The sequence below is a fragment of the Rattus norvegicus genome, chromosome 6, assembly GCF_021556685.1.
Source record: "Rattus norvegicus strain SHRSP/BbbUtx chromosome 6, alternate assembly SHRSP_T2T, whole genome shotgun sequence".
NCBI classification, from domain to species: domain Eukaryota; kingdom Metazoa; phylum Chordata; class Mammalia; order Rodentia; family Muridae; genus Rattus; species Rattus norvegicus.
The window spans coordinates 142,687,698-142,759,786 of NC_141539.1; the positions used below are offsets into that span (position 1 = coordinate 142,687,698).

General features: G+C 40.4%; 1 gene segment (V, D, J or C); it reads right to left on the bottom strand.

Moving 5' to 3' along the window:
* Positions 1-12,966: 12,966 nt before the first annotated feature.
* On the bottom strand, positions 12,967-52,474 carry LOC103692734 (Ig heavy chain V region 23-like). The segment is given in 3 exon segments: positions 12,967-13,107; positions 14,184-14,342; positions 52,421-52,474. Coding segments are annotated over 3 exon segments (261 nt in total).
* Between the last annotated feature and the right edge of the window lie 19,615 nt (positions 52,475-72,089).

A 72,089-nucleotide genomic window follows, 5' to 3' on the forward strand; every position in this document is an offset into this window, starting at 1 on the left:
CTGCAGCGGCAGCAACCAGGAAGACCTGTGCCGCCCCTTCCGGGAGCTTCAGTGCACCAGGGTTCCAGATGGTCTTTGGCTTTTTCCTCTGGCGTCCGAGATGTGTGTGCAGGGAGCACTCTCTTCTGGTTTCCCAGGCCTGTCTGCCTCTCTGAAGGTTTAGCTCTCCCTCCCACGGGATTTGGGTGCAGAGAACTGTTTATCCGGTCTGTTTCCTTCAGGGTCCGGCGGTGTCTCCGGCAGGGGTTATGCCGCTCCTGGGCTCTCCCCCACGGGAGCCCAGAGGCCTTATACAGTTTCCTCTTGGGCCAGGGATGTGGGCAGGGGTGAGCAGTGTTGGTGGTCTCTTCCGCTCTGCAGCCTCAGGAGTGCCCACCTGACCAGGCGGTTGGGTCTCTCTCTCACCGGGTCTGGGAGCAGAGAGCTGCTGCGGGCCGGGATCCGCGGGTGTGGGACTTCCGGTAAACACAGAACGTGCCCGGTTCTAGAGAAATTCTGCTTCCGTGTGTCCCAAGCTCACCAGGCAGCTTTCTTGCAGCAGAAAATTTGGTCTTACCTGTGGTCCCGAGGCTCAAGTTCGCTCGTGGGGTGCTGCCCAGGGGCTCTCTGCAGCGGCAGCAACCAGGAAGACCTGTGCCGCCTCTTCCGGGAGCTTCAGTGCACCAGGGTTCCAGATGGTCTTTGGCTTTTTCCTCTGGCGTCCGAGATGTGTGTGCAGGGAGCACTCTCTTCTGGTTTCCCAGGCCTGTCTGCCTCTCTGAAGGTTTAGCTCTCCCTCCCACGGGATTTGGGTGCAGAGAACTGTTTATCCGGTCTGTTTCCTTCAGGGTCCGGCGGTGTCTGTGGCAGGGGTCCTGCCGCTCCTGGGCCCTCCCCCACGGGAGCCCAGAGGCCTTATACAGTTTCCTCTTGGGCCAGGGATGTGGGCAGGGGTGAGCAGTGTTGGTGGTCTCTTCCGCTCTGCAGCCTCAGGAGTGCCCACCTGACCAGGCGGTTGGGTCTCTCTCTCACCGGGTCTCAATCTTTACTTTCTTATCCTAGCAATTCCATAGCCTAAATGTTCTCCTTCACATACTAATTAGTATATATATATATATATATATATATATATAAACTATATATGTACTAATTATATATATATATACTAATTATATATATGCAAGTATTCCTTCTTTAATAGAAATCTATCATGTGCTTTTATTTATTTTTTTAATAACTTGAGTATTTCTTATATACATTTCGAGTGTTATTCCCTTTCCCGGTTTCCGGGCAAATATCCCCCTCTCCCCTCCCCTTCCTTATGGGTGTTCCCCTCCCAACCCTCCCCCCATTGCCGCCCTCCCCCCATAGACTAGTTCACTGGGGGTTCAGTCTTAGCAGGACCCAGGGCTTCCCCTTCCACTGGTGCTCTTACTAGGATATTCATTGCTACCTATGGGGTCAGAGTCCAGGGTCAGTCCATGTATAGTCTTTAGGTAGTGGCTTAGTCCCTGGAAGCTCTGGTTGCTTGGCATTGTTGTACTTTTGGGGTCTCGAGCCCCTTCAAGCTCTTCCAGTTCTTTCTCTGATTCCTTCAATAGGGGACCTATTCTCAGTTCAGTGGTTTGCTGCTGGCATTCGCCTCTGTATTTGCTGTATTCTGGCTGTGTCTCTCAGGAGAGATCTACATCCGGCTCCTGTCGGTCTGCACTTCTTTGCTTCATCCATCTTGTCTAATTGGGTGGCTGTATATGTATGGGCCACATGTGGGGCAGGCTCTAAAGGGGTGTTCCTTAAGTCTCTGTTTTAATCTTTGCCTCTCCCTTCCCTGCCAAGGGTATTCTTTTTCCTCATTTAAAGAAGGAGTGAAGCATTCACATTTTGATCATCCGTCTTGAGTTTCGTTTGTTCTAGGGATCTAGGGTAATTCAAGCATTTGGGCTAATAGCCACTTATCAATGAGTGCATACCATGTATGTCTTTCTGTGATTGGGTTAGCTCACTCAGGATGATATTTTCCAGTTCCAACCATTTGCCTACGAATTTCATAAAGTCGTTGTTTTTGATAGCTGAGTAATATTCCATTGTGTAGATGTACCACATTTTCTGTATCCATTCCTCTGTTGAAGGGCATCTGGGTTCTTTCCAGCTTCTGGCTATTATAAATAAGGCTGCAATGAACATAGTGGAGCACGTGTCTCTTTTATATGTTGAGGCATCTTTTGGGTATATGCCCAAGAGAGGTATAGCTGGATCCTCAGGCAGTTCAATGTCCAATTTTCTGAGGAACCTCCAGACTGATTTCCAGAATGGTTTTACCAGTCTGCAATCCCACCAACAATGGAGGAGTGTTCCTCTTTCTCCACATCCTCGCCAGCATCTGCTGTCACCTGAGTTTTTGATCTTAGCCAATCGCACTGGTGTGAGGTGAAATCTCAGGGTTGTTTTGATTTGCATTTCCCTTATGACTAAAGATGTTGAACATTTCTTTAGGTGTTTCTCAGCCATTCGGCATTCCTCAGCTGTGAATTCTTTGTTTAGCTCTGAACCCCATTTTTTAATAGGGTTATTTGTTTCCCTGCGGTCTAACTTCTTGAGTTCTTTGTATATTTTGGATATAAGGCCTCTATCTGTTGTAGGATTGGTAAAGATCTTTTCCCAAGCTGTTGGTTGCCGTTTTGTCCTAACCACAGTGTCCTTTGCCTTACAGAAGCTTTGCAGTTTTGAGATCCCATTTGTCGATTCTTGATCTTAGAGCATAAGCCATTGGTGTTTTGTTCAGGAAATTTTTTCCAGTGCCCATGTGTTCCAGATGTTTCCCTAGTTTTTCTTCTATTAGTTTGAGTGTGTCTGGTTTGATGTGGAGGTCCTTGATCCACTTGGACTTAAGCTTTGTACAGGGTGATAAGCATGGATCGATCTGCATTCTTCTACATGTTGCCCTCCAGTTGAACCAGCACCATTTGCTGAAAATGCTATCTTTTTTCCATTGGATGGTTTTGACTCCTTTGTCAAAAATCAAGTGACCATAGGTGTGTGGGTTCATTTCTGGGTCTTCAATTCTATTCCATTGGTCTATCTGTCTGTCCCTGTACCAATACCATGCAGTTTTTATCACTATTGCTCTGTAATACTGCTTGAGTTCAGGGATAGTGATTCCCCCTGAAGTCCTTTTATTGTTGAGGATAGCTTTAGCTATCCTGGGTTTTTTGTTATTCCAGATGAATTTGCAAATTGTTCTGTCTAACTCTTTGAAGAATTGGATTGGTATTTTGATGGGGATTGCATTGAATCTGTAGATTGCTTTTGGTAAAATGGCCATTTTTACCATATTAATCCTGCCAATCCATGAGCATGGGAGATCTTTCCATCTTCTGAGGTCTTCTTCAATTTCTTTCCTCAGTGTCTTGAAGTTCTTATTGTACAGATCTTTTACTTGCTTGGTTAAAGTCACACCGAGGTACTTTATATTATTTGGGTCTATTATGAAGGGTGTCGTTTCCCTAATTTCTTTCTCGGCTTGTTTCTCTTTTGTATAGAGGAAGGCAACTGATTTATTTGAGTTAATTTTATACCCAGCCACTTTGCTGAAGTTGTTTATCAGCTTTAGTAGTTCTCTGGTGGAACTTTTGGGATCACTTAAATATACTATCATGTCATCTGCAAATAGTGATATTTTGACCTCTTCTTTTCCGATCTGTATCCCTTTGATCTCCTTTTGTTGTCTGATTGCTCTGGCTAGAACTTCAAGAACTATATTGAATAAGTAGGGAGAGAGTGGGCAGCCTTGTCTAGTCCCTGATTTTAGTGGGATTGCTTCAAGTTTCTCTCCATTTAGTTTAATGTTAGCAACTGGTTTGCTGTATATGGCTTTTACTATGTTTAGGTATGGGCCTTGAATTCCTATTCTTTCCAGGACTTTTATCATGAAGGGGTGTTGAATTTTGTCAAATGCTTTCTCAGCATCTAATGAAATGATCATGTGGTTCTGTTCTTTCAGTTTGTTTATGTAATGGATCACGTTGATGGTTTTCCGTATATTAAACCATCCCTGCATGCCTGGGATGAAGCCTACTTGATCATGGTGGATGATTGTTTTGATGTGCTCTTGAATTCGGTTTGCCAGAATGTTATTGAGTATTTTTGCGTCGATATTCATAAGGGAAATTGGTCTGAAGTTCTCTTTCTTTGTTGTGTCTTTGTGTGGTTTAGGTATAAGAGTAATTGTGGCTTCGTAGAGGGTATCCGGTAGTGACCCATCTGTTTCAATTTTGTGGAGTAGTTTGGATAATATTGGTATGAGGTCTTCTATGAAGGTTTGATAGAATTCTGCACTAAACCCGTCTGGACCTGGGCTCTTTTTGGTTGGGAGACCTTTAATGACTGCTTCTATTTCCTTAGGAGTTATGGGGTTGTTTAATTGGTTTATCTGTTCCTGATTTAACTTCGATACCTGGTATCTGTCTAGGAAATTGTCCATTTCCTGAAGATTTTCAAATTTTGTTGAATATAGGTTTTTATAGTAAGATCTGATGATTTTTTGAATTTCCTCTCAATCTGAGTTATGTCTCCCTTTTCATTTCTGATTTTGTTAATTTGGACGCACTCTCTGTGTCCTCTTGTTAGTCTGGCTAAGGGTTTATCTATCTTGTTGATTTTCTCAAAGAATCAACTTTTGGTTCTGTTGATTCTTTCTATGGTCCTTTGTGTTTCTACTTGGTTGATTTCAGCTCTGAGTTTGATTATTTCCTGCCTTCTACTCCTCCTGGGTGTATTTGCTTCTTTTTGTTCTAGAGCTTTTAGGTGTGCTGTCAAGCTGCTGACATATGCTCTTTCCTGTTTCTTTCTGCAGGCACTCAGCGCTATGAGTTTTCCTCTTAGCACAGCTTTCATTGTGTCCCATAAGTTTGGGTATGTTGTACCTTCATTTTCATTAAATTCTAAAAAGTTTTTAATTTCTTTCTTTATTTCTTCCTTGACCAGGTTATCATTGAGTAGAGCATTGTTCAATTTCCACGTATATGTGGGCATTCTTCCCTTATTGTTATTGAAGACCAGTTTTAGGCCGTGGTGGTCCGATAGCATGCATGGGATTATTTCTATCTTTCTGTACCTGTTGAGGCCCGTTTTTTGACCAATTATATGGTCAATTTTGGAGAAAGTACCATGAGGAGCTGAGAAGAAGGTATATCCTTTTGCTTTAGGATAGAATGTTCTATAAATATCTGTTAAGTCCATTTGGCTCATGACTTCTCTTAGTCTGTCGACATCACTGTTTAATTTCTGTTTCCATGATCTGTCCATTGATGAGAGTGGGGTGTTGAAGTCTCCCACTATTATTGTGTGAGGTGCAATGTGTGTTTTGAGCTTTAGTAAGGTTTCTTTTACGTATGTAGGTGCCCTTGTATTTGGGGCATAGATATTTAGGATTGAGAGTTCATCTTGGTGGATTTTTCCTTTGATGAATATGAAGTGTCCTTCCTTATCTTTTTTGATGACTTTTAGTTGGAAATTGATTTTATTTGATATTAGAATGGCTACTCCAGCTTGCTTCTTCAGACCATTTGCTTGGAAAGTTGTTTTCCAGCCTTTCACTCTGAGGTAGTGTCTGTCTTTCTCTCTGAGGTGTGTTTCCTGTAGGCAGCAGAATGCAGGGTCCTCGTTGCGTATCCAGTTTGTTAATCTATGTCTTTTTATTGGGGAGTTGAGGCCATTGATATTGAGAGATATTAAGGAATAGTGATTATTGTTTCCCTTTATATTCATATTTGGATGTGAGGTTATGTTTGTGTGCTTTCATTCTCTTTGTTTTGTTGCCAAGACGATTAGTTTCTTGCTTCTTCTAGGGTATAGCTTGCCTCCTTATGTTGGGCTTTACCATTTATTATCCTTTGTAGTGCTGGATTTGTAGAAAGATATTGTGTAAATTTGGTTTTGTCATGGAATATCTTGGTTTCTCCATCAATGTTAATTGAGAGTTTTGCTGGATACAGTAACCTGGGCTGGCATTTGTGTTCTCTTAGGGTCTGTATGACATCAGTCCAGGATCTTCTGGCCTTCATAGTTTCTGGCGAGAAGTCTGGTGTGATTCTGATAGGTCTCCCTTCATATGTTACTTGACCTTTTTCCCTTACTGCTTTTAATATTCTTTCTTTATTTTGTGCGTTTGGTGTTTTGACAATTATGTGACGGGAGGTGTTTCTTTTCTGGTCCAATCTATTTGGAGTTCTGTAGGCTTCTTGTATGTCTATGGGTATCTCTTTTTTTAGGTTAGGGAAGTTTTCTTCTATGATTTTGTTGAAGATATTTACTGGTCCTTTGAGCTGGGAGTCTTCACTCTCTTCTATACCTATTATCCTTAGGTTTGACCTTCTCATTGAGTCCTGGATTTCCTGTATGTTTTGGACCAGTAGCTTTTTCCGCTTTACATTATCTTTGACAGTTGAGTCAATGATTTCTATGGAATCTTCTGCTCCTGAGATTCTCTCTTCCATCTCTTGTATTCTGTTGGTGAAGCTTGTATCTACAGCTCCTTGTCTCTTCTTTTGGTTTTCTATATCCAGGGTTGTTTCCATGTGTTCTTTCTTGATTGCTTCTATTTCCATTTTTAATTCCTTCAACTGTTTGATTGTGTTTTCCTGGAATTCTTTCAGGGATTTTTGCGATTCCTCTCTGTAGGCTTCTACTTGTTTATTAATGTTTTCCTGTGTTTCCCTAAGTGTGTTCATGTCTTTCTTGAAGTCCTCCAGCATCATGATCAAATATGATTTTGAAACTAGATCTTGCTTTTCTGGTGTGTTTGAATATTCCATGTTTGTTTTGGTGGGAGAATTGGGCTCCGATGATGGCATGTAGTCTTGGTTTCTGTTGCTTGGGTTCCTGCGCTTGCCTCTCGCCATCAGATTATCTCTAGTGTTACTTTGTTCTGCTATTTCTGACAGTGGCTAGACTGTCCTATAAGCCTGTGTGTCAGGAGTGCTGTAGACCTGTTTTCCTCTCTTTCAGTCAGTTATGGGGACAGAGTGTTCTGCTTTCGGGCGTGTAGTTTTTCCTCTCTACAGGTCTTCAGCTGTTCCTGTGGGCCTGTGTCTTGAGTTCACCAGGCACCTTTCTTGCAGCAGAAAATTTGGTCTTACCTGTGGTCCCGAGGCTCAGGTTCGCTCGTGGGGTGCTGCCCAGGGGCTCTCTGCAGCGGCAGCAACCAGGAAGACCTGTGCCGCCCCTTCTGGGAGCTTCAGTGCACCAGGGTTCCAGATGGTCTTTGGCTTTTTCCTCTGGCGTCCGAGATGTGTGTGCAGGGAGCAGTCTCTTCTGGTTTCCCAGGCTTGTCTGCCTCTCTGAAGGTTTAGCCCTCCCTCCCACGGGATTTGGGTGTAGAGAACTCTGCTTTTATTTTTTAAATTCCTATTTTTATCCATGCCTTTTCTCCTTGAGACCATTTAACTCTCTATCCTTGATGTCCCCAAGTTTATTTTGGCTAAATAATACAGTAGGCATTGAAACAGACAGTACATGTATCTCCTTATGATTCCAACTTCAAGACCAAGTCTGGAAATGAACCATTTCTACAAAGGACTATATAGGTTATTGGCCTTTTTGAGATTGGTGTCTAGATCCTTTCCCATGGCCCTAAAGACCAAGCACAAGGCCTGTTCCTTGCTATCCACAGCCTCATGCCCATCTGCATTCCTCATCCCTAAGAAGCACATCTGTTTCGTTTATCATGGAGTGATTTTCTCTGAGTAATGGGGGAGTATATTCCCAAGAAAGAAAGATTGTAACTAAAGTAGTGAAGACAGTAGATCGATTTCAGGTCAACAGCAGTCATAAGCACACGTGGGGATTATGTGGATCAATGGCTGGTGATGCTCGAGGGGCAGGACCTGGGTCAGAACTCCCCTACTCAGTCATGCCAGACCCTCAGGTCTCTCCGCATGAATCAACACAGATAACCCACAGGCCTTCTAAGATTACATGATGTTTGTTCAGATTCTACTCATAGAGACCAGCACTAACTATACAGAATTAAAAACATCCCAGGCTATGGGATGGTTGTGTACGATCCTGAACTAAACTGGATGGAAACAGGGAACCAGGGAACCAGAAGTGGTCAGAGCACAGGCTAAGTACCCTAGAAGGTGCATTTAGAAAAATTGCACACAACATAGTTTATTTATTTTCCTGTTTCCAGATTAGTTCTGAGAGTTTGATGAGTTGCTGTGTTGGGCGTAGTGGTTTGTTCCCTTGTGGAGCTTGTTTATATACAGTGAAGCTACTTTTCATCTTTCTTCCTGTAAAACATGCCACTGAGAACTTTCTGCAGTGCTAACTTGATCATGATGAGCTGTGTCACATTGTACTTTTTTGAAATACTTTTATTTTTCCATCAATTTTGAAAGATAACTTAGCAGGGTATAACATTCTTGGAAGACAACTGCTCATTTTTAGAGAATGAAATATTACATTCCCCATCTTTCCAGTCTTTGTGGTTGCTAACAAAGGGTCTAGCGTAATTCTTCTACTTCTGTCATTTTATGTGAATTGGTGTTTTGGATCCTTCTTTCAGTATTGTTTCTTTGTTTTTTATATTTGACATCCTGATTGGAATATTCCATACTCCTGATTATTTGGTGTTCTACATACCTCATGTATTTGGAAGCCTACTTCTTTCTGTAAATTTTGTGTAATCTCTCTAATTAGTTGATCTCTTTCGTTCAATTTTACCTCTGCTTCTTCTACACTGTGAATTCTTAGGTTTGGCTTGTTGGACATATCCTGGAGTTCTTAGAAATATCATTCTTGCTACTGAATTTTTTCCTTATTCATGTCTGTTTATATTATTTACTCAACTGTATGCTCCATCAAAGAAATTCATTCTTCTTCATGGTATTGTCTGTCAATGATAACATTTGTTGCAATTTGTGTTAGGTTGCCCATCCCCTTCATTTCACGCACTTTTTTATAATTTTCAAGGTCTTAATCTCCTTGCTATGTTTTCCTCCACACTCTGAGCTTTGCCCTCCAATTTATTAAGTGTTGAATTCACTTTGAAGACTGCCTTGTCAAGATCTTGAAAAGATTCTGTAAATTTATGCATATATGTAAATTTATGTTTGGCTCCTCAGTGTCATTATTAGTTCTTTTGAATATTCAGACTCCAAATACTTTCTGAGACATTTACCTCTTCCATAATTTTGAATTCCCTCAGATAGGAACTGGCATGTTTGTATTGTGTCAGGTAATGGTTCTGTTGTAGTTTTCATATTATTTCCTTGTACTTTATAAATCTCTTGAAGTGCACTTGTTTTCGCATCTTCTTCAGAACTTTGTGTGATGTTTTGGTTTCTGTGTCTCTTCTTAGAGAAACATGTACATGAAGTTCAGCTGTAAGGACTGGTGAACATTGTGTTGACTTTCAAAAAAGTTGTTGAATTTATGTTGATTATGTATCAAAATGACTAAGGTTGGGGCTATACACTTAGTAAGTAGGTGGTGTTAAATTTGATCGTCCCTGAACACTATGAGCCTGCTGGAGTCAGAATAGCAAACTTCATACCATCTGAAGTTCATCTATTAGAAGGAGTCTGTGATTAGTGATACAAGGCCCAAAGGTATCTAGGATCACAGAAATATAGACACCAGTTTCTGAAGTGACATTTTGCACACTGATATTGACATCAAATACCACTAGAAACAAAGCTCCTCTTGCTTTGTGGACCCTGGCCACACTGGAGTCAACATTTGGCCCTTGAACTGATCAGGCTAGAAACCTGATCATAAGGAAATACCCTGTCTCTCAGAAGACATAAGTCTCATAAAGATTGAAACTTCCCATATTATTATTTCAAGTTGGTACACATGAGCCTGTGATTGCAGCTAAAAAGCTCTCACTAGATCTAATCCAAAAACTCAATGACTTATCCAAAGTACTTTTATTCATCCCCTGTAAGGGTTATATTCACATGTTCCTTGCTCTTTCCTGAGCACACATCACACATGACAACTAGTTTTCTTCTGGAGTTTTTTTAATTTACATAAATAGCATAAATATTGCTGAAGGCTACCCTAGCCTTTGGAGATTTGGAGCTGAGGAGAGTTAAATAAGAGAATGATGTCCTCTGGTCTTGTAACAAGCTCTAACTGTACTGGGGGATAGTTGCTAATGGCTTCTGGAATCTTAACACTCTCTGGCTTATTCTGTGCCTGAAAACCACTGGCTTCTTTTCTCTATAACTCTCAGTGCTCTATTAAACACCAAGAACTTAACTGCCCTGTATTTCAATAAGCTCTGACAACTTAACTCTTTATGCTTAAATAATTACTGGGGGAATCTTTGCTTAAATAAGCACTGGGAAACTTAAGTCTTTGTCACAGATATGTGTTTCAATGAATGCTTAAAAAAATAACTCTTTTTTAAATTTACTTATTTTTACACTCCAGATTTTATCCCTGTCTGAACCCTTTCTCCCCCCAACTGCTGCACATCCCATATCTCCTCCTCCAACCCCCATTCTCCACAAGGATGTCCCCACCCCATGCTAACCTGGGACAAGAAAGTTGCTTTATCCAGACACTCATCTGTCTGATGACTCCCCGAGACACACACTGAAATCCACAGATGGCAACTGAGACCTACAGACTTGAAACCTTACAGCTACAGATGAACTCTCGTTCCAAATCCAAATGGCTACTGAACTTGGGGAAAATTACCTGATAGTAAGGAAAACATGATGTCTAGCTAGATTAATCTAGTGTTGTTTAAAACCAATGTTAATACCCTCAAACCATACAAACCATGCAACAATTATTTCATTCAATGATCCTTTATCCTCCTAACCCCACCCTCATCCCTTGCTTAATTGCCCTACCCCTCCTGCCTATTTAGTGGGTTTTTTTTTTTGATACTTCAATTCCACCCAAAATATTCACTACAAATGACACCTCTCATTTAAAAAAGTAAAGGGAGGGATTGTGTGACAGGAGGCAGTGAAAGGCACCCTGATTTCTAATCTAGATAGGTCGAATTCCTAGGAGACACTAAAAGGATCAGCAGGTACATTCCCAGTATCTCATAATATCAGGGTCTAATGTACCTGTGCCCCTCCCAAAGACCACTGTTGAGAGGATTTGGGCAGACCAGTCATGTAGGGCAATACCTCAAGACCCTCCTCCACAGGTGAGAATGTGACCACAGGTTACATAGGCCCAAAACAGATCAGTCACAGAAGGCAACACCCCAAAGCCCTCCTCCACAGGTCAGGATTTGACCACAGGTTACATAGGCTCAAGACAACACCCTAAGCACCTCCTCCAGAGGAGAAGATGTGACTACAGGTCTTGTAGGATCAGATAGATCAGTCATATAAAGAGAACCATGCCTCCAAATATGTATATGAGGTCTTCCCAAGCTCTCAGGCCAAACAAATAGGAAGTACCTGCTGTCAGTCACTGACCCATCCAAAAAAAAAAACTGTATTTATGTGTCCTGTTCAGAATTAAAGGTGTGCAGGAACTATTCCATCATCTGAGAGCTTCCGTCATAAAAGCTGTAACACTGCCATTTGGCAAAGACCCCCACTTGGGAAAGAGATCTGCTGTCCCAGAAATGATCCGCTCCCCAAGCTTTGCTGCACCCCTTGCCAGCTAGTCAGTCCCCTGCTGGCTCAGCCCCAGCAAACAAAGCAGTAGGCAGCAGCTAAAGGGAGCAGAGCCTGCAACTGGGGCAGTAGAAGCAGTTCCCCCTCCCTGCCTGAGTTCTCTCCCCTTGCCCTAACCCATGCACCCAATCAGGTGAAAGATCTCAGTGGGAGAGCCCCGGGTGCCAGAGCCCTACACACCTGTTCCTCAAGTTCTGCACAGCTAATTTATTCAGATGTTTTTCTTTCACTGACACATGCAACAAGTAATTGTCATTAGTAATGGTGACATTGACATGAAGATTGAGGAGGGCATGAGGGCCTGGTACTCACAGAGAAGCAAAGTTTTATGGGTTTACCTCGTCTGGATTTTTGGTTCAATTCCATTTATCAATCTTTCTTATTTTACTCCCGTATCCCTCTGTTTTTATTACAGGAATTTTAGTCGCATAGGGAGGTCTGCTCAAGGAAGGAGAAAAAAAATCAAATATCTGCTCAATTCAGAAAGCTGAGAGTGGAGGTCCTTAAGAAACTGGTGATTTTTTTTTTTTTGGCTATTTGTGGGAACAGAACTCATCCTAATTACCCAGAATGATTATCCCAGACTCTTCCATCATTAGACTATTACCTGTCCTAAGGAAAGTGTCACATATACTTTCTGAGATGCATGCTGTTGGTCAGAGACCACACTAGACTCTAGGCTGTAGCAATAGAACTACACGCATAGTCACAAGAATTTCGTAAAAAGTTTCTATATGGCCATACCTTAACCTTTACTGTTCAACTCTATTTGGAATGATTATGCAAGTTGGTGCTGCCCACAGACCCTTTTCCAAATTCTCTTATTATGTTGAAATATACCTACAATGAACATTCTGTTCTCAGACTCCTCAAAGTCCACTCCAGGTTGACAAGGCAATCGGCACCACATTCTCATTATTGTCTGCACATGGTTTGTTTCCCTCTATGACACTTGCAGGGATGACCTCAATAAAGAAAACTTTCCTAGGAAAATTATTCTGTGCCCTTAGAGATGAATAATAGAAAACTTCAAACTTAAAATACATACACAAACACAAACACACAACTATGCACACACACAGAAATAGAGAGTGGGAGAGAGAGAGAGAGAGAGAGAGAGAGAGAGAGAGAGAGAGAGAGAGAGAGAGAGAGACTGAGATACACTAAAACCCAAACATTTTACTTACATAATTCTTTATACCTAAACATTACAGTTTTTACACGTGCTTCATGGTAAATCCTTTCAGTCCTGCCTTTTCAACATGGTTTAAAGATTTAAACAAAGACATGAGACTTTTGAGCATATGAGAAATTTACACAACAGATATTTATCAGAAAGTTCTCTTTATTAATATGTTACAGTTCTTTTTCCTAAAGCTTATTGAAAATAGATTTCGTCATGCAATGTATTCTGATTACTGGTTTCCATTCCCCAACACCTTCTCAATCTTCTCCCAGTTGTACTCTGTTCCTAAAATTAGAAAACATATAGAATATAAATACCTTAAAAATAAAAGCAAACAAATGGAAATAGAACAAACAAACAGAAGAAAAATTTACTTAAAAAAAAACACAAGAAACCTACATGGATGGAGACACACACAAGTTCCCAAATATTGCATAGAACAAAGTTGGGCAATAAGTATACAGTCGACTCTGAGAGTGGATGCTATATCAGTATACGTCCATGTTCTAAAGAGAAGAGTGAATGCAGGGATGATTACTGAGACTGGAAATGAAGTGAATATGAGATCAAACATTTATGTATAATCTTAGACCCTACCTCTATTAACAGGTACATACATTGTGTTGATAAAGGAGTTCAATGAAAAGTGACTTAATGATATTTTGACCAATGTACAGGAATTAAATTTGCATGTCTGTGCATTCTGATAAATATTTCTTGCATTCTAAGAGACTGGAATTTCTTCTGGAACACAGGACAAGAGAAAACAACACCCCTGAGGTCATTGAGATTATGAAAGAGTGTTTGCTTTCCTATGTTAGATTTTATAGGTCAAATTTATATCATACATTATTTCCAACAATTACAAATCCTGGTTTCCCAGTATCCTGTGATATTTTTAACATGCATCACCATACTTTACACTTTATATTGTTTTATTTAATAAGAAACATGCCAATGGAAGTGTGAACTGGTGAAGTGATTCACAAGGTATGTTGGATTGTAGGGTTATCCAAATAGCACCTCTTTATTCATAGATGTTCATTTATAAAGATGACAAAGGCACTACAGGACCGTGAGGAGGAGGCAATAAATGAGCATTCAACTTTACTATAACTGAGCAAGTCTACAGATTAGACTTTTCTGTCATCTCAGTACCATGGAAGCTTGCTGCTCCTCCATGTTTTTTGACACATTCAGGATGTGGTTACAACACTGTGCACAGTTATAGACTGCAGAGTCCTCAGATGTCAATCTGCTGAGTTCCATGTAGGCTGTGTTGGAGGATGTGTCTGCAGTCAGTGTGGCCCTGCCTTTAAACTTCTCATTGTAGTCAGTATCACCATTTTCCGTATTAATACCTCCAATCCATTCCAGGCCCTGTCCAGGCCTCTGCTTTACCCAGTCAATATCATATTCAGTGAAGGTGTAGCCAGAAGCCTTGCAGGACAGTTTCACCGAAGACCCAGGCTTCACCAGCTCAGCTCCAGACTGCTGCAACTGGACCTGGGAGAAGACACCTGTGTAGAGAAAGGCAGCATGGATGTAATTTTCACCTCACGCCCTGTCTCCTCTTCAGATTGGGAAATGGAGAGCCTCTTACCATCAGTTACTGACAGGAAAAAGAGAAAAGCCCAGCACAATTCCATGAGTAGTGTCTGTGTGTTCAGAGACTGTGGAGACGACACTAATCATAGGTTGTTTTCAGGGTGTGGACAAACCTGTATTTACAATCATATACTCAGGTAATTTGCATATTAATGAACAGGGGACTTCTTACATAATAACCTAGTCCAGCTGCAGAAGAATTGGCGGAGAGGGAGTAAAGGCACATGGGTCAGGCCACAGGACGCTCAGGTACAAGTCCTAATCCTCTCTGAGGAAATGCATCCTACACACTTGCACTCTGAGCAGAATCTGTGGATGTAACTTTACATATTAAGCTCTCAAAAGATTTTTGGCATGGTTCTTTTGCTCCACTGTGGCACAATGCCATCAGGTTGCTCTACAGATGGTTGTTGTTGTGATGATGATGATGATGATGATGATGATGATGATGAAGAAGAAGAAGAAGAAGAAGAAGAAGAAGAAGAAGAAGAAGAAGAAGAAGAAGAAGAAGAAGAAGAAGAAGAAGAAGAAGAAAATGGTGGGATACTCCAAAAATGGCTATTTTTTTTTTAGAATTTACTGCCTTCTTTCAGATATATGGAACTAATAGCTGCCTCTCCAACATGTTATATATTTCAAAACTCACTACAATGACTAAAAATATTGTACTATGCATATACACATAGAGTCATCACTTGTAAATAGTGAATATCCAGAAATCTTCCCCCAAAAAAGTGAATATATTTTACCCATCAGTCATCAAATGTCAAAAGACATTCAGCTTGTGGGCCCTCAAGGTTTCCTCCCGATCCATGTTGTAACATATTATTTTTTAATACCTTACATTATTTTGTGATGAGATATGCACCAAAGTGGATACATTCACCTGTGGGGACAACTTGCCTAACTCAACTCCAAGAGATTTCCTGGATATTGGTAGGATTAACAGAAGATATCTTTACTTACTCAGCCATTTCAAGATCTCCACTATGGTAATTTTAACTGGTTTAAATTGTGTGTGTGTGTGTGTGTGTGTGTGTGTGTGTGTGTGTGTGTGTGTGTGTTGTACTGGTAAATATAGATACTGAGAGTTTGTTTCTTCACTAAGAATAGTTCAATTCCTGAACATAGAATTTCATGAAAAAATTTCTGTGAAGTGTTTCACAAAGAATCATCATGTTATTCGAATATGACAATCACAGCAGGCCAGATCAGTTAATACACTTAAGAAAGGAAACCACAAAAGAGACAGAGTCCCCTCCACACCCTCCTCATCTATCTATGGGGATTATCAGCCTCATTGCACCCCCTGCTGTCCATGAACTTCCACATAGCTAGGTTTTAGATGGTTTACACTGAAGTCTGGCTTCAGAAATAATGTATCCCTGTAAATTCAGTGTTCATGGAACTCAGCTGAAGGGAAAAATGGATCGAGATTACATGTGGATAATGACTTATTCGTCAGAGATTTGACATTGTGCTAGTATTACTACAGTATCGCTCCCAAAACCAGGTTCCTCCTTGGTGGCATTTGGAACCAGCTCTTGAAGTTTCCTTTCTAAAAAGGTAGTGACAGGAGACAATAACTTCGATTCTATCCTCAATAGGCTACACCTGGGGCAGAAAATCTGTGTTCAGAGTGTAAATCACTCAGGCTATATTGTATAATAGACAAAGTAAAAAGATTTACACAATAACTATACTCAAGACTGAGCATGTTGACATAAATAACTGGAATGCTACAGCAGCTCAGGACCTGGCTGACTGTTAAGAGCTGAAAACATTTTGAACATACTGCTATAATAAGCCTGTATTAACAAGAGTGGATAATTAGTGAACATTCTGACTAGAAAAAATTAAAAGGACCAACCAGACAAAGATCTGAATCCTAGAGATTTGCAATGAGAATCATTCAATAGTTACAGGGGCTCTCAGAGACTGAGTCACCAACCAAACAGCACACATGGGCTGGACCTAGGTCCCTAGCACATATGTAGCACATATACAGTTCAGCCTTCTTTGTTGCCCCCAACAACTGGAGTGGGGGTTATGCCTAAAGCAGTTGCCTATGTGTAGAATGTATTCCCAGGCCCAGACTGCCGTGCCTGGACTCAGTAGGAGAGGATCCCCAAAAGCCTACAGAGAGTGGATGCAGCAGGGTTGGGGTATAGCCAATATGGCATCATCCTCTCAGAGGACAGGAGAGCAGAACAGAAGGATGGACTATTTAAGGGAAACAAATAAGGATAAAAAATGAATGGATGAATGAATGAATGAGTGAGTGAATAGATTGATGGATGGAGAGATAGAAAAATAAGCAAATGAATAAATAAATAAATAAATAAATAAATAAATAAATAAATAAATAACACTCCTTACGATCTCCCATTATATCCTGGCCAATTAAAAATAAACCCCTCGATAAGGCCTCTGGGCTCCCGTGGGGGAGGGCCCAGGAGCGGCAGGACCCCTGCCTGAGAAACCTCCAGAACCTGAAGGAAACAAACCGGATAAACAATTCTCAGCACCCAAATCCCGTGGGAGGGAGAGCTAAACCTTCAGAGAGGCAGACACCCCTGGGAAACCAGAAGAGACTGCACTCCGCACACACATCTCAGACGCCAGAGGAAAACACCAAAGGCCATCTGGAACCCTGGTGCACTGAAGCTCCCAGAAGGGGCGGCGCAGATCTTCCTGGTTGCTGCCACTGCAGAGAGCCCGTAGACAGCACCCCGCAAGCGAACTAGAACCTCAGGACCACAGGTAAGACCAACTTTTCTGCTGCAAGTGACCTGCCTGGTGAACTCAAGGCACAGGCCCACAGGAACAGCTGAAGACCTGTAGAGAGGAAAAACTACACGCCCGAAAGCAGAACACTCTGTCCCCATAACTGACTGAAAGAGAGGAAAACAGGTCTACAGCACTCCTGACACACAGGCTTATAGGACAGTCTAGCCACTGTCAGAAATAGCAGAACAAAGTAACACTAGAGATAATCTGATGGCGAGAGGCAAGCGCAGGAACCCAAGCAACAGAAACCAAGACTACATGCCATCATCGGAGCCCAATTCTCCCACCAAAACAAACATGGAATATCCAAACACACCAGAAAAGCAAGATCTAGTTTCAAAATCATATTTGATCATGATGCTGGAGGACTTCAAGAAAGACGTGAAGAACTCCCTTAGAGAAACACAGGAAAACATTAATAAACAAGTAGAAGCCTACAGAAAGGAATCGCAAAAATCCCTGAAAGAATTCCAGGAAAACATAAATAAACAAGTAGAAGCCCATAGAGAGGAGACACAAAAATCCCTGAAAGAATTCCAGGAAAACACAATCAAACAGTTGAAGGAATTAAAAATGGAAATAGAAGCAATCAAGAAAGAACACATGGAAACAACCCTGGATATAGAAAACCAAAAGAAGAGACAAGGAGCTGTAGATACAACCTTCACCAACAGAATACAAGATGGAAGAGAGAATCTCAGGAGCAGAACATTCCATAGAAATCATTGACTCAACTGTCAAAGGTAATGTAAAGCAGAAAAGGCTACTGGTCCAAAACATACAGGAAATCCAGGACTCAATGAGAAGATCAAACCTAAGGATAATAGGTATAGAAGAGAGTGAAGACTCCCAGCTCAAAGGACCAGTAAATATCTTCAACAAAATCATAGAAGAAAACTTCCCTAACCTAAAAAAAGAGATACCCATAGGCATACAAGAAGCCTACAGAACTCCAAATAGATTGGACCAGAAAAGAAACAACTCCCGTCACATAATTGTCAAAACACCAAACGCACAAAATAAAGAAAGAATATTAAAAGCAGTAACGGAAAAAGGTCAAGTAACATATAAAGGCAGACCTATCAGAATCACACCAGACTTCTCGCCAGAAACTATGAAGGCCAGAAGATCCTGAACTGATGTCATACAGACCCTAAGAGAACAAAAATGCCAGCCCAGGTTACTGTATTCTTCAAAACTCTCAATAAACATAGATGGAGAAACCAAGATATTCCATGACAAAACCAAATTTACACAATATCTTTCTACAAATCCAGCACTACAAAGGATAATAAATGGTAAAGCCCAACATAAGGAGGCAAGCTATACCCTAGAAGAAGCAAGAAATTAATCGTCTTGGCAACAAAACAAAGAGAATGAAAGCACACAAACATAACCTCACATCCAAATATGAATAGAAGCAATAATCACTATTCCTTAATATCTCTCAACATCAATGGCCTCAATTCCCCAATAAAAAGAAATAGATTAACAAACTGGATATGCAACAAGGACCCTGCATTCTGCTGCCTACAGGAAACACACCTCAGAGACAAAGACAGACACTACCTCAGAGTAAAAGGCTGGAAAACAACTTTCCAAGCAAATGGTCAGAAGAAGCAAGCTGGAGTCGCCATTCTCATATCAAATAAAATCAATTTTCAACTAAAAGTCATCAAAAAAGATAAGGAAGGACACTTCATATTCATCAAAGGAAAAATCCACCAAGACAAACTCTCAATCCTAAACATCTATGCCCCAAATACAAGGGCACCTACATACGTAAAAGAAACCTTACTAAAGCTCAAAACACACATTGCACCTCACACAATAATAGTGGGAGATTTCAACACCCAACTCTCATCAATGGACAGATCATGGAAACAGAAATTAAACAGAGATGTAGACAGACTAAGAGAAGTCATGAGCCAAATGGACGTAACGGATATTTATAGAACATTCTATCCTAAAGCAAAAGGATATACCTTCTTCTCAACTTCTCATGGTACTTTCTCCAAAATTGACCATATAATTGGTCAAAAAACGGGCCTCAACAGGTACAGAAAGATAGAAATAATCCCATGCGTGCTATCGGACCACCACGGCCTAAAACTGGTCTTCAATAACAATAAGGGAAGAATGCCCACATATACGTGGAAATTGAACAATGCTCTACTCAATGATAATCTGGTCAAGGAAGAAATAAACAAAGAAACTAAAGACTTCTTAGAATTTAGTGAAAATGAAGGTACAACATACCCAAACTTATGGGACACAATGAAAGCTGTGCTAAGAGGAAAACTCATAGCTCTGAGTGCCTGCAGAACGAAACAGGAGAGAGCATATGTCAGCAGCTTGACAGCACACCTAAAAGCTCTAGAACAAAAAGAAGCAAATACACCCAGGAGGAGTAGAAGGGAGGAAATAATCAAACTCAGAGCTCAAATCAACCAAGTAGAAACAAAAAGGACCATAGAAAGAATCAACAGAACCAAAAGTTGGTTTTTTGAGAAAATCAACACTATAGATGAACCATTAGCCAGACTAACCAGAGGAGACAGTGTGTCCAAATTAACAAAATCAGAAAGGACAAGGGAGACATAACTACAGAATCAGAGGAAATTCAAAATATCATCAGATCCTACTACAAAAGCCTATATTCAGCAAAACTTGAAAATCTGCAGGAAATGGACAACTTCCTGGACAGATACCAGGTATTGAAGTTAAATTAGGAACAGACAAACCATTTAAACAACCCCATAACTCCTAATGAAATAGAAGCAGTCATTAAAGGTCACCCAACCAAAAAGAGCTCAAGTCCAGACAGGTTCAATGCAGAATTCTATCAGACATTCATAGAAGACCTCATACCAATACTATCCAAATTATTCCACAAAATTGAAACAGATGGAACACTATCAAATTCCTTCTATGAAGCCACAATTCCACTTATATCTAAACCACACAAAGACCCAACAAAGAAAGAGAACTTCAGTCCAATTTCCTTTATGAATATCGACGCAAAAATACTCAATAAAATTCTGGCAAACCGAATTCAAGAGCACATCAAAACAATCATCCACCATGATCAAGTAGGCTTCATCCCAGGCATGCAGGGATGGTTTAATATACGGAAAACCATCAACGTGATCCATTATATAAACAAACTGAAAGAATAAAACCACATGATCATTTCATTACATGCTGAGAAAGCATTTGACAAAATTCAACACCGCTTCATGATAAAAGTCCTGGAAAGAATAGGAATTCAAGGCCCATACCTAAACATAGTAAAAGCCATATACAGCAAACCAGTAGCTAACATTAAACTAAATCGAGAGAAACTTGAAGCAATCCCACTAAAATCAGGGACTAGACAAGGCTGCCCACTCTCTCCCTACTTATTCAATATAGTCCTTGAAGTTCTAGCCAGAGCAATCAGACAACAAAAGGAGGTCAAGGGGATACAGATCGGTAAAGAAGAAGTCAAAATATCACTATTTGCAGATGATATGATAGTATATTTAAGTGATCCCAAAAGTTCCACCAGAGAACTACTAAAGCTGATAAACAACTTCAGGAAAGTGGCTGGGTATAAAATTAACTCAAATAAATCAGTAGCCTTCCTCTGCACAAAAGAGAAACAAGCCGAGAAAGAAATTAGGGAAACAACACCCTTCATAATAGACCCAAATAATATAAAGTACCTCGGTTTGACTTTAACCAAGCAAGTAAAAGATCTGTACAATAAGAACTTCAAGACTCTGCAGAAAGAAATTGAAGAAGACCTCAGAAGATGGAAAGATCTCCCATGCTCATGGATTGGCAGGATTAATATAGTAAAATGGCCATTTTACCAAAAGGGATCTACAGATTCAATGCAATCCCCATCAAAATACCAATCCAATTCTTCAAAGAGTTAGACAGAACAATTTGCTAATTCATATGGAATAACAAAAAACCCAGGATAGCTAAAACTATCCTCAACAATAAAAGGACTTCAGGGGGAATCACTATCCCTGAACTCAAGCAGTATTACAGAGCAATAGTGATAAAAACTGCATGGTATTGGTACAGAGACAGACAGATAGACCAATGGAACAGAATTGAAGACCCAGAAATGAACCCACACACCTATGGTCACTTGATTTTTGACAAAGGAGCCAAAACCATCCAATGGAAAAAAGATAGCATTTTCAGCAAAAGCTGCTGTTTCAACTGGAGGTCAACATGTAGAAGAATGCAGATCGATCCGTGCTTATCACCCTGTACAAAGCTTAAGTCCAAGTGTATCAAGGACCTCCACATCAAACCAGATACACTCAAACTAACAGAAGAAAAAGTGGGGAAGCATCTCAAACACAAGAGCACTGGAGAAAATTTCTGAACAAAACACCAATGGCTTATGCTCTAAGATCAAGAATCGACAAATGGGATCTCATAAAACTGCAAAGCTTCTGTAAGGCAAAGGACACTGTTGTTAGGACAAAATGGCAACCAACAGATTGGGAAAAGATCTTTACCAATCCTACAACAGATAGAGGCCTTATATCCAAAATATACAAAGAACTCAAGAAGTTAGACCGCAGAGAGACAAATAACGCTATTAAAAAATGTGGTTCAGAGCTAAACAAAAAATTCACAGCTGAGGAATACCGAATGGCTGAGAAACACCTAAAGAAATGTTCAACATCTTTAGTCATAAAGGAAATGCAAATCAAAACAACCCTGAGATTTCACCTCACACCAGTGAGAATGGCTAAGATCAAAAACTCAGGTGATAGCAAATGCTGGCTGTCAATCATTATAAGGAGGGCCGGGCTATAAAAATACACCCAGCTTCTCTCTCTCTCCTTCACCTGAGCTGAGGGCATCACATGGAGGAGGACCAGGTCCCCTACACTTTCCCAACAGAGCCGCATATGCTTAACATTGTGGATGGGATGTCAATGACTATATTCCCAAGTCACATTCTGTCATATTTAACTGAGAACCTGCCTCCTACCAGTGTAATGAAGTTCCAGACAGATTTACAGATGCAGCTGACAATGAAGATGATATCCTAACATGACACATGCTTGAAATTTTCTATTATTCTTTTATGTGCATATTTGTATATGTTTTTGTCCTTCCAATAAGGTTAATACATAATTAATAAAACATATGCTCACTTAACTTTTGCTCTCCTAAATTTGTAGTGTTATCACAGTAACTACTTCACATCTACGGTTTAGTCTCTGAAGTTGTTGTGATGTTAGGAAAGGAAGCCTCAGAATTTCCTATGACTTCCTCACTCTCCAGATGTTTCTCTGCACCTGTTACTGTTTTTCTCCTGGTGAAAGTTGGATCTACACCACCCCCTGCTGATCCTGAGCATCCTCAAAGGGAGATGTTTCTGAACACACAGGGAACCTGCTCACTGTGTCTCCTGCACAGTAACACAAAGCTGTGTCTGAGTGGCAGCGGAGCTCTGCTTCAGACTGAACTTGTTCTTGAATGGGAAAACTGACATTCTGATTGATTCTTCCGGGACAGCTCCACAACTTATAGAGAACTTAGTCTATTTTCTTTAAGGGCATGTAGGTTCTTCCTGAACGTGAACAGCCACAGGAGGCTCTCACCTGTGACAGTCATGAGTCATTGTCACACAGTGCAGAGGTACAGCCTAAGCATGGGGAGGGTCTGGAAGCCAGGCAGCAATGGGACTGGCACTAAGATAATAATGACTCAGGGTCAGTAGTGGATGCAAGCTGTCAGTTCAAGTGCTCTCTGTTTATCCAAGGATTCTCTTCATTCTTCCTTCCTCTACTTTCATGCCTTTGCCTTCCCCCAACTTCTCGTTCTTTTTTCCTTCTCTCCTTTCATTCTTTCTTTCTCCCAACCAGAGAGCCCAAACACAGACTTTTACTTAGTAAAGTTACATCTTTAAGGCTTTGATCATTATTAATAATTATTTATGGAAAGAGAGGGGAGAAGCCATGGCAGGTGATATTAAGATTCTGCTCTGTGTATTTACAGTTTGTTATCAATGTTCCTAAGGGATGGATGGTACCGGGCTTTGTATGTTTAAGTGGGCAATTATATCTTACCAATTGGGTCAAAGATTATTGTGTTGTGTGTTCTTTTATGTGAGGGTTGGAGTATAGGAAAGTGTGTGGCAGCAAGAGACACTGGGTTGCCGAGGAGTGGGGATGTGTTTCCACCAAGATATCTAGCATACCATTTTACTTTTATATTTTTACAACAACAGATGGTGAGCCAAAGTGATGGGCAAGAATCCACTAGTGATCCTGATAGTTGAGAGAAAGTTTTTATTTTCTAAGTAAGAGGAGGCCGGAGCCATGTTAAATCATGTGATTTCTTAAGTGCAGGAATTCAAACAAAGAAATGGGGAAGCCACCTGGGCTGGCAGGCTGTAGGTCCCCTGCTATGTAAGAAGTAATGGCAGATCTGAGAGTTAGAGATTAAAAGCTGCTTTTTAAAGAAAGTTGCTTAGAAAGTCTTTCAGGATAGTCGTATTCTTTTTAACGTGGGCTCCACGGGAATTTTGGGTTGAAATCCAAGTTAGACAAGCTACTTCTTAATTACAGGTATTATTAAAAGGTGATTGAGTTTGTTTTTAGAAAGAAAAGAGTAAAGAGATTACCTGAATCAGGTGGGGATTTTCATCCACAGTTCAGAACTTAGATAGGGAAAAATTAGTCACTAACTCCAAGTAGAGAGTTGTGATGAAATGTCTGTAACACCAGGGAGAGTGAATGCAGGCATATATTGTAGAATTTACTAAGGTTAAAGAAAAATCTGTGGCTCTGGGTAGAGAGCTTAACAGATGGATATATTTTGGGCTAAAGTCCTGAGTTTTAAGTTGTTTGTTGGTTTTAGAATTGATAGAAGGTGTTTAAGTTTGTTTTAAGGAGAGTAAAGAGATTACCCGAATCATGTGGTGGAATCATTTGGGGATTTTCATCTATGGTTCGGAACTTAGATAGGGAAAAATTGGTCACTAACTCCAAGTAGAGAGTTGTGATGAATTGTAACACCAGGGAGAGTGAATGCAGGCATATATTATAGAAGTTATTAAGGTTAAATAAAAATCTGTGGTTCCGGGTAGAGAGTTTGACAGATTGAGATATTTTGGGCTAAAGTCCTGGTTTGGTGTGTTGCTTAATGATACTGGAATTGATAAAAGGTATTTGGTTTGTTTTATGAATTACCCCGCTAAAGGCCATATGGCTCGTTGATGCCAGCTAGCGAGGGTTTGTGGTTACTTTTGATATTTACCACAACAGGAAGCTCAAATTCTTTTAAAGTGGGCTCCACAGGAATTTTGGGTTCATTTCCTGATATCATAGAGTACAAAAGTCTATCAGGCCCATTGTTTAGCTTACTTCCTTTTTAAAAAATTGTTTTGTCTTCATGATGGGTATGACTTTGAGTTTTATGGTTATATTATTACTCTGGGAGAGAGTGCAAGATACAAGCTTTTCTAGTTTCAGACTAAGGAACACAGTATTTTGGGAGAAAGATTTTGTCTTTGTGCTTTTAAAAAGTGTGATTAGGCTCTGGAAACCTCACAGAGTCATACTGATCGGATTTGATAGAGGTAGACCACCTGAAAAATTTATTCAGGAGAAACAAACAAAAAGATATCTCAATTCTAAACTTTTGTCTTGAGAGTTGTATTTTACAGAGTGTGCCTACTTGGAATTCTGGTCTCAAGAACTTTCAGCTGGGTCCAGTCAGGACATATCCTGCTACAGTATTTGCTTCATTCTTCCTACCCTCTACCCCTAAGGATATCTCAACGCCCACGTACAGCTTGAAGAAGTTATGGAGGAGTCGTCGCCCCAATTCCCTGGACTTTGGGGGGCTGAAAGTGGTTATTCTAAAGTTGTTTTTATGAGGTACTTAAAAATGGTTGTAATTTAACAGGGAGGAATTAGGTAGATTGAGTTATACAGTCGTAATCTTATTTGTTAACTAAGCTAAAATCATATCTTTGTTTTGATATAGAATTTATTTGTTAAAAGAGATTAAAAGTACAAGGTTTAGAGCCAGTCATTCTATTGATGTCATTACAAACTTCTGAGTTGATTACACATGTGAGTTAAGGGCCAAATAGCAAACATATTACTGACTTTGTGAGAGAACTTTCAAGATATTATTAAGATATAAAGACAACAGTCCAGATTGTCTTATATAGACAGATGGTTTTCAAAAACGTCAGAAATCCACAAAATTTAAGATTTAAAGTTATTTATCTTTTGTTGAGACATATCTGCTCCTAACAGTTCCCCTTTGGTGGATTTAACAAAGAATTTGAACATCTCTACATCCAGGTGAGGCAATACTTTGTGGCTAGGCAGCCACTGGACAAAACTGCCTGTTTCATCTGCAGACTAATACTGTCCAGAAAAGGACAAATTATGCAGAATAGTTGACTAATAAACCCTGCCAAGACAGGGTGATCAGCCCTTCAAAATCTGCATTTCAAGAGTCTGTCAGTTGATTTGGGGCCAGAAGGCTGAAGATTTGCGCTCACATGTTGCTACTAACAGGGGACTGTGCTAGTGGAGATTTGTCTCTGCAACCTCTCAGTTCTAGAAGCCATGTCAAGCTTCCTATGTGTATAGATATTTGGTCATTTTCAGATTTCTGTTGGAGTTGAAGACTGATTATAGTCTCATAGCCTATCAGGCTGTATAACTCTGAAAATACATATTTTATTAGATAGTTATAAGATAGTATACAAGCTAGCCAAGATATATTATAGATTTTAAGCCTTTCTTAAGCTGGAATGGATAACTAAATGTTCTGTTTAACTGATAGAGTGATGGACGGGGTGTTGAGAATATCATATGCTTTATAAATTGTAGAATGGTAATAATTGTACTCAAGTTATATATAAGTGAAAAGGCTTTTTAACTGAACAAAAAGGGGAAAATATTGTGGTTTGCCCTGGAGTTATCTGTATTTTGATGCTAATTCCACTGCCCCAAGGACAGCTGCCTAGTCACTACTCAGGAATCATGTGACTTCACCAGAACCTTCTCCCCATTGAATTTGTAAAGTACAGGTGAGGGGCATGTAGAGTATAGAAGGAGGCCTGTCATTGGAGGAGAAGGAAGGATGGGCGGGAGAGATGTTTGAAGGAGGAGGAGGAGACTAGGAGAGATAGAGGGGAGAAGCCATGGCAGGTCATGTTAAGATTCTGCTCTGTGTATTTACAGGTTGTTATCAATGTTCCTAAGGGATGGATGGTACCGGGCTTTGTATGTTTAAGTGGGCAATTATATCTTACCAATTGGGTCAAAAAATAATTATTTATAAAATCCTTAAATTTACATAAGTTCTACGAATTCCAGATCATTTGTTCCAATCCCTGCTTCCTTAAAACAGAAACTAAACACAAAGCAAAAGCACATTTCCATACAGGTTTACACAGCTTGTTCTTCACAGGCAGTTGGGAGTAGCTCTTGTGGTTTCCTGGTACAGCAGTCAGCAGCCCTCAGTAACTGTTTTCATGTAAGAACAGAAAGATAAGACACACTACTAAGGTTGAAATGATTTTTTATGAAGTTTTTACTTTTATTCATATAAAGTAGCCAGATCTCTCTAGTATCTCTCTATGCATTGTCACAGCCAATCCTACAAGTGACTAGGAAAAAAACTACTAACTTTTTGTATCGTGTACATCAACTTTTAATTCTCTAATCTTTATTCCATCATCTTAGTGATTCAATAGCCTAATGTACTCTCCTTCACATACTATTTTTTCTAGATATATACAAGTTTTATTCTATAATAAATCAATCATTTGCTTGTATTTTATAGACTCCTCTTTTCTATCCATGCCTTTTCTTCCTGAGACCACTTTACCTCTCTATCCTTGATGTCCCCACGTTCATCCTGGCTGATTAATGCAGCAGGCATTGGACCGGAGAGTACACGTATCTCCTCATGATTCCAAATTCACGTTGATCTCTGGCAGTGAACACTTTCTACAAAGGAGAATGTAGGCTTTGGCCTTTGTGGTTATGTTGTCTAGATCCTTTCCCATGTCCCTAAAGGCAAAGGACAAGGTCTGTTCCTGCCATCCACAGCTTCATGACCACCTCCATTCCTCATTGCTAAGAAGGACATCTGCTTCTTTATTATGGAGTTATTTGCTCAATGAGTAATGGGGGAAGTATACTCCCCAGAAACAGAGATTGTAAGTAAAGTAGTACAGACAATAGATCGATTTCAGGTCAACAATGTCATAAGTACACGTGGGGATTATGTGGATCAATGGGCTGGTGATGGATGATCCAGGGGCAAGAACTGGGTCAGAACTGCCCTACTCAGCCATGTCAGACCCTCATGCCTTTCCTCATGAATCAATACAGCTAACCCACGGGTTAGATGTTTGTTCACATTGTACTCCAGAGGCCAAAAAGCAGCACTAACTATTCAGAGATGAAAACATAATTCCCAGGTTTGGGGATGGTTGCAGTCAATCCTGTGCTAAACCGAACGGAAAAAGGGAACCAGGGAACTGGAAGAGGTCAGAGCGCAGGCCAAGTACCGCAGAAGGTGTGTTTAGTAAAATTACACACATTATTTATTTTCCTATTTCCAGATTAGTTCAGAGAGTTTGATGAACTGCTGTGTTTGGTGTGGTGAATTCTTCCTTTGTGGAGCTTGTTTATCAGCAGGGAGGATACTTTTCATCTTTCTTCCTACAAAACTTTCCACTAAGAACTTTCTGCAGTGCCGACTTGTTCATCATGAGCTGCATTAGATTGTACTTTCTTGAAATACTTTTATTTTTCCATCACTTTTGAAAGAAAACTTAGCAGGGTATAACATTCTTGGCTCAAAGTTGCTCATTTTCAGAGCTTGAAATATTACATTCCACATCTTTCCAGACTTTGTGGTTGCTAACAAAGTGTCGGGGGAATTCTGCTGTTTCTATCTTTTTATGTGAATTGGTGTTTTGGATGCTTCCTTTAGTATTGTTTCTTTGTTTTTTATATTTGACATCCACATTGTAATATTCCATACTCCTATTTGATGTTCTACATACCTCTTCTTTTTGGAAGCCTACTTCTTTCTTTAAATTCCATGTAATCTCTCTAATTAGTTGATCTTTTTCATTGAATTTTAAATCTGATTCTTCTACACTGTGAATTCTTTTTTTGTTTTGTTTTGTTTTTGTTTTTGTTTTTTTCTTTTTTTCTTTTTTTCATCTTTATTGACTTGGGTATTTCTTATTTACATTTCTATTGTGCTTCCCATTCCTGGTTTCCAGGCCAACACCTCCATAACCCCTCCCCATCCCCTTCTCTATGGGCATTACCCTCCCCATCCTCCCCCCATTACCAACCTCCCCCCAACAATCACGTTCACTGGGGGTTCAGTCTTGGCAGGACCAAAGGCTTCCCCTTCCACTGGTGCTCTTACTAGGCTATTCATTGCTACCTGTGAGGTTGGAGCCCAGGGTCAGTCCATGTCTAGTCTTTGGGTAGTGTCTTAGTCCCTGGAAGCTCTGGTTGGTTGGCTTTGTTGTTCATAAGGGGTCTCAGTCCCCTTCAAGCTCTTTCAGTCCTTTCTCTGATTCCTTCAACAGCGGTCCCATTCTCAGTTCAGTGGTATAATTTTGGCATTCGCCTATGTATTTGCTGTATTCTGGCTGTGTCTCTCAAGAGAGATCTACATCTAGTTCCTGTCAGCCTGCACTTCTTTGCTTCATCCATCTTATCTAGTTTGGTGGCTGTATTTGTATGGGCCACATGTGGGGCAGGCCATGAATGGGTGTTCCTTCTGCCTCTGTTCTAAACTTTGCCTTCTTATTCCCTGCCAAGGGTATTCTTGTTCCCCTGTTAAAGAAGGAGCGAAGCATTCGAATTTTGGTCATCCTTCTTGACTTTCATGTGTTCTGTGCATCTTGGGTAATTTGAGCATTTGGGCTAATAGCCACTTATCAGTGAGTGCATACCATATGTGTTTTCCTGTGATTGGGTTACCTCACTCAGGATGATATTTTCCAGTTCCATCCATTTACCTATGAATTTCATAAAGTCATTGTTTTTGATAGCTGAGTAATATTCCATTATGTAGATGTACCACATTTTCTGTATCCATTTCTCTGTTGAAGGGTTCTTTACAGCTTCTGGCTATTATAAATAAGGCTGCTATGAACATAGTGCAGCATGTGTCTTTGTTATATGTTGGGGCATCTTTTGGGTATATGCCCAAGAGAGGAATAGCTGGATCCTCAGATAGTTCAATGTCCAATTTTCTGAGGAACCTCCAGACTTATTTCCAGAGTGGTTGTACCAGTCTGCAATTCCACCAAAAATGAAGGAGCATTTCTCTTTCTCAATATCCTCTCCAGCATCTGCTGTTGCCGGATTTTTTGATCTTAACCATTCTGAATGATATGAGGTGGAATCACAGGGTTGTTTTGATTTGCATTTCCCTTATGACTAAAGATTTTGAAAATTTCTTTAGGTGCTTCTCAGCCATTCGGCATTCCTCAGCTGTGAATTCCTTGTTTAGCTCTGAACCCCATTTTTAATAGTGTTATTTGTCTCCCTGCAGTCTAACCTCGTGAGTTCTTTGTATATTTTGGATAAAAGCCCTCTATCATTTGTAGAATTTGAATTCTCTCATATAGGGACAGGTAACTGTTGTGGTGTAGGTTTTTTTTATATGTGTATCATTTCCTTGTACTTTATACATCTGTTAAAGTGCACATGTTTTCACATCTAATGTTGTTAATAACCAAAGTTAATATCCTCAAGCAGTACAACCCATGGAGCAATTACTTCGTTCGATGATCCTTTGACCTCCCAATGCCACCCTCATCCCTTATTACCACTCTAGCTTAGTTGCACTACCCCTCAAGCCTATTTAGTCTTTTCTTTTGATACTTCAATCCCACCCATAATTTTCACTACAAATAGCACCTCTTGTTTAAAAAAGTAAAAGGGGGAATTGTGGGGCAGCAGGCAATGAAAGGTACCCTGATTCCTGAAGGAGATAAGTCTAATCCAAGGGACACTCTAAAAGGGACTGCAGGTGCATTACCAGTATCCCAGAATATCTGGGCCTCACATAGCTGCACCCCCAAAGTTCCCTGTAGAGAGTTTTGAAACAGACCAGTCATGTAGGGCTATGCCTCAAGCCCCTTCTCCACAGGTGAGGAAGTGACCACAGGTTACATAGGCTCAAAACAATGCCCTAAGCTCCTCCTCCACAGGTGAAGATGTGAATACAGGCCATGTAGGCTCAAGACAGATCAGGACAAAAAAAAAAACAGGACCATGCCTCCAAATATGTAGATGAGGTCTTTCCAAGCTCTCAGGCCAAGGCAATACAAAGTACCTGCTGTCAGAACCTGACCCATTCAAAAAATTTTATTTAGGTGTCCTGTTCAAAATTACAGGTGTGCAGGAACTAGTCCATCTTCTGAGAGCTTCTGTCATAAGAGCTGTAACACTGCAGCTTGGGAAAGAGATCTGCTTGGGAAAGAGATTTGCTCTCCCTGATATCATTGCCTCCAGAAGCTCCCCTGCACCCCTTGTCAGCTAGTAAGACCCTGCTGTCTCAACCCAAGCAACCTAAGAGGCAGACTCAGTGGAAAGGAGCAGAACCAGCAGCAGGGGCTAAAAAAGCTGTTCCCCCTCCCTGCCTGAGTTCTCTCCCCCTTTTCCCAAACAATATCCCTAGTCAAGCATGAGATCTCTATGGGAGAACCCAAGGTGACAGAGTACTACACACCTGTTCCTCAAGTTCTGCACAGTTAATTTAATTATAATGTTTTTCTTCCACTAACACATGCAACAAGTATTTATCAATATTATTGAAGACATTGACATGAAGATTGTAGAGGGCATGAGGGCCGGGTACTCACAGAGAAGCAAGGTTGAAAAGGATAACCTTATCTGATTTTTTATTCAATTTCATTTATTAACCATTCTTATTTTACTCCTATATTCTGCTGTTTTGATTACAGGAATTTTAGTCACATAGGGATGCTTCCTCAAGGAAGGAGAAAGAAACCAAATATTTACACCCCATTCGGAAAGAGGAGAGTGGAGGTTCTTAACAAACTGCTGAGTTTTTTGCTATCTATGTGGACAAAAATGCACCCTATACCCAGGATGATTATATTTAGGATTGAGAGTTCATCTTGGTGGATTTTTTCCTTTGATGAATATGAAGTGTCCTTCCTTATCTTTTTTGATGACTTTTTGGTTGAAAATCGATTTTATTTGATATTAGAATGGCTACTCCAGCTTGCTTCTTCAGACCATTAGCCTGGAATGTTGTTTTCCAGTCTTTTGCTCTGAGGTAGTTCTGTCTTTGTATCTGAGGTATATTTCCTGTAGGCAGCAAAATGCTGCGTCCTCATTATCTATCTAGTTTTTTAATCTGTGTCTTTTTATTGGGGAATTGAGTCCATTGATGTTGAGAGATATTAAGCAATAGTGATTGTTGCTTCCTGTTATATTCGTATTTGGAGGTGAGATTATGTTTGTGTACATTTCTTCTCTTTGTTTTGTTGCCAAGACAATTAGTTTTTTGCTTTGTCTAGGGTGTAGCTTGCCTCCTTCTGTTGGGCTTTACCATTTATTATCCTTTGTAGCGCTGGATTTGTAGAAAGATATTGTGTAAATTTGGTTTTGTCATGGAATATCTTGGTTTTTCCATCTATGTTAATTGAGAGTTTTGCTGGATACAGTAATCTGGGCTGGCATTTGTGTTATCCTAGGGTCTATATGACATCTGTCTGAGTTCTTCTAGCTTTTATAGTCTCTGGTGAAAAGTCTGGTGTAATTCTGATAGGTCTGCCTTTATATGTTACATGACCTTTTTCCCTTACTGCTTTTAATGAATTTTCTTTCTCTTGTGCAATTGGTGTTTTGACTATTATGTGATGGGAGGAGTTACTTTTCTGGTCCAATCTACTTGCAGTTCTGTAGACTTCTTGTATGTTTATGGGCATCTCTTTCTTTAGGTTAGGGAAGTTTTCTTCTATGATTTTGTTGAAGATATTTACTGGTTCTTTGAGTTGGGAGTCTTCACTCTCTACTATACCTTTATCCTTAGGTTTGATCTTCTCAGTGAGTCCTGGATTTCCTGTATGTTTTGGACCAGTAGCTTTTTCCGCTTTACATTATCTTTAACAGTTGTGTCGATGATTTCTATGGAATTTTCTGCTCCTGAGATTCTCTCTTCTATCTCTTGCATTCTATTGGTGATGCTTATATCTATGACTCCTTGTCTCTTTCTTTGGTTTTCGTTATCCAGGGTTGTCTCCCTTTGTGCTTTCTTTATTGTTTCTATTTCCATTTTCAATCCCTTCACCTGTTTGATTCTGTTTTCCTGTAATTCTTTCAGGGATTTTTGTGATTCCTCTCTATAGGCTTCTACATGTTTATTTATGTTTTCCTGCATTTCTCTAAGGGAGTTATTTATGTCTTTCTTGAAGTCCTCCAGCATCATGAACAAATGTAACTTAAAATGTGACTGTCTTCCAGTCACAATTGGACTGATGCACATATCTAGTCACAGAAACATTGGCTACAGGCAGTATCTGAATCTAGTCAACCCAGATAAAATCCTCAAGTTGGGAGATGGAAATGGACATGGGCTCTCACTGCTAACCAGGAAGTCCTTCTATTGATACTCACATGCAAAGGAAAAATTAGTTACCTCCAATGAAGTTCATAAGGGATACTAAGCACATTTAATTATATAAGACATGCTTAGCAGTTGATAGCCACCAAGAAAATGAACTCATTGGTATTTTTGCATTTACATTTATTTTCTGAAATTTATGTAGCTACTATTATAATTTATACAATTATATATATATTTATACGTAGAGAATGTAAAGGCTAAAATAACATTTTATGGAGCATATGCTTATACTGACTTCACTTTCCTGAAACTTTAGACTTTTTTAACAATCGGACTGCCATGCTACAGAGGACAATGCCACATCTTTCTCCCAGTCAGTGTCTACCGTTTGTCACATTTACACAGAATACCCTCATTCTGCAACAACATAATAAAACAAATCATCACTTGTGGCTCACAAAACATGAAAGGAGCATAAATATCCACTACCATATGTAATAGTACCGAAGTACTTTAAAATAACTAGTGAAACTTTATTCCCTTGACTGAAGATATGGCTCAGCAGTAAAGAACCCTGGCTGCTCTGCCCAGGACCCAGTTTCAATTCCCAGCACTCTTGGGGCAGCCCATAACTGTCTGTAACACCAGTTTCAGATGATATGATTCCCTCTTTTAACCTCCAAGTGAATCAGGAACCTAAGTGCTGCATATATGCACGAATAAACACTCATATAAATAAATGTTTAAAATACAAAATTTTAAATTGTAAAACTTTTCTGAAACTATCAATCCCAGAGTTTCCAGGCACTAAACCAGTACTCAAACACTACACATGGACAAATCCAAAGCTCCAGCTGAATGTATAGCAGAGGATGGCCGTGTTCACACCAATGGGACGAGAAGCCCTTGGTACCTGCCAAGGCCAGTGTAGGAGAATGTCAGGGCAGGGAGGTGGAAGCAGGGAAAGGCTGAACATCCTTATAGAAGAAGGAGGATGGGATGGGTTAGGGGCTTATGGATGGGAAACCAGGAAAGGAAATAACATTTGAAATGTATATAAAAAATCCAACAATATATATGTATATATGTATATGTACATATATATAATTTTAATGGTAAAATTTTCTTGAAACTATCAATTTAGAAAGATATCCTCAGCTATATTTTGAAAAATAAAGTGAAATTACAATGCTTTTAATACCCTCAGAAATAAATCCACAAATAACAAATAAAAGAATCTCACAAAAAGTCTCTGTTCCCTAAGTCAAGGCAGAAGTCAAGACTACGTTTCTTTTTTGGCTGAATACTGGCACCATGGTTTAAAAGCACTTTACACTTGTGTGTCAATTTTTCCTCTGGTTTTGGGAACAAATGCTTACACAGAGAAAAACATACTACAGAATTGACAACATTCTTTAGAAGAGAAGCTTGCAAAGACTGTCAAGGTTTTTAAGAAAAATGGGCTTCTGGCCTTGGTGACTTTATGATTGATTATCTTGACGTTGATGTTGGCTTCTGGATGCTTATCAGAACCTTGAATATTTAAGCCAGACTTAAAAGGAAGGAGATCTGCAATGAGAAGATCTTGAAGCAGTGGTGCTGGTATCTCAATACCTTCATAACTACAGAGTGATTAACAGCGTGAGCTGACAGTTGAGCATTCTTGAGCATCACTTGAGAGACCACTCTGGCAGCATAAGTTGCAGAGTTTGTTGGTGACATGGGAAATCGTGTCCTCAAACCATGAAGCTGTAGCATGCACCAGTCACCCACATCTCTATCAGAATGGGTGGTGCACCTTGTGGAGAAAAGGCACTATCTAAGAGACATGACCTCAGGAACATCCCGCTATAGTAATAGGTATTGGGCCAGAATACCAGAAGTGACATTTTGGAAAGAATTTCATGAAGGACAATCTTGGTGGAGCACCTGGGTGGTGGTTGTTAAAATGATAGACAGGTCCCTTTCCTAGTCATGAAGAATAACTTATGTGAAGAATAACTTATATCCCTGGCATGGCATGGACATATGCCTCAGGATCAGAATTGACAAAATCTTCTGGTGCAAGAGTGAATGTTGACAGCATGTGCTATTATCCATGTTTATGAATTGAGCCAGCATACATGAAAACTAGCAATGACAGCTTCCTCTTCCTGGACTGAAGTGAGCTAATTCCTCCCCCTGTGCAGCACATCATAAAAGTTCTGAGGTTCTGGGTTGTGGTGTTCAGTTGACATTGCTCCACAGAGTGAGCAGTGCCTGCCCCAGCCCAGCTTTTCTGTTCTTCCTTCCCTCATCACGCTAGTAAAGTTCCCAGGACCAACCCATATAGGACACAATGAACTTGCTTATTAAAGAATTATGTAGGTATACAGCCTCTGGGTTCCCGTAGAGGAGGGCCCAGGGGCAGGAGGTCCGCTGCGTCTGAGACACCGCCAGAACCTGAAGGGACCGACCGGATAAACAGTTCTCTGCACCCAAATCCCGTGGGAGGGAGAGCTAAACCTTCAGAGAGGCAGACACGCCTGGGAAACCAGAAGAGACTGCACTCTGCACACATCTCTGATGCCAGAGGAAAACACCAAATGCCATCTGGAACCCTGGTGCACGGAAGCTCCCGGAAAGGGCGGCGCAGATCTTCCTGGTTGCTGCCGCCTTGGAGAGTTCATAGGCAGCACCCCACGAGCAAACTTCAGCCTCGGGACCACAGGTAAGACCAACTTTTCTGCTACAAGAGACCGGTCTGGTGAACTCAGGACACACAGAGGCAAAATTCCTCTAGGACCGGCACTTCCAGTGGTTAGCGGGAGTCCCAAACGCGCGGGTCCCTGCCCGCAGCAGCTCTCTGCTCCCAAACCCGGTGGGAGAGAGACCTCACCTCCTGGTCAGGTGGGCACTCCTGAGGCTGCAGAGCAGAAGAGACCACCAACACTGCCCACCCCTGCTCACATCCCTGGCCCAAGAGGAAACTGTATAGGGCCTCTGGGATCTGGAAGATAACAGCACTGGAGTGGCAGGTCCCCCGCAGAGAGCTCATAAGCAACACCCCAGGAGCAAACTTGAGCCTTGGAACCACAGGTAAGACCAACTTTTCTGCTGCAAGTGACCTGCCTGGTGAACTAAAGACACAGGCCCAAAGGAACAGCTGAAGACCTGTAGATAGGGAAAACTACACGTCCGAAAGCAGAACACTCTGTCCCCATAACTGACTGAAAGAAAACAGGAAAACAGGTCTACAGCACTCCTGACACACAGGCTTATAGGACAGTCTAGCCACTGTCAGAAATAGCAGAACAAAGTAACACTAGAGATAATCTGATGGCAAGAGGCAAGCGCAGGAACCCAAGCAACAGAAACCAAGACTACATGGCATCATCGGAGCCCAATTCTCCCACCAAAGCAAACACGGAATTTCCAAACACACCAGAAAAGCAAGATCTAGTTTCAAAATCATATTTGATCATCATGCTGGAGGACTTCAAGAAAGATGTGAAGAACTCCCTTAGAGAAACACAGGAAAACATTAATAAACAAGTAGAAGCCTACAGAGAGGAATCGCAAAAATCCCTGAAAGAATTCCAGGAAAACATAAATAAACAAGTAGAAGTCCATAGAGAGAAATTGCAGAAATCCCTGAAAGAATTCCAGGAAAACATAAATAAACAAGTAGAAGCCCATAGAGAGGAGTCACGAAAATCCCTGAAAGAATTCCAGGAAAACACAATCAAACAGTTGAAGGAATTAAAAATGGAAATAGAAGCAATCAAGAAAGAACACATGGAAACAACCCTGGATATAGAAAACCAAAAGAAGAGACAAGGAGCTGTAGATACAACCTTCACCAACAGAATACAAGAGATGGAAGAGAGAATCTCAGGAGCAGAAGATTCCATAGAAATCATTGACTCAACTGTCAAAGATAATGTAAAGCGGAAAAAGCTACTGGTTCAAAACATACAGGAAATCCAGGACTCAATGAGAAGATCAAACCTAAGGATAATAGGTATAGAAGAGAGTGAAGACTCCCAGCTCAAAGGACCAGTAAATATCTTCAACAAAATCATAGAAGAAAACTTCCCTAACCGAAAAAAAGAGATACCCATAGGCATACAGGAAGCCTACAGAACTCCAAATAGATTGGACCAGAAATGAAACACCTCCCGTCACATAATAGTCAAAACACCAAACGCACAAAATAAAGAAAGAATATTAAAAGCAGTAAGGGAAAAAGGTCAAGTAACATATAAAGGCAGACCTATCAGAATCACACCAGACTTTTCCCCAGAAACTATGAAGGCCAGAAGATCCTGGACAGATGTCATACAGACCCTAAGAGAACACAAATGCCAGCCCAGATTACTGTATCCTGCAAAACTCTCAATTAACATAGATGGAGAAACCAAGATATTCCATGACAAAACCAAATTTACACAATATCTTTCTACAAATCCAGCACTACAAAGGATAATAAATGGTAAAGCCCAACATAAGGAGGCAAGCTATACCTTAGAAGAAGCAAGAAACTAATCGTCTTGGCAACAAAACAAAGAGAATGAAAGCACACAAACATAACCTCACATCCAAATATGAATATAACGGGAAGCAATAATCACTATTCCTTAATATCTCTCAACATCAATGGCCTCAACTCCCCAATAAAAAGACATAGATTAACAAACTGGATATGCAACGAGGACACTGCATTCTGCTGCCTACAGGAAACACACCTCAGAGACAAAGACAGACATTACCTCAGAGTAAAAGGCTGGAAAACAATTTTCCAAGCAAATGGTCAGAAGAAGCAAGCGGGAGTAGCCATTCTAATATCAAATAAAATCAATTTTCAACTAAAAGTTATCAAAAAAGATAAGGAAGGACACTTCATATTCATCAAAGGAAAAATCCACCAAGATGAACTCTCAATCCTAAATATCTATGCCCCAAATAAAAGGGCACCTACGTACGTAAAAGAAACCTTGCTAAAGCTCAAAACACACATTGCACCTCACACAATAATAGTGGGAGATTTCAACACCCCACTCTCATCAATGGACAGATCATGGAAACAGAAAATAAACAGAGATGTAGACAGACTAAGAGAAGTCATGAGCCAAATGGACTTAACGGATATTTATACAACATTCTATCCTAAAGCAAAAGGATATATCTTCTTCTCAGCTCCTCATGGTACTTTCTCCAAAATTGACCATATAATTGGTCAAAAAACGGGCCTCAACAGGTACAGAAAGATAGAAATAATCCCATGCGTGCTATCGGACCACCACGGCCTAAAACTGGTCTTCAATAACAATAAGGGAAGAATGCCCACATATACGTGGAAATTGAACAATGCTCTACTCAATGATAACCTGGTCAAGGAAGAAATAAAGAAAGAAATTAAAAACTTTTTAGAATTTAATGAAAATGAAGGTACAACATACCCAAACTTATGGGACACAATGAAAGCTGTGCTAAGAGGAAAACTCATAGCGCTGAGTGCCTGCAGAAAGAAACAGGAAAGAGCATATGTCAGCAGCTTGACAGCACACCTAAAAGCTCTAGAACAAAAAGAAGCAAATACACCCAGGAGGAGTAGAAGGCAGGAAATAATCAAACTCAGAGCTGAAATCAACCAAGTAGAAACAAAAAGGACCATAGAAAGAATCAACAGAACCAAAAGTTGGTTCTTTGAGAAAATCAACAAGATAGATAAACCCTTAGCCAGACTAACGAGAGGACACAGAGAGTGCGTCCAAATTAACAAAATCAGAAATGAAAAGGGAGACATAACTACAGATTCAGAGGAAATTCAAAAAATCATGAGATCTTACTATAAAAGCCTATATTCAACAAAACTTGAAAATCTGCAGGAAATGGACAATTTCCTACACAGATACCAGGTACCGAAGTTAAATCAGGAACAGATAAACCAGTTAAACAACCCCATAACTCCTAAGGAAATAGAAGAAGTCATTAAAGGTCTCCCAACCAAAAAGAGCCCAGGTCCAGACGGGTTTAGTGCAGAATTCTACCAAACCTTCATAGAAGACCTCATACCAATATTATCCAAACTATTCCACAAAATTGAAACAGATGGAGCACTACCGAATTCCTTCTATGAAGCCACAATTACTCTTATATCTAAACCACACAAAGACCCAACAAATAAAGAGAACTTCAGACCAATTTCCCTTATGAATATCGACGCAAAAATACTCAATAAAATTCTGGCAAACCGAATCCAAGAGCACATCAAAACAATCATCCACCATGATCAAGTAGGCTTCATACCAGGCATGCAGGGATGGTTTAATATATGGAAAACCATCAACGTGATCCATTATATAAACAAACTGAAAGAACAAAACCACATGGTCATTTCATTAGATGCTGAGAAAGCATTTGACAAAATTCAACACCGCTTCATGATAAAAGTCCTGGAAAGAATAGAAATTCAAGGCCCATACCTAAACATAGTAAAAGCCATATACAGCAAACCAGTTGCTAACATTAAACTAAATGGAGAGAAACTTGAAGCAATCCCACTAAAATCAGGGACTAGACAAGGCTGCCCACTCTCTCCCTACTTATTCAATATAGTTCTTGAAGTTCTAGCCAGAGCAATCAGACAACAAAAGGAGGTCAAGGGGATACAGATCGGTAAAGAAGAAGTCAAAATATCACTATTTGCAGATGATATGATAGTATATTTAAGTGATCCCAAAAGTTCCACCAGAGAACTACTAAAGCTGATAAACAACTTCAGCAAAGTGGCTGGGTATAAAATTACCTCAAATAAATCAGTAGCCTTCCTCTGCACAAAAGAGAAACAAGCCGAGAAAGAAATTAGGGAAACGACACCCTTCATAATAGACCCAAATAATATAAAGTACCTCGGTGTGACGTTAACCAAGCAAGTAAAAGATTTGTACAATAAGAACTTCAAGACTCTAAAGAAAGAAATTGGCGGCACAGGTCTTCCTGGTTGCTGCCGCTGCAGAGAGCCCCTGGGCAGCACCCCACGAGCGAACTTGAGCCTCGGGACCACAGGTAAGACCAAATTTTCTGCTGCAAGAAAGCTGCCTGGTGAGCTTGGGACACACGGAAGCAGAATTTCTCTAGAACCGGGCACGTTCTGTGTTTACCGGATGTCCCACACCTGCGGATCCCGGCCCGCAGCAGCTCTCTGCTCCCAGACCCGGTGAGAGAGAGACCCAACCGCCTGGTCAGGTGGGCACTCCTGAGGCTGCAGAGCGGAAGAGACCACCAACACTGCTCACCCCTGCCCACATCCCTGGCCCAAGAGGAAACTGTATAAGGCCTCTGGGCTCCCGTGGGGGAGGGCCCAGGAGCGGCAGGACCCCTGACGGAGACACCGCCGGACCCTGAAGGAAACAGACCGGATAAACAGTTCTCTGCACCCAAATCCCGTGGGAGGGAGAGCTAAACCTTCAGAGAGGCAGACAGGCCTGGGAAACCAGAAGAGACTGCTCCCTGCACACACATCTCGGAAGCCAGAGGAAAAAGCCAAAGACCATATGCAACCCTGGTGCACTGAAGCTCCCGGAAGGGGCGGCACAGGTCTTCCTGGTTGCTGCCGCTGCAGAGAGCCCCTGGACAGCACCCCACGAGCAAACCTGAGCCTCGGGACCACAGGTAAGACCAAATTTTCTGCTGCAAGAAAGCTGCCTGGTGAACTCAAGACACAGGCCCACAGGAACAGCTGAAGACCTGTAGAGAGGAAAAACTACACGCCCGAAAGCAGAACACTCTGTCCCCATAACTGACTGAAAGAGAGGAAAACAGGTATACAGCACTCCTGACACACAGGCTTATAGGACAGTCTAGCCACTGTCAGAAATAGCAGAACAAAGTAACACTAGAGATAATCTGATGGCGAGAGGCAAGCGCAGGAACCCAAGCAACAGAAACCAAGACTACATGCCATCATCGGAGCCCAATTCTCCCACCAAAACAAACATGGAATATCCAAACACACCAGAAAAGCAAGATCTAGTTTCAAAATCATATTTGATCATGATGCTGGAGGACTTCAGGAAAGACCTGAACACACTTAGGGAAGCACAGGAAAACATTAATAAACAAGTAAAAGCCTACAGAGAGGAATCGCAAAAATCCCTGAAAGAATTCCAGGAAAACACAATCAAACAGTTGAAGGAATTAAAAATGGAAATAGAAGCAATCAAGAAAGAACACATGGAAACAACCCTGGATATAGAAAACCAAAAGAAGAGACAAGGAGCTGTAGATACAAGCTTCACCAACAGAATACAAGAGATGGAAGAGAGAATCTCAGGAGCAGAAGATTCCATAGAAATCATTGACTCAACTGTCAAAGATAATGTAAAGCGGAAAAAGCTACTGGTCCAAAACATACAGGAAATCCAGGACTCAATGAGAAGATCAAACCTAAGGATAATAGGTATAGAAGAGAGTGAAGACTCCCAGCTCAAAGGACCAGTAAATATCTTCAACAAAATCATAGAAGAAAACTTCCCTAACCTAAAAAAAGAGATACCCATAGACATACAGGAAGCCTACAGAACTCCAAATAGATTGGACCAGAAAAGAAACACCTCCCGTCACATAATTGTCAAAACACCAAACGCACAAAATAAAGAAAGAATATTAAAAGCAGTAAGGGAAAAAGGTCAAGTAACATATAAAGGGAGACCTATCAGAATCACACCAGACTTCTCGCCAGAAACTATGAAGGCCAGAAGATCCTGGACTGATGTTATACAGACCCTAAGAGAACAAAATGCCAGCCCAGATTACTGTATCCAGCAAAACTCTCAATTAACATTGATGGAGAAACCAAGATATTCCATGACAAAACCAAATTTACACAATATCTTTCTACAAATCCAGCACTACAAAGGATAATAAATGGTAATGCCCAACATAAGGAGGCAAGCTATACCCTAGAAGAAGCAAGAAACTAATCGTCTTGGCAACAAAACAAAGAGAATGAAAGCACACAAACATAACCTCACATCAAATATGAATATAACGGGAAGCAATAATCACTATTCCTTAATATCTCTCAATATCAATGGCCTCAACTCCCCAATAAAAAGACATAGATTAACAAACTGGATACGCAACGAGGACCCTGCATTCTGCTGCCTACAGGAAACACACCTCAGAGACAAAGACAGACACTACCTCAGAGTGAAAGGCTGGAAAACAACTTTCCAAGCAAATGGTCAGAAGAAGCAAGCTGGAGTAGCCATTCTAATATCAAATAAAATCAATCTCCAACTAAAAGTCATCAAAAAAGATAAGGAAGGACACTTCATATTCATCAAAGGAAAAATCAACCAAGATGAACTCTCAATCCTAAATATCTATGCCCCAAATACAAGGGCACCTACATATGTAAAAGAAACCTTACTAAAGCTCAAAACACACATTGCACCTCACACAATAATAGTGGGAGATTTCAACACCCCACTCTCATCAATGGACAGATCATGGAAACAGAAATTAAACAGTGATGTAGACAGACTAAGAGAAGTCATGAGCCAAATGGACTTAACGGATATTTATAGAACATTCTATCCTAAAGCAAAAGGATATACCTTCTTCTCAGCTCCTCATGGTACTTTCTCCAAAATTGACCATATAATTGGTCAAAAAATGGGCCTCAACAGGTACAGAAAGATAGAAATAATCCCATATGTGCTATCGGACCACCACGGCCTAAAACTGGTCTTCAATAACAATAAGGGAAGAATGCCCACATATACGTGGAAATTGAACAATGCTCTACTCAATGATAACCTGGTCAAGGAAGAAATAAAGAAAGAAATTAAAAACTTTTTAGAATTTAATGAAAATGAAGATACAACATACTCAAACTTATGGGACACAATGAAAGCTGTGCTAAGAGGAAAACTCATAGCGCTGAGTGCCTGCAGAAAGAAACAGGAAAGAGCATATGTCAGCAGCTTGACAGCACACCTAAAAGCTCTAGAACAAAAAGAAGCAAATACACCCAGGAGGAGTAGAAGGCAGGAAATAATCAAACTCAGAGCTGAAATCAACCAAGTAGAAACAAAAAGGACCATAGAAAGAATCAACAGAACCAAAAGTTGGTTCTTTGAGAAAATCAACAAGATAGATAAACCCTTAGCCAGACTAACGAGAGGACACAGAGAGTGTGTCCAAATTAACAAAATCAGAAATGAAAAGGGAGACATAACTACAGATTCGGAGGAAATTCAAAAAATCATCAGATCTTACTATAAAAACCTATATTCAACAAAATTTGAAAATCTTCAGGAAATGGACAATTTCCTAGACAGATACCAGGTATCGAAGTTAAATCAGGAACAGATAAACCAGTGAAACAACCCCATAACTCCTAAGGAAATAGAAGCAGTCATTAAAGGTCTCCCAACCAAAAAGAGCCCAGGTCCAGATGGGTTTAGTTCAGAATTCTATCAAACCTTCATAGAAGACCTCATACCAATATTATCCAAACTATTCCACAAAATTGAAACAGATGGAGACCTACCGAATTCCTTCTACGAAGCCACAATTACTCTTATACCTAAACCACACAAAGACACAACAAAGAAAGAGAACTTCAGACCAATTTCCCTTATGAATATCGACGCAAAAATACTCAATAAAATTCTGGCAAACCGAATTCAAGAGCACATCAAAACAATCATCCACCATGATCAAGTAGGCTTCAACCCAGGCATGCAGGGATGGTTTAATATACGGAAAACCATCAACGTGATCCATTATATAAACAAACTGAAAGAACAGAACCACATGATCATTTCATTAGATGCTGAGAAAGCATTTGACAAAATTCAACACCCCTTCATGATAAAAGTCCTGGAAAGAATAGGAATTCAAGGCCCATACCTAAACATAGTAAAAGCCATATACAGCAAACCAGTTGCTAACATTAAACTAAACGGAGAGAAACTTGAAGCAATCCCACTAAAATCAGGGACTAGACAAGGCTGCCCACTCTCTCCCTACTTATTCAATATAGTTCTTGAAGTTCTAGCCAGAGCAATCAGACAACAAAAGGAGATCAAAGGGATACAGATCGGAAAAGAAGAGGTCAAAATATCACTATTTGCAGATGACATGATAGTATATTTAAGTGATCCCAAAAGTTCCACCAGAGAACTACTAAAGCTGATAAACAACTTCAGCAAAGTGGCTGGGTATAAAATTAACTCAAATAAATCAGTTGCCTTCCTCTATACAAAAGAGAAACAAGCCGAGAAAGAAATTAGGGAAACGACACCCTTCATAATAGACCCAAATAATATAAAGTACCTCGGTGTGACTTTAACCAAGCAAGTAAAAGATCTGTACAATAAGAACTTCAAGACACTGAGGAAAGAAATTGAAGAAGACCTCAGAAGATGGAAAGATCTCCCATGCTCATGGATTGGCAGGATTAATATGGTAAAAATGGCCATTTTACCAAAAGCAATCTACAGATTCAATGCAATCCCCATCAAAATACCAATCCAATTCTTCAAAGAGTTAGACAGAACAATTTGCAAATTCATCTGGAATAACAAAAAACCCAGGATAGCTAAAGCTATCCTCAACAATAAAAGGACTTCAGGGGGAATCACTATCCCTGAACTCAAGCAGTATTACAGAGCAATAGTGATAAAAACTGCATGGTATTGGTACAGAGACAGACAGATAGACCAATGGAATAGAATTGAAGACCCAGAAATGAACCCACACACCTATGGTCACTTGATTTTTGACAAAGGAGCCAAAACCATCCAATGGAAAAAAGATAGTATTTTCAGCAAATGGTGCTGGTTCAACTGGAGGGCAACATGTAGAAGAATGCAGATCGATCCATCCTTATCACCCTGTACAAAGCTTAAGTCCAAGTGGATCAAGGACCTCCACATCAAACCAGACACACTCAAACTAATAGAAGAAAAACTAGGGAAGCATCTGGAACACATGGGCACTGGAAAAAATTTCCTGAACAAAACACCAATGGCTTATGCTCTAAGATCAAGAATCGACAAATGGGATCTCATAAAACTGCAAAGCTTCTGTAAGGCAAAGGACACTGTGGTTAGGACAAAACGGCAACCAACAGATTGGGAAAAGATCTTTACCAATCCTACAACAGATAGAGGCCTTATTTCCAAAATATACAAAGAACTCAAGAAGTTAGACCGCAGGGAAACAAATAACCCTATTAAAAAATGGGGTTCAGAGCTAAACAAAGAATTCACAGCTGAGGAATGCCGAATGGCTGAGAAACACCTAAAGAAATGTTCAACATCTTTAGTCATAAGGGAAATGCAAATGAAAACAACCCTGAGATTTCACCTCACACCAGTGCGATTGGCTAAGATCAAAAACTCAGGTGACAGCAGATGCTGGCGAGGATGTGGAGAAAGAGGAACACTCCTCCATTGTTGGTGGGATTGCAGACTGGTAAAACCATTCTGGAAATCAGTCTGGAGGTTCCTCAGAAAATTGGACATTGAACTGCCTGATGATCCAGCTATACCTCTCTTGGGCATATACCCAAAAGATGCCTCAACATATAAAAGAGACACGTGCTCCACTATGTTCATCGCAGCCTTATTTATAATAGCCAGAAGCTGGAAAGAACCCAGATGCCCTTCAACAGAGGAATGGATACAGAAAATGTGGTACATCTACACAATGGAATATTACTCAGCTATCAAAAACAACGAGTTTATGAAATTCGTAGGCAAATGGTTGGAACTGGAAAATATCATCCTGAGTGAGCTAACCCAATCACAGAAAGACATACATGGTATGCACTCATTGATAAGTGGCTATTAGCCCAAATGCTTGAATTACCCTAGATCCCTAGAACAAACGAAACTCAAGACGGATGATCAAAATGTGAATGCTTCACTCCTTCTTTAAATGAGGAAAAAGAATACCCTTGGCAGGGAAGGGAGAGGCAAAGATTAAAACAGAGACTGAAGGAACACCCATTCAGAGCCTGCCCCACATGTGGCCCATACATATACAGCCACCCAATTAGACAAGATGGATGAAGCAAAGAAGTGCAGACCGACAGGAGCCGGATGTAGATCGCTCCTGAGAGACACAGCCAGAATACAGCAAATATAGAGGCGAATGCCAGCAGCAAACCACTGAACTGAGAATAGGTCCCCTATTGAAGGAATCAGAGAAAGAACTGGAAGAGCTTGAAGGGGCTCGAGACCCCAAAAGTACAACAATGCCAAGCAACCAGAGCTTCCAGGGACTAAGCCACTACCTAAAGACTATACATGGACTGACCCTGGACTCTGACCCCATAGGTAGCAATGAATATCCTAGTAAGAGCACCAGTGGAAGGGGAAGCCCTGGGTCCTGCTAAGACTGAACCCACAGTGAACTAGTCTATGGGGGGAGGGCGGCAATGGGGGGAGGGTTGGGAGGGGAACACCCATAAGGAAGGGGAGGGGGGAGGGGGATGTTTGCCCGGAAACCGGGAAAGGGAATAACACTCGAAATGTATATAAGAAATACTCAAGTTAATTAAAAAAAAAAAAAAAAAAAAAGATAGACCATAAACTGTAAGCTAAAAAAAAAAAAAAAAAGAAATTGAAGAAGTCCTCAGAAGATGGAAAGATCTCCCATGCTCATGGATTGGCAGGATTAATATAGTAAAAATGGCCATTTTACCAAAAGCAATCTACAGATTCAATGCAATCCCCATCAAAATACCAATCCAATTCTTCAAAGAGTTAGACAGAACAATTTGCAAATTCATCTGGAATAACAAAAAACCCAGGATAGCTAAAACTATCCTCAACAATAAATGGACCTCAGGGGGAATCACGATCCCTGAACTCAAGCAATATTACAGAGCAATAGTGATAAAAACTGCATGGTATTGGTACAGAGACAGACAGATAGACCAATGGAACAGAATTGAAGACCCAGAAATGAACCCACACACCTATGGTCACTTGATTTTTGACAGAGGAGCCAAAACCATCAAATGGAAAAAAGATAGCATTTTCAGCAAATGGTGCTGGTTCAACTGGAGGTCAACATGTAGAAGAATGCAGATCGATCCATCCTTATCACCCTGTACAAAGCTTAAGTCCAAGTGTATCAAGGACCTCCACATCAAACCAGATACACTCAAACTAATAGACGAAAAACTAGGGAAGCATCTGGAACACATGGGCACTGGAAAAAATTTCCTGAACAAAACACCAATGGCTTATGCTCTAAGATCAAGAATCGACAAATGGGATCTCATAAAAGGGCAAAGCTTCTGTAAGGCAAAGGACACTGTGGCTAGGACAAAACAGCAACCAACAGATTGGGAAAAGATCTTTACCAATCCTACAACAGATAGAGGCCTTATATCCAAAATATACAAAGAACTCAAGAAGTTAGACCGCAGGGAGACAAATAACCCTATTAAAAATGGGGTTCAGAGCTAAACAAAGAATTCACAGCTGAGGAATGCCGAATGGCTGAGAAACACCTAAAGAAATGTTCAACATCTTTAGTCATAAGGGAAATGCAAATAAAAACCACCCTGAGATTTTACCTCACACCAGTGAGAATGGCTAACATCAAAAACTCAGGTGACAAAAAATGCTGGCGAGGATGTGGAGAAAGAGGAACACTCCTCCATTTTTGATGAGATTCCAAGTTGGTACAACCACTCTGGAAATCAGTCTAGAGGTTCCTCAGAAAATTGGACATTGAACTACCTGAGGATCCAGCTATACCTCTCTTAGGCATATACCCAAAAGATGCCCCAACATATAAAAAAGACACGTGCTCCACTATGTTCATTGCAGCCTTATTTATAATAGCCAGAAGCTGTAAAGAACCCAGATGCCCTTCAACAGAGGAATGGATACAGAAAATGTGGTACATCTACACAATGGAATATTACTCAGCTATCAAAAACAATGCCTTTATGAAATTCATAGACAAATGGTTGGAACTGGAAAATATCATCCTGAGTGAGGTAACCCAATCACAGAAAAACACACATGGTATGCACTCATTGATAAGTGGCTATTAGCCCAAATGCTTGAATTACCCTAGATGCATAGAACACATGTAACTCAAGATGGATGATCAAAATGTGAATGCTTCACTCCTTCTTTAAAAGGGGGAACAAGAATACCCTTGGCAGGGAATAGAGAGGCAAAGATTAAAACAGAGACAAAGGAACACCCATTCAGAGCCTGCCCCACATGTGGCCCATACATATACAGCCACCCAATTAGACAAGATGGATGAAGCAAAGAAGTGCAGGCCGACAGGAGCCGGATGTAGATCGCTCCTGAGAGACACAGCCAGAATACAGCAAATACAGAGGCGAATGCCAGCAGCAAACCACTGAACTGAGAATAGGTCTCCCATTGAAGGAATCAGAGAAAGAACTGGAAGAGCTTGAAGGGGCTCGAGACCCCATATGTACAACAATGTCAAGCAACCAGAGCTTCCAGGGACTAAGCCACTACCTAAAGACTATACATGGACTGACCCTGGACTCTGACCTCATAGGTAGCAATGAATATCCTAGTAAGAGCACCAGTGGAAGGGGAAGCCCTGGGTCCTGCTAACACTGAACCTCCAGTGAACTAGATTGTTGGGGGGAGGGCGGCAATGGGGGGAGGATGGGGAGGGGAACACCCATAAAGAAGGGGAGGGGGAGGGATTAGGGGGATGTTTGCCCAGAAACCGGGAAAGGGAATAACACTCGAAATTTATATAAGAAATACTCGTTAATAAAAAAAAATTGAAAAAAAAAGAATTATGTAAAATTAGAATTAGCCCTGAATGTTTATGACAATACTAAATGTACTCATGTATGGGCCATTTGGGGTGTGTGTGTGTGTGTGTGTGTGTGTGTGTGTGTGTGTGTGTGTCTGTGTGTGTGTGTGTGTGTATGTGTGTGTGTGTGTTTGTATATAGTAACAAATGGATTTGGAAGGGAAGGGCACTCTCAGGAGGTTGGAAGGAGAGAAGAGTGGTACAGGTTAAGCTTTCAAAAATCAATTAAATTAAGATTTATCAACCATGAAAAACGTCTACAATCATAGCTCCTAATGATATGTCCTGGAAAAATGAGGAAATGAGTTGTAGATAATAAAAAGCAAATACCAGAGAGAAAGAATTTTTTTACTTCTTGGTGTGGGAATAGCCTTTCAGGGTGGGATTGGTAGGTAGTAACATGGAGATCATGACAGAATAAGATTTCGCTTTTTCTGAGGTACTAGTGAAAGCCAGAATATTTCCACAGGTACAAAACTTTTGACACCATGCCATTTCCACACTGCATCTTCCATAAATAACATTAAAAATACATCATAAAATGGTTTATTTCCCTGGGAGTTAGAGCCATGACAAAATGCTAGCATATGCAGGCTAACACATCCATCACCGTTTTGCAGTATTGAGAATCCTATGAAAGTTATATTCATGTTTTACACCAAAAGTTTCAGAGCAGTCTATGTGCTAGGACTATGGCTGGTATAGGCAGTGTGGAGTGGTAGATGGGGGAAGTCTTATTCCAGTCTCTGAAACTGAAGAGTACACCAGCAGACTTCTGTACATCGTTGGAGGGATAGCCAAACTCTGAAATAATTAAAATGTTCTCTAATGAATTGCGCTCTCTCTCTCTTTCTCTCTCTCTCTCTCTCTCTCTCTCTCTCTCTCTCTCTCTCTCTGTCTCTCTCTGTCTCTCTCTCTGTCTCTCTTTCTCTCTCTCTCTCTCTCTCACACACACACCCACACACACACACATCCATGTGCATATGTGCTATGTGTGTTCACACACACACACATAAAAATGTACACATTTATATAATATCACCTTCTTCAATTCTGTTTTTCTGACTTATGTTTTGTGATTTTTCAGAGGTGTGTGTGTGTGTGTGTGTGTGTGTGTGTGTGTGTGTGTGATTTGTTTTTAGATGGTTTTGATTGTTTCTAATTCCATTTTAATTTCTTCCTTTTTTGGTTTTTCGAAAAGAAAAAAAGGTGTGTACTTCAGTGAGTTGGTAGGTAGGAAGGCTCTGGAATAAATTGAGGATGAGGGAAAGAGTTATTAAAATATTTTGTATGAATTATTTCAAAAATTATAAAAAAAACAAAAACAAGTAAACATACATTTTGGCCTATTTAACACAGAATCTTTATGGAGTATGAATATGGAGACATCACATGTCAATTACAGCAGGGCAGAACAGGTAATACACTTAAGGAAGGAAACCACAGAGGACACAGGGTTCCCTCCACACACAACTGTTCTCTCTACAGGGATTCTTGGCCTCGTGGAGCCCCCTGCTGGTCCTGAGTTCCCATGCAGGTAGGTTTATCATGGATCACACTAAAGCTGCATATTCTGGTTCATGAACTAACTTTTGCCTTTAACTTCAGTGTTCACAGAGCTCAATTTAAGGAATAAACGGCTCTAGTTTACCTAAGGATGATTTATGTCTCAGTAATTTTGAGATGTGCCGATACTACTATAATATCCTCTCAAAGTCAGATTCCTCCTTAGTGGCAGTTCATTCCAGCTCTACTGCTTCCCATTTCTATAAAGGTAAAAACAGAAGATACGAGTCTTTTTCCTGTATTCCTCAGGGGCAGAGCACCTGTGTTCAGAGGGTAAATCACACATCCTACATTGTGTAATAGAGTAAAAAGTCTTACACAATAATTGTACATAGGAGTGAGACTGTTGATATCAATAACAAAAATATTGAAGCACCTGAAGACCTGTCTGACTTTTAGAACATAGTGCTGAAATAAGCCTACATTAAATGAATGGATAGTTAGAAAAGCCTCTGCTTGGGAAAAATATAAAAGGCCTACAAGATAAAAGGTCTGGGTCTTAGAGATCTTCAGTGAAAACCACTCTATAACTGCAGGGTCTTTCAGGAACTGAGACACCAAACAAAGAGCAAACATGGCCTAGGCCAAGGTACCCAGCACATGGGTACCTCAATCTCCATTTGGGTCCTTCAATAACAGGATTGGGGTCTGCCCCTAAAGGTGCTACCTCTCTTCTAATCCATTCCCTTAACTGATTCCCTTGTCTGACCTCAGTGGGAAATGATGCCCCTAACCCAGCAGAGATTTGATGTACCAGGTTTGTAGGATATCCAATGGTGCAACTACCATATCGAAGAAGAAAGGAAGGGAATAGGAGGAGGGACTTGTATTGGGTGTTCAGAGGAGAGGGCGGCATGGTTAGATGAGTTACTGGTTTAAGTGTATGGTTATGTAAATGAAGATCATTTTATTGCTATGTTGCTATATCAGAACAATGGCATATGATTTTTCCCTTAGGGCCATGGGCTATCTAATTTCAGTTTTTGGCAGTTCTAGCAGAGTCAGCCATGGCTAACCTTTACCCTAACCACCCTAACACTAATTTTGTAGTCTTTAAATTCAATCCAAGAATAAATAATTAATCCGACAATTCTACACCTTTTGTACCAGCATAACCCAGAGTCAACTAACTATTGTATATGATTGACGATTACCTTTCTCATCTGATACCATACAAAATATTTCCAGTTCTATGAACACTAATGAGTAGGAATGAAGCTTGCGCTTGACACAAGCTCAAATTCTCTATATTCAATAAGATATAAGTGTTGTCTTGAACAATAAGGTGTTAAAATTACTTTACAGATAGCAGTCAATAGACTTCAGAACAGCCTGAATTATTTGGGAGAATCTATGGACACTCTTTGGACAATGATTCAATTCTGGAATAGTCATCCAGTAACTCCCATCTTCACCATATACAGCTCTTCATTGAAGATTAACATTACAATAATTTGGAATCTTCAGCTGTGAGAATTTGAAGCGTAAGACTGAATGTAATCATAGCTCTAAAGGACCTGGTATAGGGACCAAACTTCCTTCAGCTTTATAAAACAAAACACAGACAGAATCATTTAGGAACATCTTAACAGGAACCTAGAGTGGAAAACAGGAATAAAAAGCTCTTAACATAAGAGCAAACAGGAAACCACAGAGGCCAGCAGGAAAGCCATGTATTATATCATACATTCTTATGATATAATAGGAAGGAACAGAGCTGAGAAGCAGCCTGAAATACTGTACAGCTGAAAACTGAGGCTGTGTCAGTGTGCACTGTGAGCACAGTAGTATGTTCCAGTATCTGCAGTGTCCACACTGGTGATCTTGAGGAATACTTGGTTGTTGGAGGTGTCCTTGGAGACTGTGAGCCGGCTCTTCAGAGATGGGTTGTAGTGCTTAACATCCTCCCACCCAATGGTTGCCAGCCACTCCAGACCCTTCCCTGAAGGCTGACGGATCCAGCCCACACCCACACTAGAAGCGCTCAGTAAAAACCCAGAGAAAGAGCAAGTCAGACTGAGGGTCTGGGAGGGCTGCAATATCCCAGGGCCAGACTCTTTCAGAGTCACCTGGGCCAGGACATCTGTGGAGAAATGAAAGGTGAGAAGGTAAGGTGGGAACAGGTGAGGATAGAACAGTTCATCGCTTAGGAAGCCTTGGTACTCACATGCAGGGACTATCAGCAGTAGGAATGAGGAAGTAAGCCTGTCCATGGCTGCACACCAGTGAGTGCCCAGGCCCAGCTTTGGCTTTTTTACCCCAGATTGGGCGGATCCAAGAGAGATTTGCATTCCCTCACCAGGTGCTGATGCTAATGGTGTACTTAAGTTTTAGGACTCAAGATGTATCATTCTATGATGGGTGATGCAGGAGCCACAAGAGACAGCGTATCTGCTTCCCACAGAGAGTACATAACACCCAAGACCAGTCTCCTCAGTACAAAACACTTCTGCTGAGTGAGGTTGGATTGCAGTAGTATTGATAGAGACCCTAACTTTAACATGAAGGGTCCTGACTCTGCCCACTCATCTAGGAATCATTTCCCTGTGTTTCTGCATGGAGGACGGATGGGGAGCTCAAAGGGGAAATTTTACTCCTAAGTTGTTGACACTCTGTTTCTGGGGCCTGAGTGAGTCTTATCACTATGTATGTTCCACAAAATTGGTACAGTAATTGTAGACTTCTTGCACAGTATAAGAGTATATGCCATCTCAAGCTGGCAATTATCAATACTGTAATTCCATGAAAGAGAGTAATTTCATTGACTTTACTGATGTCAAGGTACCGCCTCTCAAAATTGAAATTGCTGTTATTCAACAATCAGTAGCTTCATCTTTATATGGACCTGTATTTGTGACAACTTTAAAATTAAGAGCAGAAAACATAGACTCTAAGCATGGAGAAGTTTATTCAATCTCCTAGGTGGGGATAATCTTGGAAGAAGCCACAGTGTGCAGAGGATGTTGATAGGCACAGCACACAAGGTTAGGGCATTTTTCCCCGCCTTCAGAAATGTTAAAATACAATGTATTCTTCTTTGTTCATATCAGTATTGATGGTTTAGAACTTAAAGAGAATAAGATTTGCCTGAGTTTTATAAACTTTATACAGTGGCTTGTTGGCATGAATGTGACTGAATACACAGAAAAAAACTCGAGTAGATGTCTGACTCCATTAAAGAAATCTACACCAAAACGATCAAATTCCTTTTATGAGTAAAACATCTTCATATTTTCAAACGTTTGAAAAGTAAAAATATCAAGGTATTTCCAAACCATAAAATAAAATCTTAGCACAAAGTTGCATCAACACAAGAAAGAAAATAATCCCAGAATTCTGAGTTCCATCTGCAGCCCTGAACCTTCAGGGTAAAATGGGCAATAAGACCTGCACTAAAGCTTACGTTCTTTTTCTAGGGGGTTGTTAATGTTAAAATGACTCTTTGTATATGAGTAAATTGTGTATCTTGAAAAAGAATTTCTGACATTGTCTCCATGAGACTCAAAGATCATCATATACATCCTCATCAGGCAGGAGAAGGGTTCTACAAGAAGGCAAAGACCCTGGAATGGATGACCCAGAGGCTAAGTTGTCAGGTTTGGATGAAGGGACCAGAGGGCCAGAGATACAATTATTGCTGGTTCCTGAATGTTGAAAAGTGAGACAACAGACCCTTCAGAAGAGAGAATATCATATCTAACCAGGAAAATAGATGTTGCATTTCAGATGCTTTGTCTATAGAGGGAATAAAAGCATAGTGTTGTCTTAAGTCTGTGATATGAGCTTCAATGGGTGAAGATATTTTTCCTGAATTTTTCAGATGTATTCGAAGTAATACTGGGTCCAAGTCCATAAGTGTACAGAGATGTGAACGGCATGTTACAAAAATTAAAATACATAAATATAATCCAATAGTATTTCATACAAATTTATATATAAACAATCCTGGCACATAGGGCTCAAGAATTAGAATGTAGGGGTTAGGGATTTAGCTCAGTGGTAGAGCGCTTGCCTAGCAAGCGCAGGCCCTGGGTTCGGTCCCCAGCTCCGAAAAAAAGAAAAAGAAAAAAAAAGAATTAGAATGTATTACTCTAAGTGTGGATCACATTAACTCATAGACTTAGATTATTTCACTGATGAACTTTACAGCTGTGAAAATCCTTGGACTCAGGGATACTCAGCTAGAGAGCCTATTTCCAACTCGACTATCGTGTTTATGTATTTCTAATCAGTGTTGTAATCATAGCTGAGTCTCCTTGTTCATCACTAGGACATGTGAGTAGAAAAGCACTGCAGACTGCACATGTATTAGCTAAGGTAGAACTACCAATCCATCCTTCAGAAACTCTCAAGCACTTGGATTGAAAGTGACCAAACTATCATGCAATTCATTTGAGGAGGGCGTGTTATATGTTGATGGTATGAGTAATAGGATTCCAGATATGCACAGAGTAGAGCAGAAATCAGACCTCTCTTAAGATGATGTGTAAAGTTTGCTACCGCAGGCAGGATCTAAGCTCATGAGGTGCAAATGGCATACAGCCAGGGGAAAAAAGTGAATCTCTTATCAGAAATTATTAGGAATCTCAGGTATATCCCCAATGGACTAGAACTCTAAAATTCTAAGAGTGGACAACTGGATCGTGACAAGCTAATAAAATGTCCTAAGTAGATCTGAAGAGTAGGATGAATACAGTGCACACACCTGGAACACCACATCAGATTGAAGGACTCTCATCCCGTAAACACAAGTCAGGGGAGTGAAGAAGCTGGTGCCAGGAGTGAACAGGGACAGGTGAACTCAGCATGCACATGTTGTAGGGAACATTTTCCATGTTCATGTGTAATTTTTATTAGTATTGTATAGATGTCACCTCCTCACTACCTTCAGAATCCTTTTCCCAATTCATAAGAAGCATGTTAGGGCTTCATATTACTAATTTGAAAAAAAATTTTTAGGAAGAAATATGTAGAAAAGTGAGTGAAGAAAATAAAAATGTAAGGAGGGCCGGGCTATAAAAATACACCCAGCTTCTCCCTCTCTCCTTCACCTGAGCTGAGGGCATCACATGGCAGGAGGACCAGGTCCCCTACACTTTCCCAACAGAACCGCATATGCTTAACATTGTGGATGGGATGTCAATGACTGTATTCCCAAGTCACATTCTATCATATTTAACTGAGAACCTCCCTCCTGCCAGTGGAGAGAAGTTACAGACAGATTTACAGATGCAGCTGACAATGAAGGTGATGTCCTAACATGACACATGCTTGAAACTTTCTATTATTCTTTTATGCATATATTTGTATATGTTTTTGTCCTTCCAGTAAGGTTAATACATAATTAATAAAGCATACGCTCAATTACTTAACTTTTACTGTCCTAAATTTGTAGTGTTGTCACAGTAACTACATCACATGTATGGTTTAGTCTCTGAAGTTGTGTGATGTTAGGAAAGGAAGCCTCAGAATTTCCTGACTTCCTCACTCTCCAGATGTTTTTCTGCACCTGTTACTGTTTGTCTCCTGGTGAAAGTTGGGTCTACACCACCCCCTGCTGGTCCTGAGCATCCTCAAAGGGAGATGTTTCTAAACACACAGGGAACCTGCACACTGTGTCTCCTGCACAGTAACACAAAGCTGTGTCTGAGTGGCAGCGGAGCTCTGCTTCAGAGTGAACTTGTTCTTGAATGGGAAAACTGACATTCTGATTGATTCTTCCGGGACAGCTCCACAACTTATAGAGAACTTAGTCTATTTTCTTTAAGGGCACATAGGTTCTTCCTGAAGGTGAACAGCCATGGGAGGCTCTCACCTGTGACAGTCATGAGTCATTGTCACACAGTACAGAGGTGCAGCCTAAGCAAGGGGAGGGTCTGGAAGCCAGGCAGCAATGGGAGTGGCACTAACATAATAATGACTCAGACTCAGTAGTGGATGCAAGCTGTCATTTCAAGTGCTCTCTGTTTATCCAAGGATTCTCTTCATTCTTCCTTCCTCTACTTTCATGCCTTTGCCTTCCCCCAATTTCTCGTTCTCTTTTCCTTCTCTCCTTTCATTCTTTCTTTTTGCCAACCAGAGAGCCCACAGTCTTTTATTTAGTAAAGTTACATCTTTAAGGCTTTGATCATTATTAATAATTATTTATAAAATCCTTAAATTTACATGAGTTCTATAAATCCCAGATCATTTGTTCCAACCCCTGCTTCCTTAAAACAGAAACTAAACACAAAGCAAAAGTACATTTCCTTATAGGTTTTCAAAATCCGTTCTTCACGGGCAGCTAGGCACAGCTCTTGTGGTTTCCTGGTACTGCAGTCAGCAGCCCTTAGTAACTGTTTTCATGTAAGAACAGAAAGATAACACACACTGCTAAGATTGAAATAATTTTTATGAAGTTTTTAATTTTATTCATGTAAAGCAGCCAGTTCTCTCTAATATCGCTCTAGTCATTGTCATAGCCAAACCTACAAGAGACTAGGAGAACAAACTATTAACTTTTTGTATCTTGTACATCAACTTTTAATCCTCTAATCTTGTTTCATCATCCTACTTATTCAATAGCCTAATGTACTCTCCTTCACATACTATTTTTCTAGATATATACAAGTTTTATTCTATAATAGAATAGAAATCAGTCATCTGCTTGTATTTTATAGACTCCTCTTTTCTATCCATGCCTTTTCTTCCTGAGGCCACTTTACCTCTTTATCCTTGATGTCCCCACGTTCATCCTGGCTAACGAATGCAGCAGGCATTGGACCGGAGAGAACATGTATCTCCTCATGATTCCAAATTCAAGTTCATCTCTGGCAGTGAACACTTTCTACAAAGGAGAATGTAGGCTTTTGGCCTTTGTGGTTATGTTGTCTAGATCCTTTCCCATGGCCCTAAAGGCAAAGGACAAGGCCTGCTCCTGCCATCCACAGCCTCATGACCACCTCTGTTCCTCATCCCTGAGAAAGACCTCTGCTTCCTTTATTATAAAGTTATTTGCTTAATGAGTAATGGGGGGTAGTATGTTCCCCAGAAAGAGAGGTTGTAAGTAAAGTAGTACAGACAGTAACTCGATTTCAGGTCAACAGTGTCATAAGCACACGTGGGGATTATGTGGATCAATGGGCTGGTGATGCTCCAGGGGCAGAAACTGGGTCAGGACTGCCCTACTCAGCCATGTCAGATCCTCATGTCTTTCCTCATGAATCAATACAGCTAACCCACGGGTCTTCTAAGATTACATGATGTTTGTTCACATTGTACTCCAGAGGCCAAAAAGCAGCACTAACTATACAGAGATGAAAACATAATTTCTAGGTTTGGGGATTGTTGCATTCGATCCCAGGCTAAACCGAGTGGAAAAAGGGAACCAGGGAACTGGAAGAGGACAGACCACAGGCCAAGTACCGGAGAATGTGTGTTTAGTAAAATTACACACAACACTGTTTATTTATTTTCCTGTTTCCAGATTAGTTCTGAGTGTTTGATGAGCTGCTGTGTTGGGCGTGGTTGTTTCTTCCCTTATCGAGCTTGTTTATCAGCAGTGAGGCTACCTTTCATCTTTCTTCCTGTAAAACATTCCAATAAGAACTTTCTGCAGTGCTGGCTTGATCAGCATGTTCTGCGTCAGATTGTACTTTCTTGAAATACTTTTATTTTTCCATCACTTTTGAAAGATAATTTAGCAGGGTATAACACTCTTGGCTCACAGTCGCTCATTTTCAGAGCTTGAAATATTGCATTCCACATCTCTCCAGTCTTTGTGGTTGCTAACAAAGGGTCTGGGGTAATTCTGCTATTTCTATCTTTGAATGTGAATTGGTGTTTTGGTTGCTTCCTTTAGTATTGTTTCTTTGTTTTTTATATTTGACATCCTGACTGTAATATTCCATACTCATGACTATTTGGTGTTCTACATACCTCTTGTATTTGGAAGCCTACTTCTTTCTGTAAATTTGGTGCCATCTCTCTAATTAGTTGATCTTTTTCATTCAATTTTACCTCTGCTTCTTCTACACTGTGAATTCTTACGGTTGACTTCTTAGACATATCCTGAAGTTCTTAAAAATACTATTCTTGCTACTGAATTTTTCCTTATGTCTGTTTACATTGTTTACTCAACTGTATCTTCTATCAAAGGGATTAATTCTTCTTCATGGTATTGTCTGTCAATGATAACATCTGTTGTAATTTTTGTTTGGCAGCCGATCCCCTTCATTTCAAGCACTTTCGTATGATAATTTTTCAATGTTTTGATTTCCTTGCTATTTTCCTCCACAATCTGAGCTTTGCCCTCCAATTTATTAACTGTTGCATTCACTTTGAAGACTGTCTTGTCAAGATCTTGAAGAGATTCCCTTAATTTATGCATATTTGTTTGGCTCTTCTGTGTGCTTGTGAAGTTCTTTTGAATATTAAGACTACAAATACTTTGAGACATTTCATCCCTGTCCATAATTTTGAATTCCCTCAGTTAGGAACTGGCAGGTTGGTATTTGTCTCATGTAATGGTTGTGTTGCAGTTTTTTTTATATTATTTCCTTGTACTTTATACATCTCTCGAAGTGCACTTGTTTTCGCATCTTTTTCAGATCTTTTTTGTGATGTGTTGGTTTCTACATCTCCTCTTAGAGAAACATCTGCATGAAGTTTAGTTGCAAGGACTGGTGAAAATGATGTTGACTGTCAAAAAGGGTTGCTGAACTTATGTTGGCTATGTATCAAAATGACTAAGGTTGGGGTTATACACCAAGCATGAGGTAACTAGGTAACCTGGTTGTCCCCGAACACTATGAACCTACTGGAGTCAGAATAGCAAGCTCCATACCACCTGAAGTTCATCTACTACCAAGAGTCTGTGACAAGGCACAAAAGGTGTCTAGGATCACAGAAATATAGACATCAGGTTCTGCAGTGACATTTTGCACCCCAGATATCAGAAATCCACACCTGTATTGACCTCAGATACCACAAGAACCAAAGCTCTGTTCTCTCAGTGGACCCTGCACGCACTGGAGTCAACGTTTGGGCCCTGCACTAATCAGGCTAGAAACCTGATCACACTATGAGGTCCTGTCTCTCAGAAGCCAGAAGTCTCATAAAGCTTGAAACTTCCCACATTATAATTTCAGGTTGGAACACATGAGCTGTGATTGCCCCTCAATAACTCTCACCAGATCTAATCCAAGAACTCAATGCCTCATCCAAAGTATTTTTATTGATCTTCTGTGGGGGTTTTCCTCACATGTTCTGTCCTTAGACCTAAGCAAACATCACACACATGCTAACTAGTCTTCACACGGAATCATTTTTAATTTCCATAAACAACATAAATAGTGCTGAGGGCTGCCCCAACCTTTGTAGATTAAGAGTTGAGGTGGAACAGAGAGTTGGAAAAATACTGATGATCTCTGGCCTTGTAACAATCTCTAACCGTACTGGGGGCCTAGATGCTGATGCCTTCTGGAATCTTAACACTCTCCTGCTTATTCTGTGCCTAAAAGCCACGGGCTTCTTTTCTCTTTAACTCTCTGTGCTCTGTTAAACACTGGGAACTTAACTTTTTAATACTGACCTGTGCTTCCTTCCATAGGCACTGAAAACTTAACTCTTTATGCTTAAATGTGCACTGGAGGAAACTTTGCTCAAATAAGCACTGGGAAACTTAACTCTTTGTTACTGCTATGTGTTCCAATAAATGCTAAAAACAAAAGACAAAACTTACCTCTTTTTTAATTTATTTATTTTTACACTTCAGATTTTATTCCTTCCCAGTCCACTCCCCAATCCCAACTGTTCCACACCCTATACCTCCTCCCTGGCTGCCCAGTCTCCACAGCATGTCCCCACCCCACCAGACCTCTAAACTTCCTGGGGTCTCCAGTCTCTTGAGAGTTGGGTACGTCTTCTCTGACTGAATGCAGACCCGGGAGTCCTCTGCTGTATATGTTTTGGAGGCCTCATCTCGGCTGGTGTATGCTGCCTGGTTGGTGTCTAGTGTCTAAGAGATCTCTGGGGTCCAGGTTAATTGAGTCTGCTGATCCTCCTACAGAGTCGCCTTCCTCCTTAGCTTCTTCTAGCTTTTCCCTAATTCAACCAGAGGTGTCAGCAGCTTCTAGTCATTGGTTGGGTGCATGTATCTGCATCTGACTCTTTAAGCTGCTTGTTTGATCTTCTGGAGAGCAGTCATGGTAGATCCCTTTTTGTGAATGCCCCTTAGCTTCAGTATTGGTTTTATGTCTTTGGGCTTCCCCTTGAGCTGGATCCCACTTTGGGCCTGTCGCTCTTTTCCTCAGGCTCTTCTCCATTTCCATCCTTGCATTTCTTTCAGACAGGAAGAATTATGAGTCAGAGCTTTGACTGTGGGATAGTAACCCCATCCCTTACTTGATGCCCTGTCTTTCTGCTGGAGATGGGGTCAATAAGTTCCCTCTCCCCTGAATACACCAAAACTTAATTCTTTTTTTTTTTTTTGGTTAATTTCATTTCTTTTTTTTTCTTTTTTTTTTTTTATTAACTTGAGTATTTCTTATACACATTTCGAGTGTTATTCCCTTTCCCGGTTTCCAGGCAAACATCCCCCTCCCCCCTCCCCTTTCTTATCGGTGTTCCCCTCCCCATCCTCCCCCCATTGCTGCCCTCCCCCCAACAATCTAGTTCAGTCTTAGCAGGACCCAGGGCTTCCCCTTCCACTGGTGCTCTTACTAGGATATTCATTGCTACCTATGAGGTCAGAGTCCAGGGTCAGTCCATGTATAGTCTTTAGGTAGTGGCTTAGTCCCTGGAAGCTCTGGTTGCTTGGCATTGCAAAACTTAATTCTTAATGCTTAAATAAGTGCTGGAGAATTCCAAAAAGGATTTGCTGCTAGTGCTTCTTTCTTAGTTAACCAGAAGCCTCTCACTGGCCAGGTGAGAGGCTCAGAGATCATTAACCCTTTTTGAACCAGAGAGAAAAGAAGGAAAGGAGTCACTCTCACCAACAACACATATACAGGATGAAGCAGAAAATGGCTACACCACTTTTCTTTATTGCTTTAGGTCTTTTTATCTTTTTTTTAAGTCCTCTATGTAAGAATTATCTCATACATAAAATGTTACATAAAAGGGAAGTAGCAGAAAGATATCAATAACAGGTCCAAAGCAATGTTCCATTCTGTAAGCTCATTATAAGTTCAAAGCAATGGTTTTCACATGGTCTTACCTTATCTGAGAGCATACCTGTTGATTCATCCTTGGACCTGAATGTTTTTCCTTGAACACAAATTTTTCCCAAGGCTAGTTCTCTTTTTAGTGTGATTATAAAAGCTCATTGCATTTTGTATTATGCAGCTTTTACACCCTATTATGAAGAGTGAGCGCATTCTATTCCTGATTCCAAGTTTATTACATCTTTCTAGTGAAGCAACTAAAACCGTCTCTTAAAACTTCCTTCCTAAGATTATTTGAAACACATCAGGAATTCTATAAGGCCATTAATTCATCTAAACAGCACTAGTTCATGAACGTTCATCTTGATGTTGATCTGCAGAAAGCCTGCTCAGTAAGGTGTGCTAATGCCCAGGCATACTTAGGGTATGTAATGGTGACAGGAAAGGCATATCCACAAGAAGCAATCCTGGAATGAAGTCTCTTGGGGCCTTGCCTTTCAGAGCTTACCCATAAAAGTCCATGCAAAGACAGCGGACCACCTCCAGGAAGGTCACCTGCTAGCCTTGGCCTTTCCTCCATGGCTCCTGACAAAATAGACTCATGCAGCGTGCACTATGAACAAACGACTTTTTCTAAACATCAGATTTTTAAAATGTTCCACATGAATCTACAAGCATCAGTGTGGTCTCTGAGGATAAATATAAATGATCTTTCCATGAAAGAGTAATCATAGTAATCACAATTGTCCTTGTTAGAATTAGGCAGGGAATGGAGAGAATATAGAAGAATGTGATGGTTGAAGAAAACTATTAAGTTGCTGTATTTAAAGCAGGAAGGGTCCATGAAATAAAAATATGAGAACCCATTCTCCTGAGCTCATGGAAGGTAGCAATGAACTCCCACCTAAAAGGTAAAAAAAAAAAAAAAAGCTGTTTGTGGGTAAGCTGGTCTTGAAAAAGTGGTAGAATTCTGAGAGAATACATGTGTATATTTTTATTGTTTTTTTTTTTTTTTTGCTTTTTATGACAGGGTCTCACTGTGTATCTTTGACTGGCCTTAACTTCACTATGTAGATCAGACTAGCCTCAAACTCACAGAGGTGTGTGCTTTCATCTAGACTGGGATTAAAGTCATATGGTACCACATCTGACCACGCATGTTATTTTAGCATGTTGTTCTGTGATATAAGATATATTCTGTATTATACGTTTGAATGAGTGTCGAAATATACTTAGATGTTGGCTTGTACAGATGGAGTTTTGTTGGGTCTCAGGTCTAAATATGTGGAAACTTCTGTTAGTGGATGATCTTTAGTGGATGGGTGGGTTTTCTGAGTGAAAATTCTAAGAATTTATTTTTCTACATATATGTGTGTAAAGTACATTTATATGTGCATTCTTCTCTCTCTCCGTGTGTATGTGTGCATGTGTGTTTGTGTGTGTTGCCCAGTTGCAAGTTCTTGCATTATTCACCATGGATTTCACTAATTTACAGGTAGAGAGACATAAATTTAGAGGTCAGTTTGATAATATGTCCATTTAGTGAGATAATAGTAGTAGGTGAACCTTGAGGCTATGTGGTACTCAACCACAGGTTCTTGACCAGATTTGTACTTAAGGAGGTCTTAAATCCTATCAAAAGTGTGTGTTTGCCCCCACAATATTTGTGCCTATGTTGCACTCTTATTCTTCAGGACAAAAGACTCCTTTACAAAATCTTCTAATTTTGCTTTCAAAATGTGGTGTGTATAAAACTAACAGTGTTTGATCAGGACAACAGAGAGGCAAGTGGACAAGGGTTGTTTTTAGTGATGTCACTGAGTACAAGAAAACTGACTCTCATTCCAGTTGGCATGGTAGACACGAACTCCTGCTACTTATGTAGACTTTGGATGGTTCAGGATGTCAGAATTTATGGGGGGAACCTCAGAAAGGCCTGAGAAGTCTTAGAAAAACAAACAGGGAGAAAAAGAAAAAGAAAAAAACAAACAGGAGGAGACCATGGCTTGAGAAGAGACCAATACAACTGGTAATTGAGAAAATAAAGAAAAGTTTCAACTTATTGTTATATGCTTATGGTTTTAAGTCATTTTAAGGCTTAACAGTGCGATATGAAATAATTATATCAAGATTGTTAATGTATCCATCACTTCAAATGGTATGGGCACATTTAAAACACAAAAAAAAATTCATTATGTTTTCATAATGTGAAAAATATGAAAGTGGATTATTTGAAATAATCTAGCATAGAGAGGAGTCATATGACAAAGTACTGGATGAGTCAGATAATTTATATTTGTTCAAACATTAAGTCTGATTATTTAGGGAAAACTTTAAGTAATGTCCTATTATTCAGTTAACTGAAAAGCCTATAACTTTATTCATATATTTACCTAAATATCTGTTTATAGACATATAGATATAACACACTTATAAACAATCATGTATCCTCTGAGTAATTTAGTAGATGTTGAAAGATTTCTGATAATAAATATGGACAAATTAACGTTATCAGAAATTACTGTATGAAATGCATATTCTCTCTTTACAATGCATTTTGCCTTCTACTTTTTCTTGAATGCATACACAAGTAATAAAAATGCATCGTAATAGTGAAAATGCAAAAACAATCCAGAAACATATGACTCCAGTAGAGTAAAGCTGTGAAATTTAAAGCCACTCCCTGTTCCGCTTGGGGCTACACCTAGTCTCTAGTGCCCCCTGCTGGTTCTGAGAGCTCACTGCTGCTTCTGAGCACCTTTTGAAGGAAGTTTTTGTTGGGCTGACACTACCGTCTACATTGTGCCTTTCTCTGGCGCAGTAATACATTGCTGTGTCCTCAGTTCTCAAGCGGCTCATTTGAAGGTAGACAGTGTTCTTGGAATCATCTCTTGAAATGATGAATCTCTCTTTCACAGATGCAGCATATTCTGTTGTGTGATGTCTAAGTTTGTCTCGAATGAAACCTACCCGCTCCAGACTCTTCCCTGGAGCCTGACGATGCCAGTGCATGTAGTGGTCACTGAATGTAAACCCAGACCCTTCACAGCAGAGTGTCAGAGATCCTCCTGGCTGAATAAAGCCTCCTCCAGACTGCACCTGATGTGCTTCACGGTGAATACCTGAAAACACAACAGCAGCATATGTAAGAAATGGGCGCACACACACAAATGCGAGCACTAAATCTTCCAGTTCTGATATTCTACCATTCGAAATCGTCAAAGCAGAATCCAGTTCTGCCCAAACTTCAGGGTATGTCCTCTGAATAGATCCAGTGAACAAAGGAAGTCTATGGAGACCTCAGCAATGTTGGCCTCTCTATCTCTGGGCTGTTGGAACAACAGCTGGGCTGTCTAGTAGATGAAAGGACCCTTTATCTGCATATTCCCACCCCTGTCATTTCAAACAGATAAAATTACTGGATGAAGGCTCTCGAGATTAACATCGTCTTGAACAGCCCCAAGGTAGTAGACAGTAGGTGCTGCAATGAATTTTCCTTTATATTTTCAAAATGGAACTAGTGTCCACTTCAGAAATCTTGTGGTATTTAGACACCCTTTTGGTGTCTACTGCTCTCCACACAAGTCTTAACCTCTCGTCTTCATCATCCAGGTTGCCTGCTCTCACATTAATCCTGTTCAATTAAAACATCTTCCTTGGTAAAATAATAGTTTCCTTTCTTACCCTTTAGTGCTTCTAGGCAGGCTCCCTTTCAGGGAACTCAAGGATGAGGAATGATGAGGTCATGAGACTCCTCAAAAAAGTCTTTCTTGTGTATTTTCACAGCATAAGGCATAATCACTATTCAAAGGCACTGAACTGTGTAATAAATAATAACCGAGAGTTTTCACCTAATCTCATTTATGACATACCCACTAATCATCTCTTCTACGTTCCACAGAGATTCCATGTGGATTTTAGGATAGTTTTCTGTTTCTGTAAAGAATGATGTGGGGGGTATTGTTGCGGTTACACTGAATTTATATTCAGTATGCATTAGATGTATTAGAAAGTATCAGTATGTATCTAGTTGTATTAGAATGGTCATTTTCACTACTTAATTCTACCAATCCATGAGCATGGGGTGTCTTTCCAGTTTCCAGTGACCTTCTTTCTTTCTTTCTTTGGAGGTTTAAAGTTTTCACTGTAGATTTCCATCACCTCCTTTCTTAGATTTACTCTCAGATATTTTATTTCCTTTGATGCTACTGTGAATATAAGTGAATCCACGACTTTCTCTGGATGTTGGTGTATAGAAAGGCTGTTGATTTGTGCAAGTTAATTTGGCATCCTGACACATGGATGGATTTGTTTTTCCATTCTGGAAGTTTTCTGTTAGAATTTTGGGGCTCCCTAATGTATAGTGTCATATCATCTGCATGTAGGGACAGTTTGACTTCTTGCCCCTTTGATTTTCCTTCTCTTGCCTTGTTACAGCTGGTACTTTGAGCACAGTATTGAAATGGCCTGGACATCCCTGTCTCGTTTCCTACTTCACTGACATTGCTTTAAGCTTTTCTCCATTTTTTGGATGTTGTTAGTTATGGGTTTCTCGTGTATAGCTTTAACTGTACGGGGCTACAGTCCCTTTGGCCATACATCTCTAGGATTTTTGTAATAAAGCTCTATTAGATTTGGCAAAGCCTTTTTATGCATCTACTGAGACGATCATGTTACTTTTGTCTTTAAATTCATTTATACGGCTTATTATATGCATATGTTGAACCACCTCTGCCCTCCAAAGATGAATTCAACTTGATCATGGTGTATAATCTTTTTTTAAAGTATGTCTGAACTCCATTTGGAAGTATTTTATTACGTTTTTTGAGTCTATGTTCATCGGGAATGGTGGCCTATCATTTTCTCTGTCTTTACCAGGTTTGGATATTAGAGTTGTACTAACTTCGTAAAAGAAGTTTGGGAGTGCCCCTTCTGTTTCTGGATGTTTAAACAACCTAATAACGAAGTTGATGCACCCCTTTAACCCCAGCACTCAGGAGGCGGAGGCAGGAAACATCTGTGAGTTTGAGGCCAGATGAGGACTATAAATATGTAGATTTAGATATATCTGAGACTGGGGAACCCAGTCTGAGTTTCTCGTGCCATCAATGCCAACTAAGTCACGCAATAGAAGACTATATTTTAACCTGGCTGATGACAGTATGCCTTTCTCATTTGGAGCAAGAGGCAAAGAGAATAGAGGATGACACCATGCACAGGTCACAGGCTTTCCCAGCATCCCACACTTAGAACAAGCCTCTCTAGCCAGCCATAATATGAGGGGTTATACAGAAGCCCAAGCTGTGAGGGTTAATCACTAATGCCTCACCAGACTCCCCTCGTTATGGAGGTCTTGGAACATCTTAGGAAACTCAACAATGCCTGCTTGTGCTTACTGATACAGACCACCAACCCTCACGGCACTAGTGAACTCACAAAAAAAAGAAAAAGAAGTCTCAAACAAACCCAGGAATTCGCTTTTCAAAAATCTTGACGTGTGACTTCACATTATTGCAAACTAGGCCTTCAGACACATGTAAGTTTACTTCTACTATAACCCAATACTACATCTGCATACTTCCCAATTTTAAATTAATTTAGGTTTGTTTAGAATGAAAAGTAAACCTCCGAAACTTGGGGGAGCAGTTTGTTAGTATTTGGGGCAATTGATCTACAGAGGATTTGTTCCTTTATGCATAATGCCTGAACTCTAAAATCACAGTCTAATATAGATGGAAGATATTTGGAGATGCCCACCCTCTAGTGGTACAGGGTGGTACTACAATGATACAAGGCATTTATACTAAATTTTGATTCAATATTGCTAACCCACCCAGGGAGCATAACTCTTTTGTCAAGGCTAGGACAAATGTCATATATTTGATATGAAAAATTTACACTTATTCAGAAATTCTGTCTCTCAATCAGGCAAATGGCAACATCATGCTTATGGCCAGTATTATATAGACAAACTTATGGTGTTTTAAAACACCTAATTTATTTTAGCTAAAGTGTAGAGCTGGGCTTCAAAATAACTTAAATAATACCAATTAGATCATGGAAATAATCTGACGGTTACAGACCTCAAAAGTGATGTTTGGCCTATCACATATACAAATTTTTCAGGCAAAGTTGATAATTTTACTCTGCATGCTTTTGTATTTCCTATAAATTTGTGCATGCAGCCCATAGAAAATGTGCTTACTGTATTTATAGGTGGTTCATCTAATGAGAAGGCTACATATATGATTGGATCACATGTTTATTCTCTTGTTTCCCCTTGCTTCAGCACAGATTATTGAATTACATGCTGTAGCTGCTGTTTTTTAAATGTTGAAAAATCTAACTTTCAATTCATATACTGATAGCCAATGTGTGGCTTGTGGTTTACAATTGGTTAAAAAATTTTCCTTTTTCAGATGCTACTAACCCTCAAATTTTACAATTACTTAGTGCTTTATCGGAGGCGTTTTCTACATGAAATCAGTGAGTGATGATTTCAGTGTGAATGTCTGACAACTCGCTGTCCTTTCAGAGCTCCGGCTCAGACAACCAAACAAAACCATAGACTGACAGCCAGCTCTTTGGAAATGGTAATGGAGTTGATAGCACACCCTCAGGGAAAGAGGAAGACTCCGTTGGCTTACTCTCAACTCCCAGCCTAACCCTGCCAGCTCAGGGATTTCTAAGACTGAATCTGGACAATATTTACAGGATTTGGCATTTCTAATTAATGCTTATGTTTAGGTAAATAAAGCTTGTGAGGGGCTAAAGAGATGACTTAGTGGTTAAGAGCACTAAGTACTGTTCCTTTAGAGTCCATTTAAGAACTCAAGCTGGATTGCCTGGATCCCTTAGCGAGGGAGGACAATGATACCAGGCATATTATAGGCCTTACATAGGGACAATTAGTCAAACAATCTCATTCTTTATATGACCAAAACAATAATGCTGGAGACAGTAATTTGGTATACAAGTCAAATTATAAATACAAGTGCTCAGTGTCCTCGATTTCTTCCTGTATCGCATAATAGTGTTAATCCTCGAGGACTTATCTTAATAAGTAACATCTTAACAATATCTTAATAAATAAAAAGGGGAGTTACAACCCTGTATGCCATACAATTATTTAAGTAATGCTCTTTTTATTCCAATTTTAAAATTTGGATGCCAAGGAACACTCTGAGTGTTTATGGCACCCTACAACTAGGCATACTTCTGCTTCTCTCACAGTTTCCCAAGGATTGTTCACCATGGGTCTTTTTTTTTAATGAGTGTTTTGCTGTTTTATATTTTCTCCATTAATTTACTTATTCATTCATTTTAACATCCGAAGCACTGTCCCTTCTCCTGGTGTCTCCCTCACAGAGTCCCGTTCCCCATCCTCCTCTTCTCTCTGAGAGGACAGGGGCCCCTTCTGGGCATTCTCCCACACTGGCACATCAAGTCTCTGCAGGGTTAGGCACATTCCCCCCCACTTAGGCTACAAGCCCAGTTGGTAAGCAGATGCCACAGACAGGCAACAGCTTTAGGGACAGTCATCAAGGGTCACTCATGTTAGAGTGTTCCAAGACTCTGTTGAAAATATGGGAAAAAAAAGACATCATGAAATGTGTAGGTAAACGGATGGAACTAGAAAAAAATCATCCTAAATTAGATAATCCAGACCTTGGAAGATAAATACATTATATATTTGCTTATATGTAGACATTTGTCATTAAATAAATGATAAATCAAGCTACAATTCATAGAGTTAGAGAGGTTAGCTATAGAGGAAGGGACTGAGGAGGGTACATGGATCTCTCTGAGAGAGGGTAGACTAGGGAAGAGGGTACACAGGAATGGGAGAATCTGATGGGAAGGGAGAGGGGAGATGGGTGTGAGAGAGGGAATGCAGGGAAAGGCAGAATTAAAGGGTATTTGAGGGATTATGTGGAAAACCTAGTGTAGTATGAACTTCATAAAATATATGAACTTGATCCTATTGAAGAAGACTGAGTCTTAACTGGCCATCTCTTGTTACTAAATGAAGCTTCCAGTGCTAGGACTGGGTGTTGAGTTATTGGCCAAAGTGCTCCCATGAAAATCCACAAACCCAGACCTTTGCCAAGAAAACAGGTTGCTCTCCACAAACTGACAACAAGGCCTCATTGCTAAAGACAACACCCACAAAACTCACTGAATATGGAGAAATCAAGCTGGAACCTACACAGAGCCTAAGTTCTAGTGTCTTTGGTTCAGGAAGGTACTTTGCAGGGTACTAAAAGAGACACATGAACACCCAGGTGTCCACAAAAACTTTAATCTATAATCTACATACTATGCTAGGGCAATGGCGGCACAGAGCTTCTAGGAGGGACCAACCAACGTCTGATCTGACTTAAGGCCCACTCCTTGAGATGCAACCCATACCCAACACTGCTTGGGTGACCAAAACCCAAAGTAAGATAGTCCAGAAACCTAGAATAAAATAGAATAACACTGGTATAAAAAAGAAATAATAAAATGACTCTTAATAACATTCAGCTAGTTTCCCAGATGAGTCCTTATTCAGCCATTATCAGAGAAGCTTCCTCCTGCAGAAGATTGGAACAAATGCAGAGATCAGCAACCAGACACTAAAAAAAGAATGAGAGATCTTGGAACACACAGCTCTTGAAGGACTCTCTCCATCAAATCTCTCCTCGGAGTTCAGGGAACTCCTTGGAGAAGGGGGCAGAAAGTGTAAGTCCATGAAGAGAACAAGACCTCCTGATGGAGAACATGAGGAGAACAAGAGCCCCTGGATTAACTGAGCAAGGCTCATATGAACTGACCAAAACTGAACCAGCAAACAAAGGGCTTACATGGGTCTGTACTTATATTTATTACAGCTTTCTACTTAGTGGTTTTATGGGGCCCGTGAGTGTGTGGATGAGTGGGTCTCTGATCCTCATGTCTTCTCTTGGTCTCCTCTTCTTCTGTTGGGTTGCCTTGTCTGACTTCTTCAATGTGATGGTTTCCATTTCATTTTATATTTTATGTTGATGTGTTTTGTGATCTGGACTCTTTTCTATGCAGAGACCGAAAGGGATTTGATCCAGATGAGAGGAACTGGGATGAGCAGAGGACATAGAAACTAATCAGGATGCATTCTATTCTAATCAGGAACAAATCTATTGTTAATAAAAGGGGAAATTAAAAAAAATAAGACTTTGTGGGAAGGCAGGGGGTGGTAAGAATAGTGGAAGTCTTAGTTAGGACTATTATTGCTATGACAAACACCATGGCCAAAGGCAATCTGGAAAGAAGGGATTATTTGGCTTACACTTCCACACTGTAGTCTAACCATTTAAGGAAGTCAGGACAGGCACTCCAACAGGGCAGGAATCTGGAGGCAGGAGCTGATGCAGAGGCCATGGGGGAGTTCTGCTTACTAGCTTGTTCTCATGGCTTGCTTAGCCTGCTTTCTTATAGAACAATGGGATCACTAGCCCAGAAATGGTACCACCCACGGTAGGCTGGGCTCTCCCCCGTCAGTCACTAATTAAGAAAACGAGCTTGTTTACAACCTGATCTTATAGAAACATTTTCTTAATTGAGGTCCCCTCCTTTCAGACGACATATCGAGTTGTCATAGAACTATCCAGCACAGGTGGTAAATAATTCCCTTACAAAAGCACAGAAGAAATTTTTCAATGAATTCATATATTCCAGGATTTCTTTTCCTGGGTCAATGTAAACAAATTCCTGCTTGTTCCACTAAAGTCTATTTTAGGAAACCAATAAGTTTATTGGACTTACATACAGAATGAGCATGGGTGAGGGTCCTTTTCGGGCCAGTAGACACCAGAGGGTACCTACTAATCAAGCAGGGCCAGCTACTGGATACAGAACACACAGCCTTAGTGTCTCTTCTTATCTATGATTCTGTGAGATCTAAATGTACCTCAAATGAAAATGAAACATAGCTATCTATTTCTTATAATTCCCTCCTCTTTTTCCTTTACTTTACCTGTCTTATCTTTAGACTTACATTAATTTTTAAAGACTTATGTAGCATTCATTGACTATCATAGGACAGATAGGCTGTTTTAATAGGTAAAATATTGGGTTATGTTAACAGGCTTTGGGCATTTGTTTGCTGGTTGTTGTTTCAATGAGGATCCTTTGTTTATTTTAGCACCTTTAAAATAAGAATGCAGAATGGAACTAGACAAAGCCACCCTGAGTGAGGTAACCCAGACTCAGGACAAGCATTTTATGCACACACTTACAGGTGGATATTCGCTGTAAAATAAAAGACAATCATGCTACAGTTTACAGACCCAGAGACCCTAAAGGAACAAAGGGGGATTCAAGACTCTCTCTGGGCAGGGGAAATAGAATAAGTTTCATGGGTGGACTGGGACAGGTGGGTTTGAGAACAGAGTAATCAGGTACAGAGGGGAGAAATGAGCGAGATTGTGTGTGGAAGAGGCATTTCAGAGGCCCAGTGCAATGGAAACTCCATGGAATCTATGACTAGCAAAGCCTGCTAGTAATGGGGGACATGGAGCCTGAACCTGCCATCTTCTGTAGCCAGGCAAGACCGCAAGTGGAGGGATTGGGACACCACCCCACCCCCCAATCACAAAACCTTAGACTTATAGTTTGTCCTATCTGCAGAGTATTCTGGGGCCAGAGCCTAGCAGAACTATCTTCAAAGACACA